Genomic DNA, 72089 nt, shown 5'->3' with positions numbered 1-72089 from the left:
TGTGTCACGTACCTGGAAAGAGACTGAATTCACGAGGTTGATCTCTCCGGTAGCTCCAGCCCGGGCCCCAGTGAAGGTGGAACAGATGGTGCCAAGGGACAGGAGGAACACAAATGATGGCAGGTGTTGATAGCAGAACTTGCAGGCTTGAGAAGTCAGGCAGGACATCAGGCCAGGAGCAGATGTGATGCATGCTGAACTAGCTGAGGTCCACTCCACATGTACTGCAGGTTCTGGAAGCACGGTTTGTCGAAGCTCTCAGCAGGCTTTAGGCAGGAACACACTGCGGTGACTGGAGCAGTTTTGAAGAACAGCAGAAGCAGGCACTTAGAAGTGGCATTAAGCCAAGCTGGAAGCAGGAGCAAAGTCACAGAGGTAGCCGAGGTCAGTAGCAGGTGGGCAATGAGGTACAGAAGCGTAGACGGAAGCGTGGTCAGGAGCGGAGCCAAAGTCAGGAAAAGATGAGCGGAGGTACAAGCAGAATCCAAGATCAGACCAGTAACAAGCCATCAAGGTCATCAGCAGAAGTCAGATACAGGATAGAACTCAGAACACAAGAAAAGCTGAAGGCCAGTATGCACTTAAGGAGTGAGCAAGATCACTCCTTAAATAGCCAGAAACTGTGGGCACACATGTGCGCGCATTTCTTTGAGCAATACGTCCACGCGCATTTCTAAGTTCATTTCTATTAGCGATACAGCATGACATTGGACATTATTGGCTGTGTGTTGAGTTATTTTGAGGGGACAGCAATGTACACTGTTATACAAGCTGTACACTCACTACTTTACATTGTAGCAAAGTGTAATTTCTTTAGTGTTGTCACATGAAAAGATATAATAAAATATTAACAAAAATGTAAGGGTGTACTCACTTTTGTGAGATACTGTATATACAGTGTATATATATATATATATATATATACAGTAATCCCCCGCTCCATCGCGGTTCAGTTTTTGCGGTCCCGGTAATTTGCGTTTTTTTTTGTAATGTTATTTTACTATATAAATCATTAAAAATGAAATATTTTTGTGTTTTTCATAGCTCTTGCTGTGTCTCTTAGTATCTTTTATGTGTTTAAATGAGTTTCTATTTTTTTAAAAGTGTGTTTAAACACCTTAAAATGCTTTTACACGTACAGTGACAGTAAAAAAATCATGCCTACAATGCATTTTAATAGGGTTTTTCTATTTCGCGGAATTTCACTTTTCGCGGCTGGGTCCAGAACGTAACCCCCGCGATGGAGGGGGGTTTACTGTATATATATTGTGGCAGAGCGTCCCAGAGAGAGACAGGAAAAGTCCTGTTCGGGGTTTATACATCACCCAGGCATCTCTCGTATACCTTTAGAGATCTCTGATCCATGATCCAGTTCGGATCTTGGTCCTCTTCACCAGGCTAATTTAAACTCACCTGAGACAAACAGCAGCTCTCTCTCAGCCTGGGAAATCTTTTGTTTTGCTATTATTTCTTCTGGTTGTTTTTCCTTAAAGCACTGTACAGCACCTGTATATAGACTTGTGTATAGCACCAATAAACATTGCACTGTTTGTCACTACCTAATTGGACTTGGTATCTGTGCCTGAAGGACTGCTTATCCCAAGGAGCTTTGCACCTGCTACCTGTTCCCCAGCTTACAATATATATATGCAATATATTACTTTTAGCCCAAACTTGTTTGGGGGAAAAAAAGTATGTTCACATAGCTATAATACATTTAATTACATATATAGTTACATAGTTAGTCAGGCTGAAAAAAGACACAAGTCCATCTGGTTCAACCAAAAATAAAAAGAGATAGCGTGCATGGAGAGTGGAGAGTGCAGGCGTGTAAGGAGAGCGGTGCGGAGCTTCTGATTGAAACAGACTGAAAACTGACTGGTCCCCCCCCCCCCCCCAGACTGTGAGGCAGCGGCAGCGGCGGAGGGTGAGCAGGGGACCAGGAAAGTCTACAGTGGCGGCGGGCGATCGGAGGAGCGGCGGCAGGAGACCCTGACCGAGAGACCAACAGGACAGGCTGACCAGAGGCGGCGGGTAAGTGGTAGTACTGTGTGGGGGAGTGAGATATTGTGACAGTAAAGCGGCGGGAGCAGAGTAGGTGACTAACTGACTGACCGACTGAGGGAGAAGGAGGAGGGAGAAGGATTCGCCGTCAAGCCCTGTAAGTGTCAGGTCAGGTTACAGGGGAGGCTGTGCAGGAGCACAGAGACACAGACTAGTTAAAACAAAAGACAGAGACTGTAAAGTATTGAAAGTACCCGAGTGTTACCTGAAAAGTACCCGAGTGTTAGCCGAGGAGTACCTGAATGTTACCCGAGGAGTACCTGAGTGTTACAGTGGAGTACCTGAGTGTTACTGTGGAGTATCTGAGTGTTACTAGGGAGTACCTGAGTGTTACTGAGTGTTACCTGAGAGTACCAGAGTGTTACTCAGGTGAGTGTTGCCTGAGTACATAAGGAGTACCTGAGAGTTCCTGAGTGTTACCTGAGAGTTCCTGAGTGTTACCTGAGAGTCTGTGAGTACCTGAGTGTCTGTGAGAGTGTCTGTGAGTATTTGAGCGTCTGCGAGTTTCTGTGAGTATCTGAGTGTCTGCTAGTTTCTGTGAGTACCTGAGTGTCTGGGAATACCTGAGTATCTGCGAGTGTCTGTGAGTGTCTGTAAATGTCCGTGAGTACCTGAGTGTCTGTGAGTGTCTGTGACTACCTGAGTGTCTGCCAGTACCTGAATTTTGGTGAGTGTCTGTGAGTACATGAGTGTCTGCGAGTACCTGAGTGTCTGTGAGTACTTGAGTACCGGAGTGTCTGGGTGTCAAGTGAGCGCCACTGAGTGTTGCGAAGTAACAGAGGGTAAGAAAATAGAGTTAGGAAGCTAGAAAACAGCCACACTGGACAGACTTAAATTACTGATTCCCCATCAGATTAGATTAGTGGGTACAATGCCTGGCAGGTGTGGAGAAGCGATTCGGTGTACATCTTGTGGTATGTATTCGTTCCTCGATCATGCGATCGAGGGCGAATACAGATGCACAAGATGTAAGCAAGTTGCTTTCCTGGAAGCTCAGGTCCTAAATCTAGGGAAGCAGCTGGCAACACAGAGAAGAATGTCCATACTGAAAGAGAGCTGGGATCGTACCCGACAGGTGCAGGCCGGGGCCTGCACAGAGGAGGGCCGAGAAACGGAGGTTCAGGCATCAGAGCAGAGTAGATGGGTGACAGTTAGGAGGGGTAGAAGGGAACAAGGCAAGGAGGCCGGTCCTGGGCAGGAGCACCCCAATAAATATGCCCCATTGCGCGATGTTGGGGAAACCAGTCAGGGACCAGCATTGCTGGAGCAGAGCGACGCCCCTAGCTGCCAGGGGAAGAACTCCTCCAGTGAGGGCGGGAGAAAGGGAAAAGAAAGACAGGTTCTGGTGGTAGGGGACTAATTTATTAGAAGGACAGACAGGGCAATCTGTCACAAAGACCGTGAGCGCCGAACTGTGTGTTGTTTACTAGGCGTTCGGGTTCAGCACATCGCAGATCGGGTGGACAGATTACTGGGTGGGGCTGGGGAAGACCCAGCTGTCATGGTACAGGTGGGTACCAATGACATAGGCAGAGGGAGATGGAGAGTCCTAAAAAACGATTTCAGGAAATTAGGAGCTAAGTTGAGGAGTAGGACCTCCAAGGTAGTATTTTCAGAAATACTACCTGTACCTCGAGCCACACCAGAGAGGCAGCGGGAGATTAGGGATATTAACAAGTGGCTGAGGAGCTGGTGTAGTAAGTAGGGATGGTCGAACGGTTCGGGTCGACCTTCGTTTCGACCCGAACATTGACTGTTCGAAATTCGGCCGAATTCCAAACTTTTTGCGGAAAAAGTTCGGAATTCGGCAACCAGAACCGACCAAAATGCAATGGGACAGGAACTGGGCTTTAAAAGCCCGTGATTGGACCAGAACCATCATTAAAAGCCAATTGAGGGGGCAGGAGGATGCTAGGAATGTGATTGGAGTGACTAGGGGGTCCAGAGGTCAATCAGTAGTGAATACGCACCCCAGTATATAACATAGGCCCGCCAAATCTCTAGCACTGTAATACAGGGGCTGTGGAAGAGAGTGGAAGCAGTTCTGTTACTCCTGCTTCAAAAGTGTCATTTAGCAATTATTAGTGTGAGGAAAGGGATATCTAGTGTAGTTAGGGTACTATTTTCCACTATAGTTAGATTCAATAATCTAGTTTCTGTAGGGAAAGTGTTAAGTCTCAGGGTGACCGTAATGTAATGTAGGGTGAACTGCTGTGGCAGGGTGACCAAACTCTTCCATGTCAGGGTGACCGCCATAGAAAAAAGATTGTTTGTCTTAGAATTGCAATAGAGCAGGCATAGGGCTCCGCTACTTTCACACCTGGCCGTTTTTGTTGCAGGCGTTTATTGGGCTTTTTTGTGGACGTCTTTGGAGGCAGGCATGATATCTGAACTTCTGTGTAGGGGTATATATACACACACACACACATATATGTATATATACACATACACACATATAGGTGTGAAAGTAGCGGAACCCTATGCCTGCGGTAATGAAATTATTTGCAGGCATAGGGCTCAGCTCCTATCACACCTATATGTGTGTATGTGTATATATACATATATGTGTGTGTGTATATATACCCCTATACAGAAGTTCAGATGTTATGCCTGCCTCCAAAGACGCCCAAAAAATGCCCAAAAAACGCCTGCAAAAAAACGCCCAGGTGTGTTGTTGCAGGCGTTTTTTTGGGCATTTTTTGGGCATCTTTGGAGACAGGCATAACATCTGAACTTCTGTATAGGGGTATATATACACACACATATATGTATATATACACATACATACATATAGGTGTGATAGGAGCGGAGCCCTATGCCTGCAAATAATTTCATTAGCGCAGGCATAGGGTTCTGCTACTTTCACACCTATATGTGTGTATGTGTATATATACATATATGTGTGTGTATATATACCCCTACACAGAAGTTCAGATGTCATGCCTGCCTCCAAAGACGTCCACAAAAAAGCCCAATAAACGCCTGCAACAAAAACGGCCAGGTGTGAAAATAGCGGAACCATATCCCTGCTCTACTGCAATTCTAAGACAAACAATCTTTTTTTTTTTCTGGTTCTGGACATGCTACAGAGATGAAACTTCACAGGTACACTTTTTAGACCCCCCCAGACACTAAATCTAAAGAAATCTCTTTTTTTTTTTCTCAATAATTTTTTCAATAATTGGCTCTCTATCAAAAACGACAATTTTTAAGAACTTTTTTTGTGTGATTAATAGTCCCTGGGGCATGACCCAGAACCCTAGGCACTTTTTAGGGGCATTTATTGGGTTTTAGGGCTTAAAAATTGTGTTTTTTGATTACGAAGTTCGGGTCCCATTAATTTCAATAGGGTTCTGGAATCTTTTGGGAAGTTTGGGTGTTCTGGTCGAACCAAACTTTTCAAAAGTTCGATCATCCCTAGTAGTAAGGAGGGTTTTGGGTTCCTGGAGAACTGGGCCGACTTCTTAGTCGGCTACCGGCTCTTTAGTAGTGATGGATTGCACCTAAATGGGGAGGGTGCAACCGTACTGGGTGTAAAGATGGCCAACAAGTTAGAGGGGCTTTTTAACTAGGTGATGGGGGGGAGGGTACAGATGTAGAATTAGCCAGCGGGGAGCAAGGTTCAGCGGGCACAAATGGGGACATTAGCGGTAGGGCGCTCAGAGTTCCTAAATCCAAGGTGGGTATGGGGGAAAGATCACAAGAGCAGACTAAAAACAACATCAAACGAGGATATAGTATGCATCCGGTCAAAATGACGAGGTTTATATAGCAATGCTAGAAGCCTGGCCAAAAAGATGGGAGAGCTGGAGCTGCTGATGTATGAGGAGGACAGATTTTGTTGGGATTACAGAGACTTGGTTTGACAGCTCTCATGATTAGTGATGGACGAACATCGGCCGGGGCGGTTCACGAACGTTATCCGCAAACGTTCTCAAATGTTCGCGAACCGCAAGTTCACAGTGGGCCCCATTGACTTTAATGGCAGGCTAACTTTAAAAACCTTCAGGTCATATTTGCAGCCACAAAATAATTACTAGCTTCTTAAGGCGGTCGTCCCTAGGTGAGTGTTGGGCTTACCGCGACTTATGCGTTGACTGCAAAGGCTGCAGATGGCAACACTGTTGTCAGCAACGGACACATTAAAAAAAGCCCACACTGCTGAGCCATGTGCCGGCGTCCTGGGAGCGCCAGATGTGACTGTACATGGTTGATGGCTCGCTCCTGATACATTTGCAGGCTGCTTTGTACCTGTTGTGCAATGCAAGTTCTGCCTGCCTCTCCTCCCTATCTGCCGGTCTGTCTCTCCCTCTGAACTCCCTTCCTATTCCTCTCTTGTGGACACCCACGTGACGTCCATAGACTCATCATCCACGTCACCTTACCCACCACTAACATTGGAGATCTCGGAGTAGGCAGCAACAGCTGGGACCAACCTCCTTTGGCTGATCTGGGTACTGTTGTCAGACTGCTGGGTGGCAGTGGTTGCTACCTCCTCTTCCTGATCCGATGCCAGGAATGGCTGCGCATCGCAAATGTCTTGTGAAAATATTTCCAGTGACTCAAGTGGAGGGTATATGGTGGTGGTGGTGTCTTTGGGGGTGCACACAGAAGAGAGTGAAGAGGGTGCAGATAGAGAGGATGAGGAGGGTGCAGAAGAGGAAGGCTGAGTGAGCCACTCAACCAAGTCTGGTGCGTCCTTTGACGTAATCGAACGCACCTTCTGAAACTTCACACTTTGGCTCCGGCCTACTGCTCCTGCCCTACCCCTACCACCCCTGCGTAAGGGCCTGCCTCTTCATCTGCCTGTCATTTTTTAAATTACCCTGTGACAAAAGTCTCTAGAGAAGCGCAGTATATGTGGAAGAAGGTACATTTGACGCTGAGAACATGCACTCAACTTCTTTGGTCAACAATGGAGAGGCCTGTTCTTAATGGAACCTATCCTGTTAAACCGCTGTATGGTCTTGGTCACCGTGTTGCAGCTCAGTTTCAGGGTCTTGGCAGTCTTCTTGTATCCTAGGCCATCTTTATGTAGAGCAACATCTCTTTTTTTCAGATCCTCAGAGAGTTCTTTGCCATGAGTAGCAATGTTGAACTTCCAGTGACCAGTATGCGAGAGTGAGAGTGATAACACCAAATTTAACACACCTGCTCCCCATTCACACCTGAGACCTTGTAACCCTAACGAGTCACATGACACCAGGGATGGAAAATGGCTAATTGGTCCCAATTTTGACATTTTCCCTTAGGGGTGAACTCACTTTTGTTGCCAGCGGTTTAGACATTATTGGCTGTGTGTTGAATTATTTTGAGGGGACAGCAAATTGACACTGTTATACAAGCTATACACTCACTTCTTTACATTGTAGCAAAGTGTAATTTCTTCAGTGTTGTCACATGAAAATATATAATAAAATATTTACAAAAATGCTGTAAAGTAAGAATGCTTTCAAAAATCTGTACTTTAATTGTTTATTGTTATCAATTTACAAAATGCAAAGTGAGCAAACAGAAGAAAAATCTAAAATCAATATTTGTTGTGTCTACCGTTCAGCTTCAAATCTGAATTAATTCTTACACTTGCACAAAGCCAGATCTATGGTGTACGATTAACCAATTATACAAAGTGGGTGCTAATGACCATCATTTTCAAATGTAAGTTGAAACATAGTCATTAGCTGAAACAGAAACAGCTGTGTAGGAGTCTTAAAGTGTTAATAAACACAGGACCCTGCATTCACTATATCTTGTTTCCCACAGTGCACAGAACATGAAAATGCAATTATTTTAGTAAATATAAACTGCTAAATACCTTTTCTTATCAACAGTGTATAGCAGCATTGTGACTTCTACCAGTGCCCGGTTAAAGCTTGTAAGAAGAGTTTTCATCCTGCATTGGCTGTCCCCTAACCCTCTGTCTAGAGAGTGCTGATTGGCCCTGTGCTGATCACATGTACTCTCTCAAGCAATAAACATCAAACTGAGAATGTGACGCCTTACTCCAGTAACTCTGTCTTATCCGAACATGTTATGGGGACAATGCAAGAAGAGCAGGATCTGTACATACAGGATCAAACTGCCTTTTTAAACAATGCAGAGAATTAACCCCTTAGGTTTCACAGTGAGTATAACAAGCATGCATATACAGAAGAATTTTACTGTTGTGTGTTTAGCAAAACTTTAAACCTGGTGAGAAACTGCCAAATTCTGCTACTAAGATGAGGTTGTGGACGACGGTTTCATGTCTCAGATCTTACACCATAGCAGGACTGAGCATAGCAACAATACACAAGTTAGCCAGGGCTCGAGTCCTGCAGGAACACATGTGAATGGCGTTCCTCTACTATTTCCACAGCAGGAACATCGTTCCCTTTAGCAGCTGCATCTTGCAGGACTGCCCTTTGAAAAAGGAAAAACTGTGGAGGGCTCTGTTTCCCGCCCATTCTCTCTCCTGTAAGCAGCGGGGAAGAGAATGCATGTGTCTTACACTGTTCTGGAAAGTGCCACTCCCGAGAACACAGCAGCACGAGGAGGAGGAGGAGAAGCTCTTCTCCCCTCCCCTCCCCTTCTCCTCCTCGTGCTGCTGTGTTCTTGGGAGGGGCGCTTGCCAGAACAGCCGCTCACTATATGTCTTTCCTCTCCTTCCTCTCCTATGGGCAAGAGGGAAAAAAAAGCAGAGAGGATTGTGGAACATGTAGTCCCAAAGACTGGAGGAAACTGCAGCCCCCAGCATGCCCTGCTGAAGAGAAGGGACAGAGGGTGGCAAGTAGCACACTGCAGGTGGCAAGTGACACGCTGCATCTGGTGGCAGGCTGAGGGTGAAAAGTGGCACACGGCATCTGGTGTCAGGCTGCAGGTGGCAAGTGACACGCGCTTCATCTGGTGGCAGGCTGCAGGTGGCAAGTGGCAACTGGCATCTGGTGGCAGGCTTCTTGTGGCAAGTGACACGCTGCATCTGGTGGCCAGCTGCGGGTGGCAAGTGACACGCTTCATCCGGCAGAAGGCGACAGTGGCAAGTGACATGCTGCATCTGACAGAAGGCGATGGTGGCAAATGACACTCTGCATCTGGGGACAGGCAATGGTGGCAAGTGACGCGCTGCATCTGGTGGCCAGCTGCGGGTGGCAAGTGACAAGCTGCATCTGGCAGAAGGCGACAGTGGCAAGTGACACGCTGCATCTGGCAGAAGGTGACAGTGGCAAGTGACACACTGCATCTGGCAGAAGGTGACAGTGGCAAGTGACACTCTGCATCTGGCAGCAGGTGACAGTGGCAAGTGACACGCTGCATTTGATGGCAGCCGATGGTGGCAAGTGACACACTGCATCTGGGAGGAGGTGACAGTGGCAAGTGACACACTGCATCTGATGGCAGGCGACGATGGCAAGTGACATGCTGCATCTGATGGCAGGCGACAGCGGTAAGTAACACGCTGTATCTGGTAGCAGGTAATGGTGGCACGCTGTATCTGGTGGCAAGTGACCAGCTGCATCTGGTGGCAGGCGACAGTGGCACACTGCATATGGTGGCAAGTGACAAGCTCAGGGCTCCCACTGATTCTGTATTATGGTGAGTTGAACTATTTTATTATATATTACAATGTAATAATAGACTTGTGCTTCAATCATTCTGACACCATATCAAGCATCGTGTCAGGATAATTTAGGTGATAACACCAGCCATTTGCCCGACAAATCACAGCCACCGAATTCCCCGTCAACCGAGAAACTATATTTCCCCCTCCAGTCCTTGGAAAATTTTTCTTCTACGAAATCAGTCCAACGTGTCAAAAAGGTTGAGGACCGCTGCTCTAAAGTGACATCACTTCCTCCTAGCACTCTATGATAGAGATAGCCACACAGAAGGAAAAGGGGTGATGGATTCCATCGTCGGCGAAGGTTTTGAAATCATCTTTTTTGGGAGGGGGTGTGTCCCTGATTGGCAGTGTGGAAATATGGTCACCTTAAGCTAATCGGCATGAGTGTCTCATGGGCATGACAGTGGCGTGGCATAGTGATATAGTCAGGGCTTTTTTTCTCAGAAAATAGGTGTAGGAACTCCCCATTTCTGAATCACCCCTTTTACCGCCCCCACCCTCCTCCGAGCACCATTCCTTGGTTCCACCCCCTACCCACCTCCCAGTGCTGCCCTTTTAGAGAATACAGAACCACATATTGGTATTGATAACAAAAAAAAAAGTAAAATAGTATCCCCAGTAGCCAGTAACAATAGGACCCCCCCCCCCCCCCGTTTGCAACAATAGATCCCACTAACAACAATGGACCACTCGCAACAAAATTTCTCCCCTAGCAACAATAGACTCCGGGCAGCAATAACAGACCCCCCCCCCCCCAACAGTAGAACTCTCCCAGCAACAATTGACCCCCGGCAACAGTAGGTCCCCCACCAGCAACAATAGACCCCCTAAGCAACAATGGCCCCCTGCAAAACTAGATCCCCTACAGCTAGAATAGATCCCTCAATCAATAGATACCCCGGCACCCCTTGCTATTACATAAATGCATTGCTGGATGTGCCGGAACTGCATTCCCCCACGTTCCCGCTGAAAAAAGCCCTGGATATAGTGATATAGTCCTGTGTCTCAGCTGTTCCTTCAAAAGTCTGCGGTTAGCCAGCTGATGTATGGGTGTAAACCGGAACCGGAATTCACCAGGCTTCCAACAGTGGAAGGCAAGTTGGAGTGCAGAGCCATCCAGACCAGATACAGGCCAATAGTTAAAGCTATCACGGTGGTATCTTCTTTCCTTTTTGTTTTTTGATTATGATATCTTTTGGAGACTTTTTCCTTGCTAGAGGAGGCCACTCCTGAATTGGAATGTATAAAACCTTCCCTTGTGAACCAGGAAAAACTGTGATTGTAAGGTGCACCAGTGGAATGCAAGAATAAATGGGGCCCCTTTTATGTGCTCACTTAGACAACGTTGTCTGTGTGGTTTACACTGGGTGTCTGGGTGGTATTTTTTACATGAATTTTGTAACTTATACTTTTTTGTTCCTTCAATAAAATGTACTGCATTTTATACTGTTGATGGTTCTCCTTTAACAACTTCTCCTCCTGAGTACCCCCTAGTGGGGGCTTCTCGGGTTATTTTTGTGTGGTTCACGCCTTTGAGCTCAGTTGTGGAGGTACCCAGTCCATTTGGACGAAGCGGTGAAATGCTACATAAGTACTGCCATTCCTCTTGACAATAAGACTATGACTGGGTAGAGGATTCCATATACTTTTACTATTTATTTTTACACCTATCTACTGTCTGGAGAAACATGGCCAAAGGTGATCTTACATATTCATAACATACTCCGAATAGCAAGGGCATATAGGGCATAGGGCATATAGGGGTTGATTTACTAAAACTGGAGAGTGTAAAATCTGGTTCAGCTGTGCATGGTATCTAATCATCTTCTAACTTCATATATTTCAATTAAGGTCTAACAAAATAACCTTGAAGGAAACAGGCACAGCTAGAGATGAAATGCAGACCAAAATTAAGGGATGTATCTCCATAATCGGAGAAAACACAAAAGTAAAGATAGTAATCTATGCACATAACCAAGTGTGTCCCCAAAAACACCAAATTTAACAAAATACAAAGTTAATTTACTTGCCGACCACCCGTCCGCAGTACTGGTGCGTCGCTCCGTTACCTGTTTCGAGGCCCCGCCCCCCCCCCCCCCGCGCGCTTACACCCACTGTTTTTTTAAACAGCAGGAGTTTGTTGATCGTCTGTGTCCAATCACAGCATAGAGCCCTCTGTTGCAGGGGGAAGGATTTCTCTGTTTCTTATACCTGAAAAGCCCTAGATGTTAACTCCTTTCCAGCCAGGATCATTAGTACAGTAACAGTGTAAAGCATTATCACTGATCACTGTATTCGTGTCACTGGTGATGTCAATGGCAGTTAGTCAGTTCCCGCCAAGTGTAAGTTAATCTGCACTATCACAATCCCACTATAAGTTGCTGATCATTGCTATTATTATAAAAAAATTATATATTTTTTTTTACCAGATACATGTAGCAGAATACATTTTGGCCTAAATGTATGGAAAAATTAGATTAAAAAATATATATATATATATATTAGATATGTTTTATAGCAGAAAGTAAAAAATGAAAAGCCCAGTGGTAATCAAATACCACCAAAAAAAAGGCTCTATTTATGTGAAAAAGTTATATAAATTTTATTTCCGTACAGCATTGCATGCCCACGCAATTACCAGTTAAACTAGCGCAGTGCTAAATAGCAAAAAATGGCCTGTTCATGAAGGGGGTAAAAGGTAAGGTGATTATCACACAGAGAACATGGCAATTAAACTTTGTGAACTGGTACACAGTCATGTTGGAACAGGATGGGCTAGCTCCAAACTGTTCCCACAAAGTTGGGAGGATGAAATTGTCCAAAATGTCTTGGTATGCTGACACCTTAAGAGTTCCCTTCCCTGATACTAAGGGGCCAAGCCCAACCCCTGAAAGAAAACCCACACCATAATTCCCCCCCCCCCCCCACCAAATGATTTGGACCAGTGCACAAAGCAAGGTCCATAAAGACATGGATGAGCGAATGTGGGGTGGAGGAACTTGACTGGCCTGCACAGAGTCCTGACCTCAACCCTGATAGAACACCTTTGGGATGAATTAGAGCGGAGACTGTGAGCCAGGCCTTCTCTCCAACATCCGTGCCTAACCTTACAAATGCGCTTCTGGAGGAATGATCAAAAATTCCCATAGACACCCTCCTAAACCTTGTAGACAGCCTTCTCAGAAGAGTTGAAGCTGTTATAGCTGCACGGGGTGGGCCAACTCCATATTTAACCCTATGGACTAAGACCGGGATGCCATTAAAGTTCATGTGGGTGTAAAGGCAGGTGTCCCAATACTTATGGTAATATAGTGTACATTTTACAATATTGAGGTCTGATAAATTGCAAAGTCGGGAATGGGAAATTGAAACTAAATACAGCGCCACCTCTAAAATTCACGCCAGCAACGAAAAGGTTAGATTTAAATATTGTAATAGAGCTATGATTATAAATGTGATTACAGTGATGTAGGATTTTATATATATATATATATATACAGTATATACCATATCTCAAAAAAGTGAGTACACCCCTCACATTTTTGTAAATATTTTATTATATCTTTTCACGTGACAACACTGAAGAAATGACACTTTGCTACAATGTAAAGTAGTGAGTGTGCAGCTTGTATAACTGTGAATTTGCTGTCCCCTCAAAATAACTCAACACACAGCCATTAATGTCTATCTAAACCACTGGCAACAAAAGTGAGTACACCCCTAAGTGAACATGTCCAAATTGGGCCCAAAATGTCAATATTTTGTGTGGCCACCATTATTTTACAGCACTGCCTTAACCCTCTTGGGCATGGAGTTCTCTTCCACCTTGCAATCCTCCACCTTCCATTTGACGATGCCCCACAGATGCTCAAAAGTGTTTAGGTCTAGAGACATGCTTGGCCAGTCCATCACCTTTACCCTCAGATTCTTTAGCAAGGCAGTGGTCATCTTGTAGGTGTTATTGGGGTCGTCTGCGGCCCAGTCTCCGAAGGGAGGGGATCATGCTCTGCTTCAGTATATCACAGTACATGTTGGCATTCATGGTTCCCTCAATGAACTGTAGCTCCCCGGTGCCTACAGCATTCATGCAGCCCCAGACCATGACACTCCCACCACCATGCTTGACTGTAGGCAAGACACACTTGTCTTTGTGCTGCTCATCTGGTTGCCGCCACACACGCTTGGCACCATCTGAACCCAAAGGTTTATCTTGGTCTCATAAGACCACAGAACATGGTCCCAGTAATCTGTGTTCTTAGTCCGCTTGTCTTCAGCAAACTGTTTGTGGGCTTTCTTGTGCATCATCCATAGAAAAGGCTTCCTTCTGTGAAGACAGCCATGCAGACCAATTTGATGCAGTTTGTGGCGTATGTTCTGAACACTGACAGGCTGACCCCCCCACCCCTTCAATGTCTGCAGCAATGCTGGCAGCACTCATACATCTATTTCCCAAAGACAACCTCTGGATATGACGCTGAGCCCATGCACTCAATTTCTTTGGTCGATCATGGCGAGGCCTGTTCAGAGTGGAACCTGTCCTGTTAAGCCATTGGATGGTCTGGTCCACCGTGCTGCAGCTCCGTTTCAGGGTCTTGGCAATCTTCTTATAGCCTAGACCATCTTTATGGCGAGCAACAATTTTGTTTTCAGAGGTGCCATGTTGAACTTCCAGTGACCAGTATGAGAGAGTGAGAGTGATAACACCAAATTTAACACACCTGCTCCCCATTCACACCTGAGACCTTGTAACACTAACAAAATTGCTAATTGGGCCCAATTTGGACATTTTCACACAGGGGTGTACTCACTTTTGTTGCCAGCGGTTTAGACATTAATGGCTGTGTGTTGAGTTATTTTGTGGGGACAGTAAATTAACAATGTTATACAAGCTGTACACTCACGACTTTACATTGTAGCAACGTGTCATTTCATCAGTGTTGTCACATGAAAAGGTATAATAAAATATTTACAAAAATGTGAGGGGTGTACTCACTTTTGTGAGATACTGTATGTATATATATATATTAGTGATCGACCGATATAGTTTTTTCGTTGCTGATACCGATATTTCGCCGATCGCATATCGGTATTGGCCAATATTGGCAGATATTTTCATACATGTAAGAATTACCGAAAAAAACACACAATTCGACACAAATCTCTTAATAAACTTGTTAATCTTTATTTATTAACATTTTTAACATTAAGTCCTCGTTCTTCACACCTTAACTGCATAAAAACGGATATGAAAACTTCAATTGCAGGGACATTTGCTTTGCATTTCACACAATCTAATGCATAATAAAGTGCTGCAGTAGTGGACTCAGACAATGCAATATGTTACTGCAGTGCAGTCAGTGCAAAATGCTAGGCAACAACAACAGCTACACAAAATACACAGTGGATTGGATGGACTGGAGTCAGTGAAAGAGGACTACCTCTGCAGTAAGGTACTGACTGTAACTAATGCAGTGCAGTCAGTGCAAAACTGCTAGAAAAAAAAGCTAGGCAACAACAACAGCTACACATTATACACCACATACACAGTGGATTGGATGGACTGGAGTCATTGGAGGAGGACTACGTCTGCAGTAAGGCACTGACTGCAACTAACGCAGTGCAGTCAGTGCAAAACTGCTAGAAAAAGAGCAAGGCAACAGTTACACATGTCACAGTGGATTGGACTGGAGTCAGTGGAGGACTACCTCTGTCTGCAGTATGGCACTCACTGCAACTACTGAAAAGGTATAATAAAATATTTACAAAAATGTGAGGGGTGTACTCACTTTTGTGAGATACTGTATGTATATATATATTAGTGATCGACCGATATAGTTTTTTCGTTGCTGATACCGATATTTCGCCGATCGCATATCGGTATTGGCCAATATTGGCAGATATTTTCATACATGTAAGAATTACCGAAAAAAACACACAATTCGACACAAATCTCTTAATAAACATGTTAATCTTTATTTATTAACATTTTTAACATTAAGTCCTCGTTCTTCACACCTTAACTGCATAAAAACGGATATGAAAACTTCAATTGCAGGGACATTTGCTTTGCATTTCACACAATCTAATGCATAATAAAGTGCTGCAGTAGTGGACTCAGACAATGCAATATGTTACTGCAGTGCAGTCAGTGCAAAATGCTAGGCAACAACAACAGCTACACAAAATACACAGTGGATTGGATGGACTGGAGTCAGTGAAAGAGGACTACCTCTGCAGTAAGGTACTGACTGTAACTAATGCAGTGCAGTCAGTGCAAAACTGCTAGAAAAAAAAGCTAGGCAACAACAACAGCTACACATTATACACCACATACACAGTGGATTGGATGGACTGGAGTCAGTGGAGGAGGACTACGTCTGCAGTAAGGCACTGACTGCAACTAACGCAGTGCAGTCAGTGCAAAACTGCTAGAAAAAGAGCAAGGCAACAGTTACACATGTCACAGTGGATTGGACTGGAGTCAGTGGAGGACTACCTCTGTCTGCAGTATGGCACTCACTGCAACTACTGCAGTCAGTGCAATACTGCTAGAAAAAACAAGTCAACAGCTAGACAGTGGATTGGAGTCATTGGACTACCTCTGCAGTAGGGCACTCACTGAAACTACAGCAGGCAGTGCAAAACTGCTAGAAAAAAAGCTAGACAACAGCTAGACATTGTATTAAACTCTTAGCAGTAGGGCACTCACTGCAACTACAGCAGTCAGTGCAAAACTTCTAGAAAAAAATCTAAGCAACAGCTAGAGGGTGGATTGGATTGGAGTCACTGAGTGGACTACCTCTGCAGTAGGGCACTCACTGCAACTACAGCAGTCAGTGCAAAACTTCTAGAAAAAAGCTAGGCAACAGCTAGACAGTGGATTGGAGTCACTCAGCCGACTACCTCTGCAGTAGGGCACTCACTGCAACTACAGCAGTCAGTGCAAAACTGCTAGAAAAAAACTAGGCAACAGCTAGACATTGTATTAGACTCTTAGAAGTAGGGCACTCGCTGCAACTACAGCAGTCAGTGCAAAACTGCTAGAAAAAAAGCTAGGCAACAGCTAGACAGTGGATTGGATTGGAGTCACTCAGCAGACTACATCTGCAGTAGGGCACTCACTGCAACTACAGCAGTCAGTGCAAAACTGCTAGAAAAAAGCTAGGCAACAGCTAGACAGTGGATTGGAGTCACTGAGTGGACTACCTCTGCAGTAGGGCACTCACTGCAACTACAGCAGTCAGTGCAAAACTGCTAGAAAAAACCTAGGCAACAGCTAGACAGTGGATTGGATTGGAGTCACTCAGCGGACTACCTCTGCAGTAGGGCACTCACTGCAACTACAGCAGTCAGTGCAAAACTGCTAAAAAAAAAAGCTAGGCAACAGCTAGATAGTGGATTGGACTCTTAGCAGTAGGGCACTCACTGCAACTACAGCAGTCAGTGCAAAACTACTAGAAAAAAAGGTAGGCAAAAGCTAGACAGTGGATTGGAGTGGAGTCACTGGAGTGGACACTACTCTTTTCAATACTCCCAGTTATTGTCATGGTCTTACCTTCTTGCTGTTCTCCTTCGTTTGACATGTGCTGGCGGCCATCTTGGTTTCTGGGTTTCTTGTAGCCTCCCACCCTGCGGCTCCTCCTTCCCACTGGGAGGAGCTGGATGCCTAGCTCATATATATAGGAGGTCTGTGGCTTCAGTTCCTTGCTTGGTCCTCCTGTGTTCACATGCTTCTAAGACTGCTGCTGCTTCTGGTTCCTGATCCTGGCTTCGTCTGACTACCCTGCTGGTTCCTGATCCTGGCTTCGTCTGACTACCCTGCTGGTTCCTGATCCTGGCTTCGTCTGACTACCCTGCTGGTTCCTGATCCTGGCTTCGTCTGACTACCCTGCTGGTTCCTGATCCCGGCTTCGTCTGACTACCCTCCTGGTTCCTGACCTCTGGCTTCGCAAGGACTCTGCTTCGGTTTCGCCATCTGTTTGGACTTTTGCTTTACAGCTTGATTTTCAATAAAGCCTTCTTATTTTCACTTATCTGTTGTTGTACGTCTGGTTCATGGTTCCGTGACATTAGGACCAAGCCATGAATTCTGACGGTACAGGGCCATCCTCGCTACTCACGCTGGTTGCCAGACTTGATCAGCAGGATTACCTGTTGGGTCAGTTCGCCGTGGCGTTGCAAACCCTGCTTGAACGCACGGCTCATTTCGCTCCCGTTGCCGATGGGTCGGTTGTCGCTCCTGGGCCCGCTCCTACTGCCGCTCCGGTTGTTGCGCCAGAGTCTACCCCGACACCTGTTGTTGCGCCTGTGGTGTTTCGGGGTATGACCGGTTCTGCCCCCCTTCCACAGCGCTTTGGGGGAGAGCCAACTCAGTGCCGAGGTTTCCTTAACCAGGTGGGCATTTATTTCGAGTTGCTGCCACATGCCTTTCCTACTGAGAGATCAAAGGTGGGCTTCTTAATTTCGCTGCTCTCGGACAAGGCCTTGGTCTGGGCCAGCCCTTTATGGGAGAACAACAATCCGGTGGTTGCCGAGTTTTCCAGTTTTGTTGCTTCTCTTCGGAGGGTATTCGATGTGCCAGCTCGTGCTGCCTCTGCTGCGAAGCTCCTTATGTCCATCAGGCAGGGTTCACGATCCGTAGCTGAATACGCCATTGAGTTTCGTACCCTGGCAGCAGAGGTGGCCTGGAATAATGAGGCTCTGGTCGCTGCTTTCTCTCATGGTCTCTCGGATGCCTTGAAGGATGAGGTTGCAGCTAAGGACCTACCAGTGGAGCTCGAGTCTCTTATTTCTTTCCTGATTTTGATTGACACCAGACTCAGGGAGAGACCTTCCTTTAAGGAGAGTCTGCGGAGGCCTCCTAACAGATTGGCGCCTACCTTTGCTGTCCCACCCGTGCCTCCCTCTCCTCCCACGCCTCCTGGGGATGACTTGGCTGGGGGTGAACCCATGCAGCTGGGGTTTGCTCGCCTGTCCGAGGGGGAGAGGGTACTCCGGAGACGCGAGGGCCGATGCATGTACTGTGGTCTCGGTGGGCATTTTCGGTTGGCATTTCCGAACCGTCCGGGAAACGCTCGCACCTGAGATCCTGTCGGGGGCAGATCTTGGGTGGAGTCTCCTCGTCCCCGGTTTCCCGTGTTGACAAACCACTGATCACTGTTGTCCTCTCCTGGGTCGGGGGCTCGATGACGACCCAGGCGTTGGTGGACTCTGGTGCTGGTGGTTTGTTCATTGATAGTGTGTTCGCTGCCGCCAATACCATTCCTCTGCAGGCTCAAGGTTCTCCACTGGCTCTTGAGGCGATAGACGGCAGACCCCTTCTGCCGCCACACGTGACTCATGAGACCCTTCCAGTGGGGATAGCCATTGGTGCCGTTCACAGAGAGTCGGTCTGCTTCCAGGTTATTTCGTCTCCACACTACTCGGTGGTCTTGGGGTACCCCTGGCTCCAGAAGCATAATCCGACTTTCGATTGGAGATCGGCCGAGATCCTCTCGTGGTCACCGCAGTGTGGGGCTAGTTGCATCCATGGGCCTGTCAAGTTGCTGTGTACTTCCTCGGACTCTCTGTTGCCTCCTGAATACGAGGAGTACCGGGATGTATTCGATAAGGTGCGCGCGGTTGCCCTACCTCCGCACCGCCCATACGATTGTGCCATCGAGTTACAACCTGGTGCCGTTCCTCCTCGTGGCAAAGTCTATCCACTGTCGGTAGCGGAGAATGAGGCCATGGAGGAGTACGTGAAGGAGGCGCTTTCACGCGGACACATTCGCAAATCCTCGTCCCCGGCAGGGGCTGGATTTTTCTTTGTGAAAAAGAAGGGCGGTGAGTTGAGGCCTTGCATCGATTACAGGGGTTTCAATCGCATCACGATCAAGAATGCTTACCCGATACCCTTGATTTCCGAGCTGTTCGATCGCCTTAAAGGGGCCACGGTCTTTACCAAACTCGACCTGAGGGCGGCATATAACCTCGTAAGGATCAAGGCGGGCGATGAGTGGAAGACCGCGTTTAACACCAGGACCGGTCATTATGAATCCTTGGTTATGCCCTTTGGGTTGTGCAATGCGCCCGCAGTCTTTCAGGAATTCATCAACAATGTTTTCCGCGACCTGTTGCAGCAGTGTGTGGTGGTCTATTTGGATGACATCTTGGTATATTCTGAATCCATGGAGACCCACATTCTGGATGTCAGACGAGTGTTGCAACGGTTACGAGAGAACAAGCTGTTCGGTAAGCTTGAGAAATGCGAATTTCACCGATCCCAGGTAACCTTCTTAGGTTACATCATTTCCGCTGAGGGGTTCTCCATGGATCCTGAGAAGGTTTCGGCTGTCTTACAGTGGCCCCAGCCCAGTGGTCTTCGCTCCCTGCAGCGCTTTTTGGGCTTCGCCAATTATTATCGGAAGTTCATCAGGGACTTTTCCATGCTAGCCAAGCCTCTCACGGATCTGACCAGGAAGGGCAGTAATTCCCAGGTCTGGCCGCTCGAGGCCATCCGAGCTTTTGAGGCTCTAAAGTCCGCCTTTGTGTCGGCTCCGATTCTGTCGCATCCCAACCCTGGGTTGCCCTTTGTCCTCGAGGTGGACGCGTCTGAGACGGGAGTAGGCGCCCTTCTGTCTCAGCGTAGAACACCAGAGGGTCCTCTGCTTCCTTGTGGGTTTTACTCCCGGAAACTGTCTTCCGCGGAATGCAACTATCAGATTGGTGACAGGGAGTTATTGGCCATCGTGCAGGCCCTTAAAGAATGGAGGCACTTGCTCGAGGGTTCGGTGGTTCCGGTCCTCATCCTGACGGACCACAAGAATCTGACCTACCTTTCTGAGGCCAAGAGATTGACACCACGTCAGGCCAGATGGGCTCTGTTCTTGTCACGTTTTAATTACGTGGTCTCCTACCTACCCGGTTCCAAGAACATCAGGGCGGATGCCTTATCACGGCAGTACTCCGACCTGTCCAGGGAGGAGTCAATTCCGACTTCGGTCATACCTCCGAATCAGATCCTGGCCGCCATTCGCACCAGCCTGACCTCTCCCCTGGGTGAGCAGATTTTGGCGGCTCAATCTGGTGCTCCCTCTGGGAGACCCAACGGCAGATGTTTTGTGCCTGAGGAGTTGCGCACTCGGTTGCTGCGAACCTACCATAACTCCAAGACCGCGGGGCATCCTGGAAAGAATCAGCTGTCCTGGGCTGTTTCACGTCTGTTCTGGTGGCCTTCCCTACGTTCCGACATCGCCGCATATGTAGCGGCATGCTCCGTTTGTGCCCAGAGTAAGTCCCCTCGGCACCTTCCGTTGGGCCTTCTGCAACCCATAGCCACCGGGGAGCGCCCATGGTCACACCTGGGGATGGATTTCATTGTGGACCTCCCTGCATCCCGAGGCCATACGGTCATTCTCATGATTGTGGATCGGTTTTCCAAAATGTGCCACTGTGTTCCTCTTAAGAAGTTACCCTCTGCACAGGAGTTGGCCACGATTTTTGCCAGGGAGGTCTTCCGGTTGCACGGTTTGCCCAAGGAGATTGTGTCGGATCGGGGGAGTCAGTTTGTGTCCAGGTTCTGGCGCGCCTTTTGCTCCCAGTTGGGGATTCATCTCTCCTTCTCCTCGGCCTACCACCCTCAGTCTAATGGGGCCGCAGAACGATCCAATCAGGCCTTGGAGCAATTCCTTCGTTGCTATGTCTCCGATCACCAAGACAATTGGGTTGACCTCCTGCCTTGGGCTGAGTTTGCCAGGAACACGGCGGTGAACTCTTCCTCTGGGACGTCTCCCTTCATGGCCAATTATGGGTTCCAACCTGCCGTGTTACCGGAGGTATTCTCTCCCCAGGATATTCCGGCTGTGGAGGATCACCTTTCCGTCCTACGTGCTTCTTGGGTTCAGATCCAGAAGTCCCTTGAGGTCTCTGCGCAGCGCCAGAGACTCCAGGCTGATCGCAGACGAGCGCCTGCTCCTTCCTACCAGGCCGGAGACCGTGTATGGTTGTCCACCCGCAACCTCAACCTTCGAGTGCCCACTCCCAAGCTGGCGCCTCGCTTTGTTGGTCCCTTCCGAGTGCTTCGCAGGGTAAACCCAGTAGCCTATGCCCTTGCGCTTCCTCCTGGCATGCGGATCTCCAACGTGTTTCATGTCTCCCTGTTGAAGCCACTGGTGTGTAATCGTTTCACTTCCTCGGTTCCTCGGCCTCGTCCGGTCCAAGTGGGCAATCGTGAGGAGTATGAGGTGAGCAATATCCTGGACTCACGCCTGGTCCGCGGTCGGGTGCAGTTTTTGGTTCATTGGCGTGGTTATGGTCCAGAGGAGCGTTCCTGGGTTCCCTCCGCAGATGTCCATGCTCCTGCCTTGCTCCGAGCCTTCCACGCACGCTTCCCTCAGAAACCGTTCTTTACTCCGCGGAGGATGGGCCCTTGAGGGGGAGGTACTGTCATGGTCTTACCTTCTTGCTGTTCTCCTTCGTTTGACATGTGCTGGCGGCCATCTTGGTTTCTGGGTTTCTTGTTGCCTCCCACCCTGCGGCTCCTCCTTCCCACTGGGAGGAGCTGGATGCCTAGCTCATATATATAGGAGGTCTGTGGCTTCAGTTCCTTGCTTGGTCCTCCTGTGTTCACATGCTTCTAAGACTGCTGCTGCTTCTGGTTCCTGATCCTGGCTTCGTCTGACTACCCTGCTGGTTCCTGATCCTGGCTTCGTCTGACTACCCTGCTGGTTCCTGATCCTGGCTTCGTCTGACTACCCTGCTGGTTCCTGATCCTGGCTTCGTCTGACTACCCTGCTGGTTCCTGATCCCGGCTTCGTCTGACTACCCTCCTGGTTCCTGACCTCTGGCTTCGCAAGGACTCTGCTTCGGTTTCGCCATCTGTTTGGACTTTTGCTTTACAGCTTGATTTTCAATAAAGCCTTCTTATTTTCACTTATCTGTTGTTGTACGTCTGGTTCATGGTTCCGTGACAGTTATGTAGAACAATATCATACTGCAGAAAGCAGAACATTTCAGCAGGTCCATGGTCACCTGTTAAAGGTCTTCTGTTTTGTTCATACAATGCTGCCACTTCATAAACATGCTCAGGAGGAGTGGAGGACAGAGAAGCAGAGAGAGAGAGGTATCTTCTAGCATGGGAAGCAAGTCTTTGTAGCGTGCCTCATTTTCACTCCACCACTGAAGAGGATGACTTCTTCTGTCAATTACGGCTTCTTTCAAATAGTGATGAAGATCATCATCCAGGCTCATCGTTGCAGATTCAGAAGAAATTGAATCCTCTGCATGAGGCCCCAATAAAACACTGAAAATGTCCTGATCAATTTGACGACGATGAAGAAGATTCTCTTCTGTTCGTTTATGTATTTTTGGACATTTGTCTGTTTTTTCAGCATGTTGCTCTTCATAAAAATAGTGTTCTGGATTTGTCTTTTTGGCAGGAACCTCTTGCACCTCCTGTTGAATATCTTCTGTCAGCCATTGTTTCGCCTTAGCCAATACATCATCAGAAGAGAAAGCGTGGTTCTTGTATCGAGGATTCAAAAGACTTGCAAGCACAACATTTTTAATCTCTTCATGATTCTCAAAACATATATCAATCAAAGCTCTTTGATTTGACAGACCATCATTTGAAAGTTGGAGGGCGTTGTGTGCCATGATGACACAGAGATCTGACGTATAAGCAAGCTTCATTCCTTTAGGCATGTTTGCTCCACTGTCTCAAAGTCGCGCAAACATCACTCGGTCTTTGTTGATTCCCCATTCTTCAAGCATGCCTAGAAACATTTCTCTACTGTACTCAGCTGTGTGGGATCCTTGCATCACTTTTGTATTCAACGCCAATTGCCTTTTTGTCCATCCGCTGTCAATGAAGTGGCATGTAAGAATCAGTAGTGACTCTGACTCTGTTTGTGACCAACAGTCTGTTGTGAATGAGAGTGAGTTGCCAGCATTCTCTGGTTTCAGCATAGCCTTTACTTTGTCAACTACCTTTTGGTGTAGCTTTGCCAGCATTTCGGTTCGATAATACTTCTCTCTCTTCAGTGTATAGCTTGGCTCAAGCATGGACATCAACCGCTTAAATCCTGAGTCAAACACCATTGTAAATGGCTGGTTATCAGTGACAATCATCTCTGTGATTACTCTGTCCAGCAGTTGGGATCTTCCATCTGAATCTAGACGGTAACATCTGTTTTTTTCACAATCATATCTGTTATTGTTGCCTGGGATAGTGGAGAAGGAATTGAATCAAAATCACATTGATATTCATTTTGTTTTTTCTGTGCTGCGTGATACAATTCAATATGATCAACTCTTAGATGGGCCCAAAGATTTGACATATTTTTGTTTTTTGCAGTTACTGATCCCATGCTTATGTTGTTTGTTCATATGTTGCACACTGCTGCTTTTTCTGGAGATGTTTTTGGCGAGAAATAGTCCCAGACCACACTTTTACTCTCTCTCTTCATCCATCTCCATTTAAACTTGAAAGACACAAAAAAAAGATGAAAGAAATGGCTTGCTGAAGTTGCTGCTGTTGCTGGCACAGGCACCCTGTTGTGGGTTGGTGGCTGACGCCTGGCAGTGTGGCTGGCTTGGTGTCACCCTGTTGTGGATGGCTTGCTTGCCAAAACACTGTGGTGGCACTGGCTGGCTGGCTTGGTGTCACCCTGTTATGGGTGCCTGGCTTGCGGGAACACTGTGGTGGCTGGCTTGATGTCACCCTGGTATGGGTGGCTGGTTTGCAGGAACACTGTGGTGGCTGGCTTGGTGTCATCCTGTTATAGGTGGCTGGCTTGTGGGAACACTGTGGTGGTTGGCTTGGTGTCACCCTGTTATGGATGGCTGGCTCTCAGGAACACTTTGTTGGCTGGCTTGGTGTCACCCTGTTATGGGTGGCTGGCTTACAGGAACACTGTGGTGGCTGGCTTGGTGTCACCCTGTTATGGGTGGCTAGCTTGCAGGAACACTGTGGTGGCTGGCTTGGTGTCACCCTGTTATGGGTGACTGGCTTGCAGGAATACTGTGGTGGCTGGCTTGGTGTCTCCCTGTTATGGGTGGCTGGCTTGCAGGAACACTGTAGTGCCTGGTTTGGTGTCACCACGTTATGAGTGGCTGGCTTGCAGGAACAGTCTGTGGTGGCTGGCTGACTGGCTTGGTGTCACCCTGTTATGGGTGGTTGGCTTGCAGGAACACTGTGGTGGCTGGCTGGCTAGGTGTCACCCTGTTATGGGTGGCTGGCTTGCAGGAACACTGTGGTGGCTGGCTGGCTAGGTGTCACCCTGTTATGGGTGGCTGGCTTGCAGGAACACTGTGGTGGCTGGCTGGCTGGCTTTCAGGAACAGTCTGTGGTGGCTGGCTGACTTGGTGTCACCCTGTTATGGGTGGCTGGCTTGCAGGAACACTGTGGTTGCTGGCTGGCTTGGTGTCACCCTGTTATGGGTGGCTGGCTTGCAGGAACACTGTGGTGGCTGTCTGGCTTGGTGTCATCCTGTTATGGGTGTCTGGCTTGCAGGAACAGTGTGTGGTGCCTGGTTGGCTTGCTTGGTGTCACCCTGTTATGGGTGGCTGGCTTGCAGGAACACTGTGGTGGCTGGCTGGATTGGTGCCACCCTGTTATGGGTGGCTGGCTTGCAGGAACACTGTGCTGGCTGGCTGGCTTGGTGTCACCCCGTTATGGGTGGCTGGCTTGCAGGAACACTGTGGTGGGTGGCTGGCTTTGTGTCACCCTGTTATGGGTGGCTGGCTTTGCAAGAACACTGTGGTGGCTGGTTGGGTTGGTGTCACCCTGTTATGGGTGGCTGTTTTGCAGGAACACTGTGGTGGCTGGCTGGCTGGCTTGGTGTCACCATTTTATGGGTGGCTGGCTTGCAGGAACACTGTGGTGGGTGGGTGGCTGGCTTGGTGTCACCCTGTTATGGGTGACTGGCTTGCAGGAACAGTCTGTGTGGTGCCTGGTTGGCTTGTTTGGTGTCACCTGGCTATGGGTGGCTGACTTGCAGGAACACTGTGTTGGCTGGCTGGCTTGCAGGAACACTGTGGTGGCTGGCTGGCTTGCAGGAACACTGTGTGGTGGCTGCCTGGCTTGCTGGAACACTGTGGTGGGGGGCTGGCTTGGGGTCACCCTGTTGTGTCGGTGGCTGGCTTGGTGTCACTCATTCACCCTGGCCTGTTGTGGCGGGTAGCTGGCTTGCTGGAACACTGGTCACGGTGGCGGGTGGCTGGCTTGGTGTCATCTGGGTGGCTGGTTGCTTGCTCGCTGGGCTGGCACCCTGTTGTGGTGGGTGGCTGAGGCCAGGGCCTGTGGATGGATGGCTGGCAGCGTGACCGGACCAAACTGCAGCTGGCTGTAACACGAGGCTGTGTAAGGCATGGGAGGCAGTCTTAAGTGCAGCGCGCGTGGTGAAATGGCGTCATGTACGGGCCGTGCAGGCGTGGAAGGCGGTGTTAGAAGGCATAACGTGTGCGCGCAACATACGGAATTACATCACGGAAATATCGGCAATATCGGTAAATCCAAAATACGGGGCAACTTAGGAAACAGTGACCATAGGTCAATTAGTTTCAGTATTAATCATAGTAATAGGAAACACAAGGGTAATATAAGGACACTGAATTTCAAAAGAGCCAATTTCCCAAAACTGCGCTCTCTTCTAGAAAATATCAAATGGGATAGAACCCTGGGAACAAAGAACACGGAGGAGAAATTGGAGTGCTTCAAGAGCATACTTAACAAAGGGATTGGCAAGTGCATTCCAAATGGAAATACATTTAAAAGAGCAAAACTAAACCCTGGGTGGCTAAACTCCAACATAAAAACACAAGGGTAATATAAGGACACTGAATTTCAAAAGAGCCAATTTCCCAAAACTGCGCTCTCTTCTAGAAAATATCAAATGGGATAGAACCCTGGGAACAAAGAACACGGAGGAGAAATGGGAGTGCTTCAAGAGCATACTTAACAAAGGGATTGGCCAGTGCATTCCAAATGGAAATACATTTAAAAGAGCAAAACTAAACCCTGGGTGGCTAAACTCCAACATAAAAATGCATATTAATACTAAAGAAAAGGCCTTCAAAAAATACAAGGCTGAGGGGTCATTGGCAGCATTCAAGCATTACAAAGAGTGTAATAAGAAATGTAAAGACGAAATCAAGGTGGCTAAAATAGAACACGAGAGAAATATAGCTGAAGAGAGTAAAAAAAACCCCAAGAAATTCTTTAAGTATATAAACAGTAAGAAAGCGAGGCCAGAACACATTGGCCCCATAAAAGACGATGAAGGAAATTTGGCCACAGAGGACAGAGAAAACGCGAAAGTGTTAAATAATTTCTTCTCTTCAGTCTTCACAAAAGAATCGGGGGGGGGGGGGCTACACTAACCCAGCTTGTAATGCTAAACTAAATAATACAACTCAGGAATACCCCCATGGCTAATAGAGAAACTTAACATAAATAAATCACCGGGACCGGATGGCTTGCACCCAAGGGTTCTTAAAGAGCTCAGCCAGGTGATTGCCAGACCATTATTCTTGATCTTTAAGGATAGTCTACAGATGGGTATGGTGCCAGCTGATTGGAAAAAAGCCAACGTGGTATCAATATTTAAAAATGGGCTGAGATATATCCCGGGTAACTATAGGCTGGTCAGCCTAACATCAGTAGTATGCAAGATTTTGGAGGGGATTTTAAGGGACCACATACAAGACTTTAGTAATGAAAACGGTATTATTAGTAGTAATCAGCATGGATTCATGAAAAATCGTTCTTGCCAAACCAATCTATTAACCTTCTACGATGAAGTGAGCTGCCACCTAGATAAGGGTAAGCCAGTGGATGTGGTGTATCTGGACTTTGCAAAGGCCTTTGACACCGTTCCCCACAAACGCTTACTGTACAAACTAAGGAATGTAGGTATGGACCATAGGGGAAGTACCTGGATAGAGAACTGGCTCCAGGGGAGAGTCCAGAGGGTGGTGATAAATGGGGAGTACTCGGATTGGGCGGGTGTGGAAATTGGGGTCCCCCAAGGTTCTGTCCTGGGACCAATCCTGTTTAATTTATTCATAAATGATCTAAACTTAGTTTAGTATCATCCACAAATACTCAGATTGTACTAGATATAGTACAATCTGAGTATTTGTGGATGATACTAAACTAAGCATGCCAATATCTTCTATGCAGGATATGGAAACCTTACAAGTGGACCTGAACAAGATAATGGGGTGGGCAACTATATGGCAGATGAGGTTTAATGTTGAAAAATATAAAGTAATGCACTTGGGTGTCAAAAACACGAAAGCAAGCTACTCACTGGGGGGGAACCTCTGAGTGAGTCTAGGATGGAAAAGGACCTAGGGGTACTGGTGGACAACAGGCTTGGCAGTGGCATGCAATGCCAAGCCACTGCAAGCAAAGCCGACAGAATACTGGGATGCATAAAAAAAGGGGATTCACTCCAGAAATAAAGAGATTATTCTACCACTCTACAAGACTCTGGTCCGGCCACATCTGGAGTATGCTGTCCAGTTCTGGGCACCGGTCCTCAGGAAGGATGTGCTGGAACTGGAGAGAGTCCAGAGAAGGGCAACAAAAATAATTAGGGGAATGGAGGGAATCCGCTTTGAGGAAAGACTACAAGCACTGAACTTATTCTCTCTGGAGAAGAGACAATTGAGGGGGGATTTGATATCAATGTACAAATACTGTACTTGCGACCCTAGCATAAGGAACAAACCTTTTAGAGAAAGGGAATACAATAAGACACGTGGCCACTCACTAAAACTAGAGGAAAAATGGTTTAACCTTAAAATACGTAAGGGGTTCTTCACTGTCAGAGCAGTAAGGATGCAGAATTCTCTTCCACAAGCAGTTGTATCAGCAGGGAGCATCGATAGTTTCAAAAAACTATTAGATGGGCACCTTAAAGACCTCAACATAAAGGGGTATTCAATGTACGGTTAACAGTAAACACACACACACATCATAGGTTGAACTGGATGGACTGGTGTCTTTTTTCAACCTCACAAACTATGATACAGATATATTGGGGAAAGTGCATATCAGCCCCCGAGGTCAGTAATGTATCCTCATAAATCAACTCCAGTGGCAAGCTACATGAGTAGTAAGGCTGACAATATATATAAGCCTAGCATACGTGAAATAACCTTTACTCCCTTAGCCTTACTATTATAGGTGTATCAGTATCTAATCCACTGCTAGGCTTATATATATTGACAGCCTTACTACTCATGTAGCTATGGAACCTATACTCATTTTTATGTTTCCAATCTGTCTTTGTCCTGGATATATATATATATATATATATATATATATATATGTATATGTAGCACCCTAAAAGGTAGGTGCTAGGTAACTTATAAGGGAGGCCTTGTCTGCTTAACAGCAGGGCCAGATTGTTCAGTGAGGTTGTCATGGTTCCCAGGTGTGGCTGTTGAGTTTGGGGAGTCTCCCCACTGTAACCCAATGAGGGCTCTCTTTGGGCAGTGGAGGAAACCAATAGCGCACCCAGGCTTGTATCTATCCCAGGAGGGCAGATTATGCCACACAGCATTCTGGGAGAGGGTATAAGTCTGAGGGGAGCACATGATGCAGCGTCTTTGGCGGGAAGCAAAGTCCCAGGAGGGAGGTGACGGCTGTCTCTCCTCCTGTCAGGAAGAATTGGGTGTCCCAGGCGGCTGGCCTGAGTGGACACAGGGCTGAGCTGAGCTGCAGTGAGGATCCAGGTGTGCTGAGGACCAGCGGAGAGTTGGGGTAGAGTTTCAGGAAAGAATTCTGAGTCCTGAGTACTGCAAACTGCCCCTGAGGGGCCAAGACAGCGCTAGGCGGCAATTTTCTCAAGTGTCCCATATTTGTACCTAGTTGAGCCAGAGGAGTATCCCACTCATTCCCTTCTCCCATCCAAGTTCCTACAATAAAACTAAAAACCAAAGATGCCGGACTATTCATTGTTTCAGATCTCACACTTGGGCAACAAGCCTAAATGCGCTGTTGGCGTTAACGGTGACCATGGCAGACCCACATCAGGCCCAATGCCTGGAAATACTGCTATATATATATATATATATATATATATATTTATATACATATACCTATATCCTTAGTTCAACAAGGACCACTTTTTTGAAAGCTATTTTCATTGTCATCATCAATAATGATAATTATTGTATTTGAAATGACACAACCAGAATAGTCTGGTATTTTATTATTGTTATTTTTTGAATATCTCTTCTTAGAGTACTAGTGTCCATGGATGCGTCCCCACCTTCAAATTTCTGGGATTGTTCTATAGGTTGGCCTTTCTTCTGGTGAATATAGCCGCACTTCTATTATACTGTACATTACGGCGATATACTTGGATATGTAAAATCATAATTGATCAACAATGATTGAATTGTTTGTTGTTTGCACTTTAAATAGGATGTCAACTATTGTCTTACTTACCAGATGTTATTGTTTGGTGCTCATTGACAGGCCTCCAAGGAAGTTTGAAAGCGCAAAACATGTTGAGCCTGAGCCTTAAACAGATGCCAAGCATTGGAGCTGCTTTACCACCATCTTCTACCATTTTTGAATTTGTCTTCCTGAATAATCACTAATATCTGCAAGTGGAAATTGTGAAGGAAAGTTACAGATTTATTCGTTTGGAATATTGAGTGGTATTAGGCACCCAAATGCTTAGTGATGTATATGTATTCAATGCGGGTACACATGTGTGTCCACACCTTGTATAAATTTTTTTCTTGTGTTTTATGGGTATGAATTATACATACCTTTTTAAAACCAATACTTTAAATAAATATTTGGTTTTATCCTAATGGGTTACCTGTGACTATGTGTCAGTAAAGTCCATGTTGTTTAGTTCTTTCCTTGTCTACATTAATTAGGACGTGGCACCGTTATACCTGAAAAACGTATAGGCAGCGCTAGCAGGTAGAATATATAAATAAGTGCTATATAATTAAAGATTGGTATACTGTGATAAAATGTTTAAGATTCTTCTAAAAATTAGGTGTATACAAATTCAGTAAATATAAATTCATAAATTCATAATTGCGACAATAAATATGATTAGGTGTATACAAAATCAGTGAATATAAATTCATAAAGTGCGACAATAAATATGATCCAGTGTCCAAAATGTAATCATGAATAAAATGCAAGATGTATTTAAGGTGCAGTCCAAACAAATATTCTTCCAAAGAAGTTATGGTGCCAAAAAGGTGCTCAAAATCCAAATAAAGTGCCCAAGTGCTCTTCAAGGAAAATCCCCCTATGGGGATGCACTCACCAAATTTAGGATGTGAATGAGCCTTAAACGAATGTGATATTCCGGTTGAAAAGGGTAAATGCAGCCTCCCTGATACCTAAGATCTCCCTTGCCTGGATGGATGGATGGCTGCAATCTTTTACTTTTGGCTCCTTATTAGCTCCTCTCCACTCTCTCCCCAATGGTGTGTTCAGAAGAAAGGAAAGAAGCCAGACATCGTGAAGCCCGTAATGTATTTATTAATATAATCAAAAAAATGGTACTCACAAAGGTAATATATTGTTAGGCGTTAGTCAGCATAAACAGCAGAGTCCTTCACTTCCGTGTCCGCTGCCGGCGTGCGGTTCACGGTGGTTCTCAGGAAATGACGCTGTAGCGTACCGCTGCCCGGAAGTGCGTTGTTTTAACCTATATACCTACTTATGTCCATGGTGACATTTTTCTTAACACTCCACAACTCAATCTGGAAAGGAAAGAGATAACCAGAGCCTCACCCACCTGCTTATAGACTTATAAATTAAAGGGACACTGAAGCAAGAAATGGTCCATCGTCTCCTCCGCCCCACCACACTCCACTATTGAACAACCACAGTTCTCTGCAGAGCGATGCTTCAGGTTGCCCTTCACATAGAATCTGCCATGGAACGAGCTCCAGGCCAAATACCAAAACCTTAAAGGGATTCTCTCCAGATTAATCAAACACAGACCCTCCCTCATAACAGGGCCTGGGCAATTCCTCAAGGCTAGTGGCTCACTAAAGGCAGATTCAACAACCCTCCTTTCCAGGGCCTTCCTAGGAAGAGACTTACCTCCACCATCACTCGCCACTGCCAAAGCATTTTCAGGCACTGGGCAACATAAGCCATGTCAAACCCTCAGGCTTTTCACTGGCCCACCATTCTCCCAGCTCTGCTAAAAAGACCTAAACCAGGACTGAAAAATTCCAACCCACCCAGGCAGTTCCTCTGTCAGCATATTACCAAAATGATGTTCCTTCCTGTTGTCTCCCTCCATTTGTAAGTATCAGACATATGTAAGTTGGATGTTTGTAACTCGGGGTCTGCCTGTATGTGTAGAGATTGATTTTATTTTGGTTAATATGACTCTGCTGATGCACTTATGCTATATGTCATATGATTTTCACATCTGTCTAGATTTTTTTTTCGTGTTTTTAGCAAGCCACACATGAAATTTTCCATACCTGTAAAGATTTTCTGCTTTAACTCTATTGTATTCATGTTACATTTAGGGAAACTTGTAAAAACTTGTAAGACTATTTGGTTGTTACACAGATTACATTCTAGCATGTGTTCAGCTTTGTTGGCATGCTGTTAGTATGTGATCATCAGCTCCGTAATTTCCAGCAACTCATACTTTCACTTTCCAGTCTGGCAAAATCCTGTTCATAAAAAATAGAGCAAACACTCTGAGTTATCATGACAGGCCTCTCAGCTCTACTGTAAGTTAGAAATGTTACCAATGTATTGCCTAAAATGTAAACTGAAAATGAATTAATATTAAAATGTTTATGACGTGTGCTTAAAGTACACTTAAATTGCTTCCCCTGTCTTCTGCCTTGATCCGGCAAAATATTTCCCATAAGCCACACAGTGGCTTGTCATAATCCTCTCTGATGCCCTGCGCTTGGCCTGGAGCTCAGAGAACAAACTCTCTGTAGGAATGAACGAAGAGTGTATAACGCAAGCCAGGGCTTGGCACAAAGGGTTTTGAGAAGCAGCTGTACAATCTAACTGGTAATACAGATAAGTATAGGATTGACAAGTAGGGCTGGGGGCACGAAAATGTACAATATACATGTAGTTACATTTTAAAATAGAACTGATGGCCAGCCCTATTTTTTATTTTAAAAAGAATAAGGATGTAAAAACCCATCAGTTTTTATGCCATCTATATGCCATTGGGAAGATTGACCTTCACTTACTGTTCCTTAGCCAAAACAAGAAGTGAGAAAAAATCCCTATATATTAAGGGAATTTATCCCCCCCCCCCCTCAAATTACCAAAACTATTGTGTCCCTTTTGAAAAATGTTGTACTCCTCGCCTCCGACTGTCTCTAATGCCGTCTCCAGGGCAACAACAACTACATCACAATACATGCGTTTGAACCCTTACAGTCGGAAGGACACTTGCAAAATGTGTGTTTTATTGGTTTTCTTTTAATAATTGAAACCGTTTTTTTATGGAATTACGCTATGTGCTCTTTTCCTTTCCTCCTTAAAATGGTAATTCCCTATATACTCCCATGAGAGTGACTGTATGACAGGGACAGCAGATAACAGATTGTGAACTGGCTTGCTGGATATATTATATACAAAAGGCGCTATAGCTGGTTTATAACCTTACCAGCTACTCAGTGGTGGGATTCAAAAATTTTAGTAACCAGTTCCGACTTCCAAGCATGGTGTAATATTTTTTTCTCTAATGTCAAACAAAATAAAATAAACTCTACTTGCTTTTGGAGAGTCTTTGAAGTTATTGAATAGTATGCAGGAGGTTATCCCTTCATCCTTTAAGAATTCCTCCAGCAAGGAACACTCATCCAAAACAGAGACCAGCCAGATCCTTTTCTCCTTCAACTTATTTATGCTGGTCTCTGTTTTGGATGAGCGTTCTTTGCTGGTTTCTAATTTTACCAGCACCCCTTCTGGTGAGTTCTACCTAGGAGAATCAGTGGAGCACCGTGGGTGGAAGTATTTCACGTGTGAACACTGTGAACACCTTGTTTTGGATGTCAGCACCATTTTCACTTTGTCACTGGATACAAACTTTTTTATGATGAACTTTGAATTATAATTCACATTTTTTATTTTTCACTTATTTATGGATTTTGGATATATTTATACTTTGCAATAATCAGTGTATTTATTACACTTGTGATCACAGCACAATTAATTTTCATTGCACTAGCACTTTTTTCTTTTTAGACTATTTGAGAACTTTTCTATGATTATTAATTTTTGGGTCATTGCACTATATATGACACAGTAACAGTGTTATTTTTACATATTGGTATTTACGCACTTGCACTTTTTTGGTATTATTGTCAAGATACCAGGTGATTGATTCCCACAATTAGGAGTGGTGTATGGCATTTGCACTTTTTCATGTTGCACTTTGTTTTTTTTGTTTTTTTTAATATAATTTTTTTACTTTATTAGTTTTATACCTCACACCCAGATAGAGCCCCATGGTTTACACTACAATAATTTACCTTAGTACTGATGAACTAACAGATATAGCGCTGATTTTTTAAATTCCTTCATCTTTATATAGTTTATCTATAGCTGATCAGCAGCACTTCTGACAGTTTTCATCAAAATATTTTGAAGGGAGATCTGGTATAAGGGGAATATATGAGAAAACCTGAAATACATACCAATAGGATTTCAACACTCAGAAGCCAATAGTGTGCAATGAAGAGGGGAAGGAGGAGAAGCAAGCATAAAAAGAATGCTACTTAGTACAGGTAGTGTGTGGTGTGGGCAAAGCTGCATAAATAAAGCACATTGATCATTTATTGCAGCAACTACAGGCCTCAGTCCCATTAAAATGAGCAGTCTATGTACACTTAAAACATACCTTCAATAAAGAACAGAACACACACACTCAAAGATATTAAGTGTGTATCAAAATGCTACCTGAACTGGGAGGTTGTGGTCAGTGAGATAATTTGTACCTACTGCAATTCACAGTGCTGACAGTATCTTGCTTTCAGTCACTAGCAGTAAAGTGAGACGTATTAGGGCACTTTAACCAGTTACCAGCTAGGGCAATTTTGACATTTCTCCACTACATAAAAAACAAAAATAGATTTTTACCATAAATCTCCTAAGGCGCCTGATCCTTTCAATACTGTATACTCCTCACATGCTGCACGCACCTGCAGGCAGCCTGCAGTGCTACCCGCGCTGAAAGAAGTGGGTGGAGTGGAGGCTGAGCCAAATTGGAGTAGGCGGGGAGGCGGCGGCGTGGAGGAGGAAGGAAGGACATCACTGGTTGCTATACGCCAAGCGGCTCTAGCAACCAGTGCTGTGTGTGTGGGGTCCCGTCCCCCTCCCGCAGCACAGAGAGAAAGCAGCCACAGGCAGAGCCAGCGGAGTTGGATCAGATGTGGATGCAATAACGGGTCACTGAACAGTAAGTCTGACTACACAGACTGACAGTGGCACAATCTGAGTCAGCGGTTCGGCGAACTTGTAAATTTTTTGTAACAGGTTCTCTGGAACCAGTGCGAACCGGCTGAATCCCACCACTGCAGCTACTCCATCTGGTGAGTTTGTTTGGGGTGATTGGTGGAAGGAGCACAGAGGGTGTTTGCCACATATTAATTCACAGTAAATTTCTGCACAGAATTTATGCACTTTTCTGCACATGTTGGATTTTTTTGGGACTTTTAATATAAGGACATTGTTTTTGAATTTTACAAAATAATTTTGTGTTAATTTGATTATTGAATTTTCAGCACCAATTCACTTTATATACATTTTTTCACTATTATGAATTGCTTGCTTTTTATATGTACAGTATCCCACAAAAGTGAGTACACCCCTCACATTTTTGTAAACATGTGTGTATAAATTGTATAACAGTGTAAATTTGCTGTCCTCTCAAAAGAACTCAACACACAGCCATAAATGTCTAAACCGCTGGCAACAAAAGTGAGTACATCCCTAAGTGAAAATGTCCAAAGTGGGCCCAATTCGCCATTTTCCCTCCCCGGTGTCATGTGACTCGTTGGTGTTACAAGGTCTCAGGTGTGAATGGGGAGCAGGTGTGTTAAATTTGGTGTTATTGCTCTCACTCTCTCATACTGGTTACTGGAAGTTCAACATGACACCTCATGGCAAAGAACTTTCTAAGAATCTGAAAAAAGAATTGTTCCTCTACATAAAGATGGCCTAGGCTATAAGAAGATTGCCAGGACCCTAAAAAAAACTGACCTGCAGCATGGTTGCCAAGACCATACAGCGGTTTAACAGGACAAGTTCCACTCAGAACAGGCCTCGCTATGGTCAACCAAAGATGTTGAGTGCACATGCTCAGCATCAAATCCAGAGGTTGTCTTTGGGAAAAAAGATATATGAGTGCTGCCAGTATTGCTGCAGAGGTTAAAAGGGTGGGGGGGTCAGCCTGCCAGTGCTCAGAACATACGCCGCCCACTGCATCAAATTGGTCTGCATGAAGGAAGCCTCTTCTAAAGATGACGCACAAGAAAGCCCACAAACATTTGCTGAAGACAAGCAGACTAAGGACATGGACTACTGGAACCATGTCCTGTGGTCTGATGAGACCAAGATAAACAAATTTGATTCAGATGTGTCAAGCGTATGTGGTGGCAACCAGGTCAGGAGTACAAAGACCAGTGTGTCTTGCCTACAGTCAAGCATAGTGGTGGGAGTGTCATGGTCTGGGGCTGAATGAGTGCTGCCGACACTAGGGAGCTACAGTTCATTGAGGGAATCATGAATGTCAACATGTACTGTAACATACTGAAGCAAAGCATGATCCCCTCCCTTCAGGGCAGTATTCCAACATGATAACGACCCCAAACACACCTCCAAGATGACCACTGCCTTGCTAAAGAAACTGAGATTAAAGGTGACGGACTGGACAAGCATGTCTCCTGACTTAAACCCTATTGAGCATCTGTGGGGCATGCTCGAACGGAAGGTGAAGGAGCGCAAGGTCTCTAACATCCACCAGCTCTGTGATGTCATCATGGAGGAGTGGAAGAGGACTCCAGTGGCAACCTGTGAAGCTCTGGTGAACTCAATGCCCAAGCTCTGGTAAACTCCATGCCCAAGGCAGTGCTGAAAAATAATGGTGGCCACACAAAATATTGACACTTTGGGTCCAATTTGGACATTTTCACTTAGGGGTGTACTCACTTTTGTTGCCAGCGGTTTAGACATTAATGGCTGTGTTGAGTTATTTTGAGGGTACAGCAAATTTACACTGTTATACAAGCTGCACACTCACTACTTTACATTGTAGCAAAGTCTAATTTCTTCAGTGTTGTCACATGAAAAGATATAATAAAATATTTTTAAAATGTGAGGGGTGTACTCACTTTTGTGAGATACTGTATATGGTAATACATTTTCTTATATTTGACACATTTGGTTATCATTGATCAGATTTTTTAAATTATGAACATTTTATTACCTATAGGTACAATGAATATCTCCTAAATTTACACTGTTTAGGACAGGCATGTCCAACCTGCGGCCCAGACCCACAGGCAATGTGGCCCACTGCCCCCTGACAATCTTTTTTTGCTGGGGAGGAAGGAAGTCGGGTTGGGGGCATGGCCACAGCAGCTTCCAACTAACGGTAGGCAGAGGCTGAGCGGAGGGGGGGGAGAGGCGAGCATGTGCAGTGTTTCTGACTCCTACCACCATGACCACTTCAAATCACTGAATCTAACTGGTGGTTAGAGTGTTCCTTTATTGTCTCTCCGAAGAAGTAAACCTCTGTATACCGATTCCATTTAATTTTTTCATCCTCTAGTTATGTTAAATTAGTGCGGGGTGCGCGGCGGCATTTTATTACATGCTTTAACTATAGTATATATTTTATATGTGGCCCGAGAAAATTTCTCTACACTCAATGTGGCCCAGAGAGGCCAAAAGTTTGGACACCCATGGTTTAGGAGATATTCACTCTGCATACAGCTAGAGACATCACCGGCACATGTGCTCTAAAGGAACGGCATACCCGTGCTGTCCCTTCAGAGCTCTGTGCCATGGCCATGACTCCTGCATGCATGCGCAGGAATGCTGTCATCGCAGCTCGACCAGTCAAATGGCCGGAGCACACCAACCAGAAGGAAGACCGGGTGATGATGGAAGCCCTGCTGAAGGCCTTCGTTCTGAGGTAACCACTTCATAATATGCTAGTATGTGATGCATACTAGCACATTATGCCATTGTCTTGTATGTTTTTGTTTTTTTGTTTTTTTGTTAAAAGGCTGCGGTTCACGACCGCTTTAGCATTTTATGAGAATTTTGCAGTTTATCAGTTACTGTATGTGTACCAAAAAAAAGAGCCCACCACCTAAATTGGAAATAAAGTCAGCAAATTAAAAAATGCTAGTAGTTTGAGTTTTTTATTTTTTTATTTTTTTTTGGCAACTCCTTGCATTTCCCACTTTTTAATGTACATTGCTTGCAGAGCATATATAAAGTAGTTAAAAAGCAATAAAGGGTAAATAATAGGGCTTTTAAGATGCAAAAAACACAAAATAATGTTTAAAAAAGTATCCAGTTTATTAAATATTTTATTTTAAAAACATACATAACCATGTATACTTAATCTCTGTATATGCATCAATCAAATAATCCAGATTTTTTCTCAATGGGCTGGGTAAATTCCTTTCTTGTAAAGATGATTAATATCTGGATCAGGTTGTCCCTTGTGGTACACTAATATTCACCTGGAAGCATTTACATAAATATAACTTGAAGGAGTGTCTCCAATGTGATTCTATGTGTGTGGATCTCTTCAATGCGATTCTCAATATGTAGATTTTTTACAAGTTGTTTGCAAGCTTTTTGCTGAGACAATGCACCCCTGCTTGTGACCTGATGCATTATAGGGAAGCAATATCCATAAACTCCTGAAGAAGCAGTTTTTTTTTTACACAGTGAAACATGTTGAGAAAACATCTGGATTAATTACTTGATGCATATACAGAGATTAAGTATACATGGTTATGTATGTTTTTAATATAAAATATCACATAGAATATGTAGAATTCATATTCATATAGAATCACATTGGAGACACTCCTTCAAGTTGTAATTATGTAAATGCTTCCAGGTGAATATTAGTGTACCACAAAGGACAACATGATCTCTACAAGAAAGGGATTTATCCAGCCCATTATGAAAAAATCTGGATTAATTGCTTGTTGCATATATAGAGATTAAGTATACATGGTTATGTATGTTTTTAATATAAAATATTTAATAAACTGGATACTTTTTAAAAAATATTTTGCATTTTTTGCACCTATAAAGACCTTTTATTTACCCTTTATTGCTTTTTAACCAAGTTATCTATTCTAGGGTGTGGTGCAATATTTTGATATTGGCACATCCATCCACAGCTATTTTTCAATATATAAAGCAGTATACACTGCCATCTCATTTCCAGCTTCTCCCAGCTCATTCCTGGTATTATCTGTGCTAGGAATATGTAACTTTGGTGTGTATGCACAGGGGTTACATGATCAGTTGCCACCCAATGGGCAAAGAGAAAAGTGCCAGAAAAATTACAATAAAAGTGGAATTTGGCAATACTGGAGGAGTTCAGACTAATAGGTGAGTCTGCCATAATGTGTAATTATCCTGTGCCCGCAAGAGTCTGTACTCAGAGGGGAGTTGCCAGTGGCCTCTCTTCAATGTACAGAGAACAATGATCACTGCGTTCACATATTCAGACTTTTTCATGAAGTCCGGGGATAACTCAAATGTTTTAATTATCTGTCTAATTATTTACATTTCCAACAGACATGGTTACTAGCTTCACATCCACTTCAACTGTCTATATGCAGTTTAAATGTTCTACTCAACTGCAAGATCTGCCCTCCAAACGGTTTCGTTCATCATTACTTGCTTTGACAATTTCTCCTGGCTCGACGTCTGCTCACAGTGAAAAGACTCAAAAAGAAAGGTTGAAGTGTGGTTATTACCAATTGTCTAGCATGCTGAAACATTTAGAAATGCTACTGGGGACGGGGTAACCTACCGTATATCCCACTGACAGTAGGATTATGCTTAGTGGTCAGTCTTAGAGAAGGAAGCTAGAGTTTCCAGATATTTCTACTTACCCATAAATACCCCCTAACTGTAACAATTTTATACAACACATATGTTAAAAGCTTTGTATATTGCTCACTTTAGGGATGATCGAACTTTTCAAAAGTTCGGTTCGACCAGAACACCCGAACTTCCCGAAAGTTCGGCCCAGGTTTCAGAACCCCATTGAAATCAATGGGACCCAAACTTCGGTAATCAAAAAACACCATTTTGAAGCCCTAAAACCCAATAAATGCCCCTAAAAAGTGCCTAGGGTTCTGGGTCATGCCCCAGGGACTATTAATCACACAAAAAAAAAGTTCTTAAAAATTGTCATTTTTGATAGAGAGCCAATTATTGAAAAAATTCTTGAAAAAAAAAAGAGATTTCTTTGGATTTAGTGTCTGGGGGGTCGAAAAAGTGTACCTGTGAAGTTTCAGCTCTGTAGCATGTCCAGAACCAGAAAAAAAAGTTAGTTTGTATTAGAATTAATATAGAACAGGTTAGTAGTTTCGCTACTTTTACACCCGGCTTTTTGTTGCAGGCGTTTTTTTGGGCTTTTTTGAGGACATGTTTGGAGTCAGGCATGACATCAGAACTTCTGTGTAGGGGTATATATATACACACACACACACACACACACATGTATGTATATATACACATATATAGGTGTGAAAGTAGCAGAAACCTATGCTTGCCCTAATGAAATAATTAACACCCATATGGCTTCTCTGCTATATATATGTGTATAAATACATATAAGTGTGTGTGTATATATACCCCTATACAGAATTTCAGATGTTTTGCCTGCCTCCAAAGACCCCCAAAAAATGCCCAAAAAAAACGCCTGCGCCAAAAAAAAAAAACGCCCAGGTGTGTTGTTGCAGGCGGTTTTTTTGGGGTATTTTTTGGGGGTCTTTGGAAGCAGGCATAACATCTGAACTTCTGTATAGGGGTATATATACACACACACACACACACACGTATGTAAATATATACACATACACATATATAGGTGTGAAAGTAGCAGAAACCTATGCTTCCACTAACGAAATAATTAACACCCATATGGCTTCTCTGCTATATATATGTGTATGTGTATAAATACATATAAGTGTGTGTGTATATATACCCCTATACAGAATTTCAGATGTTTTGCCTGCCTCCAAAGACCCCCAAAAAATGCCCAAAAAAACACGCCTGCGCCAAAAAAAACGCCCAGGTGTGTTGTTTCAGGCGTTTTTTTTGGGCATTTTTTGGGGGTCTTTGGAGGCAGGCATAACATCTGAACTTCTGTATAGGGGTATATATACACACACACTTATATGTATTTATACACATACACATATATAAGTGTTATAGCAGAGAAGCCATATGGGTGTTAATTATTTAATTAGTGCAAGCATAGGTTTCTGCTACTTTCACACCTATATATGTGTATGTGTATATATACATACATGTGTGTGTGTATATATACCCCTACACAGAAGTGCAGATGTTATGCCTGCCTCCAAAGACGCCCAAAAAATGCCCAAAAAAACGCCAGCTACAAAAACGCCCAGGTGTGTTTTTGCAGCAGGCGTTTTTTTTGGGTATTTTTTGGGGGTCTTTTGAGGCAGGCAAAACATCTGAAATTCTGTATAGGGGTATATATACACACACACTTATATGTATTTATACACATGCACACATATAGGTGTTATAGCAGAGAAGCCATATGGGTGTTAATTATTTCATTAGCGCAAGCATAGGTTTCTGCTACTTTCACACCTATATATGTGTATGTGTATATATACATACATGTGTGTGTGTATATATACCCCTACACAGAAGTTCAGATGTCATGCCTGACTCCAAACATGTCCTCAAAAAAGCCCTATAAACGCCTGCAACAAAAAGCCGGGTGACAGGGGCGAAGCCACTATCTGGTTCTATAAGTGTTCTAAGAGAATCAATATTTTCTCTATAGCGGTCACCCTGACATGGAAGGGTTTTGTCACCCTGCCATAGCAGTCAGAGTCAGTTAACCCTACACTACACTACGGTCCCCTTACACTTAACACTTTCCCTACAGAAACTAGATTATTAAATCTAACTATAGTGGAAAATAGTACCCTAACTACACTAGATATCCCTTTCCTCACATTAATAATTGCTAAATGACACTTTGAAGCAGAAGTAACAGAACTGCTTCCACTCTCTTCCACAGCCCTGTATTAAAATGGTAGAGATTTGGCATGGCTATCTTATATACTGGGGGGGCGTATTCACTAATGGTTGGCCTCTGGACCCCCTAGTCACTCCAATCACATTCCTAGCATTCTCCTGCCCCCTCAATTGGCTTTTACTGATGGTTCTGGTCCAATCACGGGCTTTTAAAGCCCAGTTCCTGTCCCATTGCATTTTGGTCGGTTCTGGTTGCCGAATTCCGAACTTTTTCAGCAAAAAGTTCGGAATTCGGCCGAACCTCGAACAGTCAATGTTCGGGTCGAACCGATGGTCGACCCAAACTGTTCGATCATCCCTAGCTCACTTGTAACACATGTGGGAACAACAACATTTTTAATGAAGGTATACTGGACAGCCACTGAAATATCCAGTGAATGTTTAAAATGAACAGACACCTCAAGAGCAGTTTTGATAAAAAGCATAAAACAAAACTTTACTGGACATCAAAATACATAAAGCTTCTGACACATAAAGGCTACCATAAACATTACACAAAATACCATGACTTAAGCATACACTCCTATTCATGGTCATCCGCAGAACTTTTTTCGGGGGAGGGGGGCATCATTTTAAGGTCACCTGTGCCCTGCCCCTTTTTGACAATGTCATGGAGGGGAGGGGCTTAGTCATTATCAGATTATAATCATCCAATTTTCAGGAAAAAGGGAATGGGGATCATTAAATACTCTGCTCATCACCAGGCTACATCACCATATTGTACCCACAGCAGTTGCCACAGCACTAGATTGCACCCAAAAGACTTGCCACAGCACCAGATCTATAAATCAACCCCCTGGCACAAGATATAAACCCACTAAAGATCCACTGCACCAGATAATAACCCATGGCACCGCCACATCAGCAATAAAACCACAGCACAAAATATACACCCACAGCACAAGATAAAGATTAGGAGCACTGGATAAAACTCCACAGCACCAGATACAACACCATAGTAAATATAAACCCACGGCAACAGATTGCTCTAACAGAGGCCCTCTCTGTGTCCTTTAGAGAGTCTCCATTGGATAGAGCCCCCTCCAGGTCCCATTAGAGACTACAAAGGAGTCTAATGGGACCTGGAGGGAGGTCTCATTAACATGCCATGACTCTCCGGACAACCCCTGCCCAACTTCTCACTATATAGTAATAAAAGTAGCACTTTGATGCCCAACCCAAGGCTTCACTTACCTTAATTAACTAAATGCTTATTTAAAAAAATGCACTACAGTTAATTTTAGAGAACATAAACGCAATATATTATCCAAATTTTGGTAAAATAAAAAAGATGAGGTTGCGCCAAGTGAATAGATACCCAACATGTCAAGTGTTAAAATTGTGTGCACCTGTAAAACGGCAACAAACTGCAGTACCTTATACTTTCCATAGCCACTGTTCTAAAAACTCCTTCAGGTCAACAGTGTAGAGTTAACTGTGAACAATGAACCTATAATTATTGCTCTCACTCCTGCATGCACAGAGATATTAAACCACATCTGGACTGAAAGGATTTGCCCCCCTTAATGACCAGGCCATTTTTTGCGATTCGGCACTGTGTTACTTTAATTGACAATTGCACGGTCGTGTGACACTGTACCCAAATAAAATTGATGTCCTTTTTTTCCCACAAATAGAGCTTTATTTTGGTGGTATTTGATCACCTGTGCAATTTTTTTTTTTTTTGCGCTATAAACCAAAAAAGAGCGACAATTCTGGGGAGTTTTTTTTTTCACATTCTGCTATATATATTTCCCCCCAAAAAAATGTAAAAATCACATTTTTGCATCCTCTTAGGCCAATTTGTATTCTGCTACATGTTTTTGGTAAAAACAAATTGCAATAAGTGAATATTGATTGGTTTGCACAAAAGTTATCGCGTCTACAAACTAGGGGAAAGATTTATGTCATTTTTTTTTTTTACTACGGTAGTAATGGCGGCGATCTGCGATTTTTAGCAGGACTTCGACATTGCGATGGACAGATTGGACCCCTAACTGACCTTTTTGACACTTTTGGAGGGACCAGTGACATTACTACTGTAGCAATATTTCCAGGCATTTAGCCTAATGTAGGTCTGCCATGGTTACCGTTGACACCAACAGCACATTTAAGCTTGTTGCCCAATTGTGAGAACTGAGACAATGAACAGTCCGGCATCTTTCGTTTTTTTGTTTATTTTATGTGGGGATGGGAGAAGGGAATGAGTGGGATACTCCTCTGGCTCAACTAGGTACAAAATAGGACACTTGAAAAAAAAGCCGCCTAGCGTTGTCTTGGCGCCGGCTGAATGCCGACCAACGCTTACTGGCGCTCGTAAACCTGACTTGCTGCCTGTGAACTGAAACTTGACTTCTGATGCTTCCTTACAGCTCAAAAGTCCTGCGCACTGCTCCCTGTAGTCTTCTCTGACTGAGGTAGCCACTAGCAACGATGCTGCAACACTTAACACTTTACACTTCAGGGCCCAACCGCTGGCACCCCCTTTACTCTTCAGGGTAATCTCTGGCACCCCCTTTACTATATTTCTGTACTGGCTAGCTAGCTCCTGGATCCCTCTGACTTTCTCCGGATTGGTCCCCTCTGCTAGGCAGACCCCCAGGGGCAGTTTGCAGTACTCACGGCTCAGAATGCTTTCCTGAAACTCAACCCCAATGCTCCGCTGGTCCTCAACACACCTGGATCCTCACTGCAGCTCAGCTTAGCCCTGTGTCCACTCAGGCCAGCCACCCAGGACACCCGATTCTTCCTGACAGGAGGAGAGACAGCCATCACCTCCCTCCTGGGACTCTGCTTCCCGCCAAAGACAATCTGACATGCGTACCCCACTGACTTATACCCCCTCCCAGAATGATGTGGTGCAGAATCTGCCCTTCTAGGATGGATACAAGCCCTGGTGTGTTATTGGCCAGGTTTCCTCCACTGCCCAATGAGAGCCCTCATTGGGATACAGTGGGGAGACTCCCCAGCACAACAGACACACCTGGGAGCACATGCCAGCCTAGCTGAACAATATGGCCCTGCTGTTAAGCAGGCAAGGCCCCACTATAATTTACCTAGCACCTACTTTGGAGGGTGCTACATCACAGTAATCAGTGCAAAAAATATGCACTGTTACTGTAATAATGACACTGGCAGGGAAGGGGTTAACAGTATAGGTGATCAAGGGGTTGAATGTGACCCTAAGGGAGTGATTCTAACTGTGTGGGAGCGTGGCTTCTGAGATGACCACAGAGACCAAAGAGTTAAGTGTGAGCCTAGGGGAGTGATTTCTAACTATATGGGGGATGGGCTTGTGAAATGAACACAGAGACCTGTGTTAATTTCAGAGAGAACAATGGTCTGCTGTGTTTACAATAGATTAACGTTGTTCTCTCTCAGCGGGGAGCAATGACATGTGGCCGGCAGCAATTAGTGGCGCCGGTCCCATGGATCAGCATCCCTGTTGCCTAGTGGGGGGCGGGCACATGTCCCTGGTGCACAAGGGTCCTTTCACATGAGTGGTGCACCCGGGGGATTCCGTTTTGCTCAGCGGGGGATGGATCCGCTAATCCCCGCTAACCAGGCAGATGACAGGTCCATCTCCGCTTACTTTGCAGAGACGGAGCTATCAGATCCCCCGCTGTCCTCTATGGGAGATTGGATAAAAACGGACCAGAAGGGATATGGGGGTCTGTGAGGAGGGACATGTCAGATTCTGGAAGCCCCTTAACAACAAAGGAACACCCAGACCCCAGGTGTGTTAAATTTGGTGTTATAGCTCTCACTCTCTCATATTGGTCAATGGTCAATGGAAGTTCAACATGACACCTTATGGCAAAGAACCCTCTGGGGATCTGAAAAAAAGAATTGTTGCTCTACATAAAGATGGCCTAGGCCAGTGATGGCGAACCTTGGCACCCCAGATGTTTTGGAACTACATTTTCCATAAAGCTCAACTACACTGCAGCGTGCATGAGCCTCATGGAAAATGTAGCTCCAAAATATCTGGGTGCCAAGGTTTGCCAACACTGGCCTAGGCTATAAGAAGATTGCCAAGACCCTGAAACTGAACTGCAGCACGGTGGCAAAGTCCATACAGCAGTTTAACAGGACAAGTTCCACTCAGAACAGGCTTCGCCACGGTCGACCAAAGAAGTTGAGTGCACATGCTCAGCATCATATTCAGAGGTAATCTTTGGGAAATAGACGTATAAGTGCTGCAAGCATTGCTGCAGAGGTTGAAGTGGTGGGGGGTCAGCTTGTCAGTGCTCAGACCATAAGCCCCACACTGCAACAAATTGGTCTGCATGGCTGTCGTCCCAGAAGGAAGCCTCTTCTAAAGATGATGAACAAGAAAGCCCGCAGTTTGCTGAAGAAAAGGACATGGATTACTGGAACTATATCCTGTGGTCTGATAAAACCAAGATAAACTTATTTGGTTCAGATGGTGTCAAGCATGTGTGGTAGGACGTTAGGAACCAGGTGAGGAGTACAAAGACAAGTGTCTCTTGCCTACAGTCAAGCATGGTGGTGTGAGTGTCATAGTCTGGGGCTGTATGAGTGCTGCCAGAACTGGGGAGCTACAGTTCATTGAGGGAACCATGAATGCCAACATGTACTGTGACATATTGAAGAAGTGCATGATCCACTCCCTTCGAAGACTGGGCCACAGGGCAGTATTCCAACATGATTACGACCCCCAAACACACCTCCAAGACAACCACTGCCTTGCTAAAGAAGCTGAGGGTAAAGGTGATGGACTGGCCAAGCATGTCTCCAGACCTAAACCCTATTGAGCATCTGTGGGCCATCTTCAAATGGAAGGTGGAAGAGCTCAAGGTCTCTGACATCCACCAGCTCCATGATGTCGTCATGGAGGAGTGGAAGAGGACTCCAGTGGCAACCTGTGAAGCTCTGGTGAACTCCATGTCCAAGAGGGTTAAGGCAGTGCTGGAAAATAATGGTGGCCACACAAAATATTGACACTTTGGGCCCAATTGGCACATTTTACTGTGTGTTGAGTTATTTTGAGGGGAGAGCAAATATACATTGTTATACAAGCTATACACTTACTACTTTACATTGTAGCAAAGTGTAATTTCTTCAGTGTTGTCACATGAAAAGATGTAATAAATGACTTAACCACCTAAGCCCCGGAAGATTGTACCCCCTTCCTGACTAGTTTGCGATTCGGCACTGCGTGACTTTGACGGACAATTGCGCAGTTATGCGACGCTGTACCTAAACAAATTTTACGACCTTTTTTTTCCCACAAACAGAGCTTTCTTTTGGTGGTATTTGATCACCTGTGCAATTTTTTGATCATGCGCTATAAACAAAAAAAGAGCGTAAATTTTGCAAAAATAACAAAATTTTTCACATTTTTTTATATGAAATTCCCCCAAAAAAATGTAAAAATCAAAATTATTTAACATTTTAGGCCAATTTGTTTTATGCTACCTATGTTTGGTAAAAAAAAAAACGCAAAAAGCGTATTTTGATTGGTTTGCGCAAAAATTATTGTGTTTACTAACTAAGGGAAAGATTTTTGTAATTTTTGTTGTTTTTTTTTTTTTTTTTTTACAAGTAATGGCGGCGATCTGCAATTTTCTTCTGTGGGACTGACAGATTGGACCCTTTACTGACATTTTTGACACTTTTGGGGTTACCAGTGACATTACTGCAGTAATCAGTGCTATACATATGCACTGTTACTGTAAAAATGACACTGGAGGTGAAGGAGTTAACTTTATTGGAGAGAGAGGGGTTAAGTGTGTCCCTAGGGGCGTGTTTCTAACTGTGATTGGCTGTGGCTACTAGTGTAAGAACAGAGATCAATGGTCCTACATAGTAGAACCGTGTGATCTCCATTCTTACACAGGGAAGAATGACAGGCGGCTTTGTTTACATTAGCCGCCTGGTGTAACGGACGATCGTGAGTGCCCGGCGGACATTGGGTCGGGGGGTCCATGACCGTGCGCCTCCAGCGGTGCGCGCTCGCTCCCTAGAGCCTCACAGGCTAGCGACGTAGCCCTACGTCGCTTTGCCTGTGAGGGGCTGACCGCCGCGGTAAATAGTCGTGCGGCGGTCGGCAAGCGGTTAAGAAAGTCCACCCTGCGCATAGGCAAAAACCAAATAAAGATCTAAAAAATACTGCCGCTGCTGCTCATCACCAAGTGAAAAACATAAATAAACCAATAATACAACGCTGAAACAGTTAAATCAAAATATAGTGACAACCAATATTTGAAGAAATCAGATGAGCTAGTGTGATAACCAATCCCAGTGGTATATAAAACCAAGTACAATTAATTCAAAGTGCCAAGTGACAAATTATAAAAAATTTGTCCAGTGAAAAATATTAAGCAAGTGTCCATATATATATATATTCACTGGACACTTCCAAAATGGATAGTTAGGATTTTTTTTTTTTTTTTACTTACCTTGTTATTGTAGAAAGAAAAACTCACCTTTCTCCCATTTCCTCCCTCGGCAGCCGCGGCCCGCGCCGTCACTTCCGGTTTGCAATGATTTCTGGGAGCTGAACGTCATCGATCCCAGGAATCAATGCAACGGCACCGGCCCCGCTCGTCACTTCCGATGCGACGCCGCATTCCCTGCTAAATGAAACAATACAAAAAAGGTTGGGACTTTGAGTGAGAGACATGACAGAGTAAAATTATATCATATTTATTGATGCATAAAAGGAGGTAATGGTGTGATGCACATATAGGCTGAGATGATGTGGTGACAATAAAGTAATAAAGTACATGGTTTACACCCCAACAGTTGCAATCTCAAAAGAACCAACATGACAATGAAACAGTAATACAGAGTAATATGACATCATAACATCCATTGACTGACGCGTTTCGTGGACTAACGCCACTTCTTCAGAGTCGGTGTATGATCATATCTATAAGTAAATAAGTATATGTGTATAAGTACATTGCATTGGATGGTAATTAGGAAATTGGGGGAGAAGGGGAAAGAGAGGGGATAGGGAACAAAGTCCCCATGGTCCCAACACTTACCCAGTCACTCCAACAGTGATGGGTCCTGGAGGTGGGGGCATCACCCCAATTGTCTCCCACGGGAGCTGAGGGCATGTGAGGCCCGCGGGCCAGGCGAAAGCGTCACATGCAGAGTAAATTTGTGAAGATATAATAGAGTAGGCAGAGTATATCTAAATAGAGTAAATGATAATAATAATTGGTGAGTAGTTGTGTCTGATACACACAATTACCTGCTAAACAGCTTCTGGGCATGCCCAGAAGCTGTGGAGGAATGCGGCGCCGCACCGGATTTGACAAGAGGGGCCGGTGCAGGCGCATTCTGGGAGAAGAAGACACGGAAGAGGACGCAGAAGAGGATCGCGCTGGCTTCAGCTGCCCCCAACAGAGATGGCAACGCTGGAGAAGAGATTTTAAAAGTGAGTATTTCTTCTTGCAGGTAAGTGCGAACCGGGACAGATCAGAGGCTAGGCATTGTGGAATGTACTAGCCCTGACTGGCCCGGGGGTATGTTCATTGAAATTTTGTTTTTGTGGCCGGAACTCCGCTTTAACAACTTAAGCCCCGGATGATTTTCCTGCTCAAAGACCAGGGCCTATTTTGCGATTCGGCACTGCGTGACCTTAACGGACAATTGCGCGGTCGTGCGATGCTGTACCCAAATGAAATTGACGTCCTTTTTTCCCCACAAACAGAGCTTTCTTTTGGTGGTATTTGATCACCTGTGCGATTTTTATTTTTTGCCCTATAAACAAAAAAAGAGTATAAATTTTGAAAAAATAACAATATTTTTCACATTTTTTTATATGAAATTCCCCCCCAAAGAATGTAAAAATCAAAATGTTTTAACATTTTAGGCCAATTTGTTTTCTGCTACATATTTTTGGTAAAAAAATCACAATAAGCATATTTTGATTAGTTTGCGCAAAAGTTATTGCGTTTACTAGCTAAGGGAAAGATTTATGTCATTTTTATTGTTTTTTTTTAACTAGTAATGGCGGCGATCTGCGATTTTTTTGCGACATTGCGGTGGACAGATCGGACCCCTGACTAACATTTTTGACACTTTTGGGGGTACCAGTGACATTACTGTAAAAATGACACTGGCAGGGAAGGGATTAATTTTATTAGTGATCAAGGGGTTAAGTGTGTCCCTAGGGGCGTGGTTCTAACTGTCAAGGGGCGTGGATTGTGATGTAACAACAGAGATATACGATCCTACATAGCAGAATCGTGTAGTCTCTGAAGTTACATCAGGGAGAATGACAGGCGGCTTTGTTTACATTAGCCGTCTGCCTTTCTCCCTCTCCAGCGGGAGATCGCGAGTGACCGGCGGACTTTGGAGCCCCCGGTCACTCGCGTGGGGATGTGCGGGAACGAGCGGGGGCGGGAGCGCGCCTGCGGCCGCGCGCGCCACCTAGAGGCTCCGGGGCGAGCGACATAGCCCTACGTCGGTTTGCCCAGGAGAGCCAGATTGCCGCAGTAAATAGTCGTGCAGCAGTCGGCAAGTGGTTAATATTTTTCACTGGACACATTTTTTATAATTTGTCACTTGGCACTTTGAATTAATTGTTACTGTAAAATGACACTGGTAGTGAAGGGGTTAACTTTTTTTGAGAGGGAGGGGCTGTGTGTGTCCCTAGGGGCGTGATTCTAACTGTGATTGGCTGTGGCTTGAGGTGTAGGAACAATGATCAACGGTCCTACATAGTAGAACCGTATGATCACTGTTTCTACACAGGGGAGAATGACAGGCGGCTTGTTTACATTAGCCATCTGCCTTTCTCCCGCTGTCACGGACGATCGTGAGTGAGCGGCGGACATCGGGTCCGCCGCTCACACGCGCGGGGGTCCGTGACCACGCAGGAGCGGGAGTGCGCCTCCGGCGGCGCGCGCTCGCTCCCCAGAGCCTCACAGGCTAGTGACGTACCGGTACGTCACTTTGCCTGTGAGGGGCTGACCGCCGCAGTATATGTACTTGCGGCGGTCGGCAAGTGGTTAAAGCATGTTACTGTATTTGTGCAAATTAATGTTTCCTTTTAAGCCACGTTAAAAGACCCTTTCTCTGCTGAACACTTATTTTTTTCTCAGTTGCACGTGTTCCAAATGGCATTTCCAGCTACTGTATCTATGCCCTTTTTAACCAAAGTTTGTGAATTGGCCTTCAAAAAGGCCAGAAAAAAAAGTGTGGATATAGCAGACTAATGCTGGGTTTGCCAAATTTTGTCCTGTACACTTATCTCTTAATTACATATTTACATAGTTAATCTGGTTTAAAAAAGACACAAGTACATCCAGTTCAACCAATAAAGAAAAAAACAGCATGATGATGGCCAAAAAGCAGTAACAACATTAGACTAGAAAATGTATTTGCAATCTTGCACGCTGCTATGTGCATGAAATCTAAAATCCTATTTGTAAATCGCTCCTCCCTTCCACACTCTCATAAACATGTGAATAAATCATATACTGTAAAGTCTGTTTAGTGCCCTGCTCTACAGTATGCTATGTAATTAAGGCCTCATGTACACTGCAACTTGTAAACTGACGTTTTTGAGCAGTTGGGTGTTTTTTTCAGAAGCCCCTGAACCCACCTCAATGTTATCTTATCTGTCCATGTACACAGGGTCATTTACAGTCATTTAGAGTTCAGTGTCGTGTGTTTACTGGTGTTTCAAACGCAAAAACGCGACAAAACGCGATCACCCGCGTTTAGCGCTCGCGTTTTTCCATTTTAAAGGGGAATGATTTTTTGACCTCTAGAAACGGTTCTGAGCGCAAACGCCCGCTAAACATGGCTGCAAACGCGACACAACGGATGTTTTAAACGTCCTTTAAATTCCAGCGTTCAAGGGACTTTTTAAAACGTCCCGTGTACATGTAGCCTAACAGTGTACCTCTGTGATGTTTAACCACTTTACCACTAGAGCATTTTGCTGTCTTACGTCTGGGCCACTTTTTGCGATTCGGCGATGTGCGACTTTAACTGACAATTGCGCGGTCAGGCAACGCCGTACCCAAACAAAATTTACGTCCTTTTTTTCCCACAAACAGAGCTTTCTTTTGGTGGTATTTGATCACCTGTGCGATTTTTACTTTTTGCGCTATAAACAAAAAAATAGAGTTTACTTTGAAAAAATAACAATATTTTTCACATTTTTTTATATGAAATTCCCCCCCAAAAAAGATGTAAAAACCAATTTGTTTTTAAACTTTTGGCCAATTTGTTTTCTGCTACCCATGTTTGGTAAAAAAAATCGCAATAAGCGTATTTTGATTGGTTTGCGCAAAAGTTATTGCATTTACTAACTATGGGAAAGATTTCTGTCATTTTTGGTGGGGTTTTTTTTAACGCGTAATGGCGGCGATCTGCGATTTTTTTTGCGGGACTGCGACATTGCGGCGGACAGATCGGACCCTTGACTGACATTTTTGACACTTTTGGGGGTACCAGTGACATTACTGCAGCAATCAGTGCTATAAATATGCACTGTTACTGTAAAAATGACACTGGCAGGGAAGGGGTTAATTTTATTGGAGAGGGAGGGGTTAATGTATGCCTGGTGCTTACTAACGTGTGGGGGGGGAGGTGACTGAGTGAGCCAGGGACAGATCGGATGTTCAGGTATGCTGAACACTCCGATCTGTCACTCCCTGTCACTTAGGAGATCCGCCCGCTCTGTTTACACAGACGGGCGGATCTCCAAACTGGGTTCCCCGACGATCGGGGCAGAGCAGCGGCGATCGCCACTGCTCCTCCCCTGGCCCGACTCCCGCTGTGAATGAAAACAGCGGGAGCGCGCCTCCGGCGGTGCCTGAGCGCCGCCTACAGGGGGAGGAGTCTGGCGACGTAGGTCTACGTCATCAGACGATAACGAGCCACTTTGCCGCACTACTCAGCGGTAAAATGGTTAAACTGCGATATTAACAAATAAAAAAGTATATAAATACAAACTACACTACTTAAAAAAATTAAAGGAACACTTTATAATCAGAGTATAGCATCAAGTCAATTAACCGGTTGCATATGTACTGCGGCAGTACTGCGGCAGGCTGGCTCATACAGGCAAAGTCCCGTACATGTACTGCGCTCACTCCCGGGGCTCTTGGGCATGCCCCCGTGTGCCCCCAGCCCCCTGCTGATGGTCTGATTTGGTTCAGAACCGATCAGTCATCAGGTCCAGGCCAAAGATTTTTGGCCTGGACCTGCTGATCGGTCCTGACCAATCACAGACCCAAGCTGTGCCTGTGTAATGTAAACACAGGCACAGAAATGACCCTCTCTCCCCTCCCTAAATCCTTTTTGGATTTCAGCGTGAGAGGATAGAGGATCAAACAGAGTACTGCACAGAGCACACTTCCACACACCTAGATAGGCACATTTAACCCCTGATCACCCAGCCCCCAGTTAACCCCTACACCCCCTGTCACATTGCACATTATAGACAGTATATAGCAGTTTTCTATATCAATCAATCCAAATTCGCCCCTTGCCAGACCATTCGGCTGGAAACCTATAACGGTTTCCGAGTATAAAACTTTTCTGGGCCTATCCCTTAACATGGGTATTACTAAAAAGAGTGAATTGTGGGTATATTGGTCCACTAACCCAATTCACCATATGCACGTGTTCTCTGCTTGCATGGCCAGGGCGAGATACGAGCAAATTCTGTGGTTCATGCACTTCAGTGACAATGAACTCTGTCGTCCTCGGGGAGAACCTGAATATGACTGGCTCCACAAAATTTGGCCCCTCGTAAACCACTTCACTTCGGCAGTTTGCAGCCTTGTTTACCCCCCAACAAGTTGTCTGCATTGATGAGCCCTTGATTAAGTTTCCTGGCCGCCTTGCTATCAATCTCCCCAGCAGGCATGCCAGATACAAGGTCAAGCTGTATAAGCTGTGTTACAGGGCCACAGGCTATAAAGTTTGTTTCCGGGTCTACGAGGGAAAAGATAGCACTGTGGAGCCCCCCAACTGCCCAGACTACTAAGGTAGTTAGGGACTTGGTGTCACCCTTATTTGGAAAGGGGTACCATTTGCACGTGGACAATTTTTATTCAAGCGTGCCACTTTTTAGTCACCTGCTCGAATTTCAAATTGGCGCTTGTGGCACTGTGCGACCTAATCGTCGGGGCTTCCCCCAACAGCTTGTAGATTTCCAACTTAGTCGGGGGGCGAGAGCCTGCTTGAAAACTGACAAATTGCTTGCAGTGAAGTGGAGGGATACACGGAATGTTTTCGTTCTGTCCTCCATTCACGCAGACACGACGGTCCAAATTCATATGGCAACTGGTGTTTTGGAGAAGCCCCTCTGTGTCCATGAATATAACCTTAATATGGGAGGGGTGGACCTCAATGACCAGCTTTTGTCGCTGTACTTAATTGCCTGTAAAGCCAGATGCTGGTACAAAAAAGTGTCTATTTATTCCAATTTGGCTTTGCTGAACGCTTTTGTGCTATACAAAGCGTCAGGACGAACTGGATCATTCCTAGAATTCCAGGAAGAGATCATCAGTGCTTACCTGTATCCAGCAGGTGCTCCTGCCCAACTTCCCCTACCAGATGCAGTGAGCTGGCTGCATGAGAGGCATTTTCCACGTCTCCTGCCGAGTACCCCTGCCAAAAGAAAAAAATAAAAATATGTTGTGTCTGTAGTAAGCGCGGATTTAGGCATGACACCTGCACTTATTGTCCCTTCTGTCCTGACCAACCTGGTCTCTGCATCGGGGAATGTTTCCAACACTACCACACACTAGGGGATTATTAGGGTTGGGTACAGCACAGTCTAGGGCACACTTACACAGGGTCTCGAAAGATGTTCGATGGCTATCATCATTTTGAGAGACCCTAAGCTGGAACGTTGCAGTTAAAGAAAAAAAAAGTGTAAAAAAAAAAAGTTACAAAAAAAATGAAAAAAAAAAGTTTAAAAAAAAATTACAAAAAAATCATAAAATAAAAAAGCCAAAAATAGTTGTCAGTTGAGATATTTTTCTGTTCTTACTCTGCTCTTCTACTTCTACTTTTACTGTTTTTCATTGGTAACCATTTTTTACTTTTCAGATACCAATGTAATGTTTTATGTTTACTGTTCAGTTTGCCTTGCAGGTACACTCATCAGCTGCCACACTGATTTATATATATTCTGACACTAACAGTGTTTGCGCTCAGCATATATGGAAATCTCTGATGGCAGCGCTGTAGGAGGTGATTTCACCACCACAGTTAAATAAAAAAATTGGTATACATGGCGTTGGTCACGTATACCCATCATTAAAAGTGGGTTGGATGTTTTGGGCGGCTAATGATGGGTATACTACACATTTTCTGGCAGAGATTTCTTCATCCACATCAATTGATGTGGATGAAGGAATCTGTAAGGTTCTCTTTTTTTTGTTCAGCCCACAGGCTGCATGAAGAAAAAAAAAACCTACAATATATGCCAAACAAGGACCAGCAATGTACTGGTACATTGCTGGACTTAGAGTGGGTATACCAGGATGATGCCTGCAGATTTAGGCATCATTATGGTATCATTTTTTACAGCCAACGGTCGGCTTACATGTAAAAGTGATGCTAGCAGACCATTAGCCGCTAGACTGCTTTTACAAGCAGTGGGAGGGGACCCCCCGCCCCCTCCTGCCGCCTTCCGCAGTTTTTCTTGGGCTCTCCTGTCCCATCGGTTAACCTGAGAGTGCAGCCGGTGGTTCCATTATCTGACCATAGAGCTGATTGGAGATGAGAATGGCTCCAATCATCTTTATGGCCTAAGATACCGGAAGCTACGAACATTTCATGACTTCTGAAGTAGGTAATTATTGCTAAATAAAGGTTGCGCTCAACCGAATTACACTTAGGTGAACCACAAAATTTGTGATAAAGCGCATATGGGAATGAATAAAGTTTGAAGTGCAAATATCAAAAGTGCAAATGCAAACAATTATATGTGACTGTGCAATCACCTGACAATACACGTGAAAAATTGCAAGTGCAAATATAGTGATTAATTAATAAATAAATGAATAATTTTATATTGGTGCAACCAATTAACAGTCCACAATGGATCTCAGTGAATAAAAAATCCAATATAATATCCAATATGAATAATTATTATTTTTTTAAACAATACATTTTTATTTGGTTTTGCATAAACAAACAACAAAAAAACATGACAATTTCAATATTGTGCAACATGCACAAATAAAACAAAAATACACAGGATATGGTTATCAAATGTAATACAGTAACTCCAGACAGTCAGAAAACATATCAAAATCTATTGTTAATATGAGGAACATGGTAGAAGAGCCTCTTAGACACAAAAGAAGATAATATCTCGTTGAAGCGGGAGACAGTGCACCGGTCGTTTCCCCATCATCCCCTCCCCTCCTGCACCCCCAACGGGTACTAACTGTACAAGAGGGGAGGGAAAAGCGGCTTCCCGACCAGGCCCCATCTTAACAAAGTGCCAACGTCTAGTAGAAAGTGAAGATATCAGTCAGTTTTGTTACCCTCTAAAGTCAGTCCACATCTTCCATCTGTTATTGAAGGCTACGCATGAGCCCTGATTAATTGCTAGTAGGCGTTCAAACCGGTGGTTGCGATTAACCGCTAATCTAACGTCTGATATCTTAAGTGAAGTTTGAGTGACCCAATTGACTAGTATGTTGTGCCGTGCTGCTAATAATACATGACCTACAACTTGTCTCATAGATAATGGAAACTTATCGATCCCAAGATTGAGTAGGGCCAGACCCATGGAGGGTTTTTGTATAATCCCTGTTAAGGAGGAAATCATTTGAAAGATAAGCTTCCAGTATCCCGTTAGACATGGACATTCCCACATAATATGGGTTAAATTTCCCACCTGTTCACATTGTCTCCAACATTGGTCAGAATGATGGGGTGAGAATTTGGAGAGTTTGTACAACGTGTAATGCCATCTGTGAAGCAATTTAAGCATTGTTTCCCAATGTCCCACACATTTGGAAAAGTGATAGTTAGATTGAATCGCCCTCTGCCAGTCTGACAATGAATATCCAGATTCATTGTCCAGATCTTTATTCTATTTCTGAATAGCCACTGAAAGTTGGAATTCTGATTTGTATTGGAGAGTATTATAAATAAGAGAGATTCCACCTTTCCTGTGTGTTGGAGCCATGAGGAAAGCCCAAACAGAAGGAAAGACATATAAAACAGGTAAGGGGTATTTTGACAAATATTGTGAAATGCGAAAGCAAACAAAATATAGCCTAGAAGGGAGGGAAAAAACGACCCTGCATATCTGACCACTTACGTGGATGGCCATCTGTGTAAAAATCTTGAACATATTTGATCCCATGGCTGAATTGAGGTTTGGTATATTGAAAGGGTATTCTGGATTCCAAATTTTGTATTGGTATAGGTGGAATATCGATAGGGGATTCTCTATTGGCGCTGGTCATAACATGGTGCCATGCCATTACAGAAGCTTCCATGGGTGGAGAAAGGGAGGAAGTATTTCCAGGGACTAAATGATCCATATATAGAACTGATGCCAGATCCGGAGCGTTGCAGAATGACGTCTCCATGTCTACCCATTGGGGTCTATCGGATAACTTGAACCAGTAGCCCAATTGTTCTAAGATGGCCGCTAACCTGTAGTCATGTAGATCCGGGAGCCCCATACCTCCTGTTTTCTTATGAGCAATAAGATGTTTCCTTGTGCACCTTGGTTTTTTGTGTAGCCTAATGAACTGGGTTAACAATTTTGTGAGGGTCGTTATGTACTTTTTCGGAATGGGGATGGGAAGGACTCTAAAGAAGTACAGGATCTGTGGGAGGATAGACATTTTATGTGACGCTATTCTACCTACCCATGATATAATAGAGCATGTCATGTTATTCATTTGCGAGTGAATACTAGTGATCCAGGGTTCGTAGTTCGCACGGGCCATTAGGTGTATTTTGGGAGTTAATGTGATCCCCAAATAGGGGATCCCGTCCTGTGCCCAAGTGAATGAGTAGGAAGACTGTAGCTTGAGTTTCACTTTGGGGGCCATTCTCAAGTCAAGAATAAGAGATTTAGAATAATTAATTTTATAATAGGATATAGAACTGAAAACATTGAGTAAATTGGTCACTGCTGATAGGGACTTTTCTGGTTCGGTCAAAAGATGGATCACGTCGTCAGCAAAAAGGCTGACCACATGATTCTCCTCTCCAATCTGGAAACCAGATATTGAGGGGTGCTGACGAATGGACTCAGCCAGTGGCTCAATCATGACATCGAAAATAATGGGCGAGAGCGGACACCCTTGGCGAGTACCATTAGAAATTAGGAAGGATTTAGATAGGAGACCAGATGTGTATACTCTGGCTGACGGGCAAGAATACAGGGCCATTATAACAGACTTAATTTCCCCACCAAACCCGAATCGGGATAACACCATGTCCATGTAATGCCATTCCACCCTATTGAACGCCTTCTCTGTGTCAAGGGATAACAACAGAGAAGGCGTTCGGGAGGTCTCTGCATAATGTATCACATTCAAAATTCTTCGGGTTGCGTCCGAGGGCTGCCTCCCCTTTACAAACCCTTGTTGGTCATTCTTGATCAAAAGTGGAATAATTTCTGATAGTGTAAGGGCAAGAATTTTTGCATAGACTTTAACGTCTGAATTTAAGAGTGATATGGGTCTAAAATTAGCCGGCGTAGTTGGCTCTTTCCCTGGTTTCGGAATAATTACTACGTAGGCTTGCAGCATTTCCTTGGGAAAGGCGGAAGAGGCAGCCGCTCGGGCGAACACCGATGACATATGAGGAGCAAGGATCGTAGAAAAAGATTTATAGTACTCGTTGGGTAGTCCATCAGGACCAGGGGATTTACCCTGTGGGAGGGATGCTATAACTCTCCAAATTTCTTGCTCTGAAATGGGGTCACTCAGTAGTTGCACTTGATGCGGGGTCAAAGAAGGAAGATTAAGAGTATTCAAAAAATCAGAAATTTGGGATTCAGTAGGGTGAGACATAGTATTATCGTCTCTTAAGTTGTAAAGGGCACCGTAATATTCGGCAAAGTGGACTGCTATATCTTGCGGATTATGAATTTTTTGTTTAGATAAAGGATGTATAACATAGAAACATAGAATGTGTCGGCAGATAAGAACCATTTGGCCCATCTACTCTGCCCAATATATCTGAATCCTATGAATAGTCCCTGGCCCTATCTTATATGAAGGATAGCCTTATGCCTATCCCATGCATGCTTAAACTCCTTCACTGTATTTGCAGCTACCACTTCTGCAGGAAGGTTATTCCATGCATCCACTACTCTCTCAGTAAAGTAATACTTCCTCATATTACTTTTAAACCTTTGCCCCTCTAATTTAAAACTGTGTCCTCTTGTGGTAGTTTTTCTTCTTTTAAATATGCTCTCCTCCTTTACCGAATTGATTTTATGTATTTAAAAGTTTCTATCATATCCCCTCTGTCTCTTCTTTCTTCCAAGCTATACATGTTAAGGTCCTTTAACCTTTCCTGGTAAGTTTTTTCCTGCAATCCATGTACTAGTTTAGTAGCTCTTCTCTGAACTCTCTCTAGAGTAGCTATATCCTTCTGGAGATATGGCCTCCAGTACTGCGCACAATACTCCAAGTGAGGTCTCACCAGTGTTCTGTACAGCAGCATAAGCACTACTCTCTTTCTACTGCTTATACCTCTCCCTATACATCCAAGCATTCTGCTGGCATTTCGTGCTGCTCTATTACATTGACTTCCCACCTTTAAGTCTTCTGAAATAATTACTCCTAAATCCCTTTCCTCAGATACTGAGGTCAGGACTGTGTCAAATATTCTATATTCTGCCCTTGGGTTTTTACACCCCAGGTGCATTATCTTGCACTTATCCACATTAAATTTCAGTTGCCAGAGTTCTGACCATTCTTCTAGTTTTCCTAAATCCTTTTCCATTTGGCGTTTCCCTCCAGGAACATCAACCCTGTTACATATCTTTGTGTCATCAGCAAAAAGACAAACCTTACCATCGAGGCCTTTTGCAATATCACTTATGAAGATATTAAACAAAATTGGTCCCAGTACAGATCCCTGAGGTACCCCACTGGTAACATGACCTTGTTCTGAATGTTCTCCATTGACTACAACCCTCTGTTGTCTGTCACTGCCTAATCCACTCAACAATATGGGAGTCCACGCAATCCTGTTTTTAGTTCTAGCGGCTTTCAAGCGATTAGCCAGGTATTTACCAGCTCTATTAGCATTAGCATATGTTGTGAGTTTCAATTGTCCAAGGTGCGTGTCATACTTCTGCGCAAGATGAAGTACCTATTAATACCTGAGTGTCTGGGAGTACCTATTACTACCTTAGTGTCTGTGAGTACCTATTACTGTGTCCTGTGACTGACCGTGTCCTGTGACTGACAGTGCCCTGCGACTGACAGCGCCCTGCAACTGACGGTGCCCTGCGACTGACGGTGCCTGCGACTGACCATGCTCTGCGACTGACCGGGTCCTGCAACTGACTGTGTCCTGCGACTGACCGTGCCCTGCGACTGACCGTGTACATCTTGTGATATGTATGCGTTCCTCGATCATGCGATCAAGGGCGAATACAAATGCGCGAAATGTAAGCACGTTGCTTCCCTGGAAGCTCGTACCCGTCAGGTGCAGGCAGGGACCTGCACAGAGGTGGGCAGAGAAATGGAGGAGAGTAGATGGGTGACAGTTAGGAGGGGTAGAAGGGAAAAAGGAAAGGAGGCCGATCCTGGGCTGGAGCATCCCAATAAATACGCCCCGTTGTGTGATGTTGGGGAAACCAGTCAGGGACCAGCATTGCTGGAGCAGAGCGACGCCCCTAGCTGCCAGGGGAAGAACTCCTCCAGTGAGGGTGGGAGAAAGGGAAAGGAAAGATAGGTGCTGGTGGTAGGGGACTCAATCATTAGAAGGACAGACAGTGCAATCTGTCACAAAGACCGTGAGCGCCGAACAGTTTGTTGTTTACCGGGCGCTCGGGTTTGGCACATCATGGATCAGGTGGACAGATTTTTGGGTGGGGCTGGGGAAGACCCAGCTGTCATGTGGGTACCAATGACATAGGCAGAGGAAGATGGAGAGTCCTAAACGATTTCAGGGACTTTGGCGCTAAGTTGAGGAATAGGACCTCCAAGGTAGTATTTTCAGAAATACTACCTGTACCTCGAGCCACACCAGAGAGGCAGCGGGAGATTAGGGAAGTTAACAAGTGGCTGAGGAGCTGGTGTATTAAGGAGGGTTTCGGTTTCTGGAGAACTGGGCCGACTTCTCAGTCGGCCACCGGCTCTTTGGTAGGGAAGGATTGCACCTAAATGGGGAGGGTGCAGACGTAATGGGTGGGAGGATGGCCATAAAGTTAGAAGGGCTTTTAAAATAGGTGATGGGGGGGAGGGTACAGATGTAGAATTAGCCAGTGGGGAGCAAGATTCAGAGGGCACAAATGGGGACATTAGCGGTAGGGTGTTCAGAGCTCCTAAACCCAAGGTGGGTATGGGGAAAAATCACAAGAGCAGTCTAAAAACAACATCAAACGAGGATATATGCAACCGGTCAGAATTACGAGGTTTGTATACCAATGCCAGAAGCCTGGCCAACAAGATGGGAGAGCTGGAGCTGCTGATGTTTGAGGAAGATTGTGGGGATAACAGAGACTTGGTTCAACATCTCTCATGATTGGATGGTGACCATTCAGTGGTATTCCCTTTATCGCAGGGATAGAGAAGGTAAAAAAGGGAGAGGGGTATGTCTGTATATTAAGAACAGTGTACAGGTAAATATGAGGGATGGTATTATTATGGAGCTATGGACGAGGCGGAATTCCTATGGGTAGAACTTAAAAGGGAAGGTACTATAGGGAAAGTAATATTGGGCGTATGCTATAGACCCCCCAACCAGAGGGAGGAGGGGGAGGCGGACCTCCTTTTACAGATAGGATTGGCAGCAAGGATGGGAAATGTCATTATAATGGGGGACTTTAATTATCCAGATATAGACTGGGCAGAAGGAACCGCGCATTCAGCCAAGGCTCGGCAGTTCCTAAATGTTTTGCAGGACAATTTCATGAGTCAGATGGTGAATGCACCGACAAGAAATAATGCGGTACTTGACCTACTGATTACCAACAATACAGACCTGCTTACAGATATAGAGATACGAGACAACTTAGGAAACAGTGACCATAGGTCAATTAGTTTCAGTATTAATCATAGTAATAGGAAACACAAGGGTAATATAAAGTAGGGCTGGGGAATATAATCGAAAGATCGATGCATCGCGATTTGACCCTTCGCGATTCTGCATCGATGCGGGCTGCCGGCATAATCGATTATACGAAATGACGTCATCAGCCGCGGCCACGCCCTATCGCGCAAGGGGAAAAAAAAAATCACAAGATCGCAGGATCGGCAGCTGATTGGTGGGTTAGTGGCGGGAGCTTAATAAAAAGGCTCCGCCCCTCCCCTTCCGCCTCTTTGACCCGGGCCGAGGCGCAGCAAGACATCCCCCGCGTGTATCGGCGTCCCACCTGCGGCCTAGAAGCCAGCCAGCCATCCAAGCCAGGAGCTGCCAGTCCAGTGAGTCCACACACAGGAGTGAGGAGCCCCAAGTGCGTCCCCATCGCAGCCAGCCAGCGCCGCCAGCCTCACCTCACCGTAGCCGACAGGCCCTGGAGGCCCAGCCACCACTGCCAGTGACGCCAGCCGCCCGCCACAGAGCCCAGAGAGCAGCACAGCACCTGTCCTCCTCTGCAATGCAGTGCACAACAACCCACACAGTCACACAGCAGGTATGTCCGAACAAATAATTGTGTAATCATTCATGGGGGTCTCTCGTCTGTATCTCTGGGGGATGTCTGTGATGGGGGGGGGGCTGGGACAGGGGATGGTCGGTCGGGGCCCGGGGGTACTGTTCTGCTGTGGCAGTCTGGCAGCCAGGGGGGTCAGTCAGTGTCAGTGGGGGCCTAGGGGTCTCTGTCAGTGTCAGTCAGCTATGGGGGTCTGGGCAAGGGGGGGACTCACTCATTGTTTGTCAGGGCTGTGGGAGATTGGGGAAGGTGTGGGGGACATCCAGGTCTCTGTCAGTGTGGGGGTCTGGGCAAGGGGGGGGACTCACTCTCACTCAAGTGTTTGTCAGTGCTGTGGGGGATTGGTGAAGGTGTGGGACTTCCAGGTCTCTGTCAGTGTGGGGCTCCTCGCTCCTGTGTGTGATCCCATGAAGATTTACTCAAGGTTTAAGCTTTAGTTGATGATTTACTCTGTCAAGGGTTTTCCTTCCTCTAATGGTGGCTTTGGCTTGGCTTCAGTTGGGTTTAATCGTGGTAGAGACAGAGACTGTCTGCAGGACAGGTAACGTTTTCTGTAAAGTACGTGACATAAAAGTGACATAAGTGAATTGATAAGCTTAAAGCTTATATTTGTAACTCCCCTCTAGCAGCCAATCCATCAACTCACTTGAGTTGACTGGCAGTTGCAGAGGGAAACAAACATCACGGTGAACATGGAAGTTATGCAGCAGTGCACTATTGCCAGGTTCACCCTTGATGTTTGCTACTATTCAGGAAGTGCTCTGTTTTGTAGAGGACAGGTTATGGCACACCTGGAATTTATTGCAATGCATATTCACATAAAAGGATTTATATATAATGTTTTGTGGGAATTTATGATGACCATTTTCACAAGAATATTAGCTTGGCTGGCTGGCTGGCTGGCTTCTTCTATCTTGGCTTGCCTTAAAGTACAACTATAGGCCAAACTTTATCCAAAATCCAAAAGGTTTGGCCTTTAGTTGTACTTTAAATGGTGGTAGGCCTGGCTTATATTAATATTTTCTTTTATGAAGCAGTAAACTGCACTACTACAGTTTTTTACTAATTTTACTGTTACTTCTAGTAAAATACTAGTGTTGTTGTCTGTCTCTGCTATGCTGTTTGCATTTTCAGACCTTCCTATATGTTTGCAGTGCAAGTGCACTAAAGTATGCAGGGCTTGCAGGCCATGACAGGGTCCAGGAAAGTGTCCTTTGAAGCAAATGAAAATAAAAAGGATTCTTTTATTTGTGACTGCTTGATTGTTTGTTTTTTTTGATAAATTTTTGAAAACCATTGGGCAGTGGGCTGGGCATGGGCATTGGGCAGTAATCGTGATGCATCTTGATGCATCGCGGAATCGAATCGTAACGAATCGCGTCCCTAATAATCGTAATCGCATCGAATCGTGAGGTAAGTGAAGATGCACAGCCCTAATATAAAGACACTGGATTTCAAAAGAGCCAATTTCCCAAAACTGCACTCTCTGCTAGAAAATATCAAATGGGATAGAACCCTGGGAACAAAGAACACTGAGGAAAAATGGGATTGCTTCAAGAGCATACTAAACAAAGGGATTGGTCAGTGCATTCCAAAGGGAAATAAATTTAAAAGAGCAAAACTGAACCCTGGGTGGCTAAACTCCTCCATAAAAATGCATATTAAAACTAAAGAAAAGGCCTTCAAAAAATACAAGACTGAGGGGTCATTGGCAGCATTCAAGCATTACAAAGAGTGTAATAAGAAATGCAAAGACGAAATCAAGGCGGCTAAAATAGAACACGAGAGACTTATAGCGGAAGAGAGTAAAATGAACCCCAAGAAATTCTTTAAGTATATAAACAGTAAGAAAGCGAGGCCAGAACACATTGGCCCCATAAAAGGCGACAAAGGAAATATGGCCACAGAGGACAGAGAAAAGGCAGAAGTGTTAAATAATTTCTTCTCTTCATCATAGGTTGAACTGGATGGACTGATGTATTTTTTCAACCTCACAAACTATGTAACTATGTAACTATGATGTTACACATAAGCACTTTATAAGATGGAGACGGAGTTCCTCCCTCAGTCGCAGAAGAGTTTGTGAACGCGCCTCTGACAATTTCCATTTGTTCTGTTGTTCTAGGGTATGAATATCATCAAAAATCGAGTCAAGGCGAGAGTTATAGCATCTCCGTAATCTGGCCCCCTGTTGCAGCAACATGCCCCTAATATACGCCTTATGGGCGTTCCATAAGGTAAAAGCATCAGAGGTGGAGGGGGCATTAAAACGGAAGTACTCAGTGAGGTTAGCAGATAATTTCTTAATACATTTAGGGCTTTGCAATAGTTTAGTATTACATCGCCAAACTAGATTGGGATTACCGCCCTCCGGACCATCAGAAATGGAGATCAAACATGGGGTGCTTGGAATATGTTTATAGTATCGAACCACGGGATAGATAGGCTGGAAGAAGACACGATAGACTCTTGAGTAATAAAAAGATAACCCGGAAAGAAGGGGAGGAGATACTCCTTCCCTACCTTTCCTCCCCCCCCCCTCTTCACCCTTTTCCTCCCCCCTTTTTTTTTTTTGTGTTGTTGTTGTTGTTGATGTTTGTTGTTTTTGGGGTTGATTTGAGTTATAGAAATAAAGAAGAGAGGGTGGGAGGAGTATAGTCAGAAATTAGCTGTGTAACGAAGACATGAAGTAGGAATTTACTTGAATAAGATATGTTTTGTTTATTGTTTTTTTTGGATTATACTGTCTCACCCGAAAACTTTAATAAAAATTATATTTGAAAAAAACAAAAAAAAAATGGTTGCATGGTCAGAACAGGTAATATCAAAAATATGTGATCTTGAAATCTTTTAGAGCAGCCATTAGTCCGTTAGGAACAGGTCTATTCAGGAATACGAGCTGTGTATGGGAGAAAAGAAGGTGTAGTCTCTCTCATTGGAATGGTTGCATCTCCAGACGTCAAATAGGTCCTCTCTTTGGAGCAGACTACCAAGTTCCTGGCGGCCTTTAGAGGGGCCTTTGGAAGCATCCAGAACTGAATCAGGTACAGCACTGAAATCTCCGCAAACAATAATTCCACCGTATTTAAGACGTTGTATTTTTTTGAAAAGCTTATTGAGGATATGGTGGACATTAGGAGCATAGAAGGATACAATCGTGTAAAGTTTGGAGTTGATATCACATGTCAGTATGATGAATCTTCCATTTTCGTCAATGGTGGAGCTATGAAGGTGGAAACTGACTGTATCTCGCACTGCAATTAAGACTCCTTTTGTTTTATTGCTCACACAAGAGAGGAAGACATGGGGTAAGTTGTGATTAGAGCACATAGGACTTTTAGAGGCTTCAAAATGTGTTTCTTGAACACATAAAATGTCCACTTTATGTGTGAGGGCTTCTTGCCACATGGAGCGGCGTTTGGCGGGATGGTTTAATCCCTTAGCATTAAGTGATAGGCATGTAATCATCACAGAAAAGATGGATTAAAAGTTTGTGCAGAAGAAAACATGGTCCTACTTGGATCCAAGGAATGCAGTGGGAGATTTCTAATCACTGTTGTCCGGTAGATGTGCAGTTGAGTGTCAGGGCCTGGGTCACTTGGGATAGATGTTGACTGTAAGGAATCCCATGTAGACTGGGTAAGGTATCCTGTGTTAAGACAATGAACAAAAACAAAAAGAGCAAAGAAAAAATCAAAAATAGGAACCAGGAACAGAACCGGGGATATATTGACTGATATCCTTAGGAACATGGGGTATGGTGGAAGAACCACTAAGAGCCGCTGAGATTAGGTGGAACGTTGAGGAGTGGAAGAGGGCCCCGCTTCATGTCTCATCCTGTGTGGAGGGCGTCTTCAGGTTACAACTTGCCAATCATATTGAGATGTACTTCTAGGTTGGATGGGAATGAAGTTTGAAGAGGGAGACATTTCAGTTATTATGTCCCATTGCCGTAGGAAGGCGAGACCTTTATCCAATGTAGAAATGGGGACAGTAGTACCATTATGTGATATAAGCAGTGTTGCAGGGTATTTCCACTTGTGAGAAATTTGGTGATTTCTCAATGCCTTGGTTATACTATCCAATTGTCTCCTACGTTGAAGAGTGTTGCGGGATAAGTCTGGCAAAATCTGGACAGACATGTAGGCTGGGGGTCTCTGATCTATTTTACGAAATTGCTCCATAATGGCTTCTTTTGTTTTATAATAGTGTACCCGCTAGAGGATGTCTCTAGGGATGTCATCAAGAAAGAAGGTTTGGGGATTCTATGCACTCTGTCCACAATAAGATCTTGTTCAGAAAGTGAAGGGACAATCTCATGGAACATTTTCTGGACATACTGAGGAAGTTGGCACTGTAGAACTTTTTTCTGGTACTCCTCTGAGTTTTAAGTTGTTCCTACGGAGACAGTCCTGCAATTCCGCCAATTTATCTTTAATCCATAGTATGTCTTCTGTTTGGGCACTATGGGCATCAACCATTGTATTGTATGAAGTGGAATATTCACCCATGGCCTGTTCCATTTGGTCAACTCTGTCACCTAATTCATATACCTCCTTGCGACATCTTGTGATTGAAGCTGTAAGGTCATTATGAATTGAGTCCCTAAGGGACATTTACATGTCTTTCAGTACTATGTCTGAGACTGGCTGGCCCGTTGTAGGGAATCCAGCAATAGGGTCAGTGATGGCGTTTGCTTGTTGTTGCTGAGGTAAAACACTGCTAACTTCCATGTTAGGGTCCCAAGTGTCACCTGCTGTGGGGTCTATTCTCTGGCGGGACCTTGCAGGGCTCCTAGTAGATGGAGTATTGGTCCCTGAATGAAAACTCCCCTCACTGTGTGGGGTGGGAGGTATGTGAGCCCCTAAATTAGCAATAGAAATTTGAGTTACCTCAGGACCCTGTCTGTGCGGGCAGCTGCCATTTTGAAGCCTGTGGAGCAGTCCTAAGCCCGAGAATGGGGGCAGTTTGTGAGGCTGAGTTTGCCCTCCTTTCCTTCTCTGCTGCATTCCTGGGGTATGAGGGAGGCTCACTGACCGTTTTTTGCCGGCTCGTAGATAGGTGGGAGCCCTCCATGCGGCGGATATCCCAGCGGTCCGGTGGAGCTCTGTGAATAAGTAGCCATCAAAGAGCTCGGAGCCACGCCCCCCCCCCCCCCGATATGAATAATTGATGATGATAACAAATTCAGTACTTAGTAGACTTCAACACCTCCATAGCAGGATCATCCGGTGTGCACTAAAGGCTTACCAGATGGAGTGGACCCCTTAAATTACAGGGGGTCAATTCGAGCAGGGACAGGATAAATTGCCAGTATCAACCGATAATCAGGATTCAAAGGCACCTCCAATACACCTCCAGATATCCACCTGTATATCTCCTTATCGCTGGGGATGGATTTCTCATATTCTGTACCCAGAAAAAACAAGGGGGACTCTCATGGTGAAGTACATATTGAAATTATATTTATTAAAACAATCAGGTGCACTTACACGATTAAAGGCTTGCATACAGCATGAGCATAAACACAGCCTGCGTTCCCCCGGGAGCCGGAAGTGACGAGGTAGCGTGATTACGATCCTACGTCCTGACACGTTTCGTCAGCGCGTAACTGCCGTCAACGGGTGGATATCTGGAGGTGTATTGGAGGTGCCTTTGAATCCTGATTATCGGTTGATACTGGCAATTTATCCTGTCCCTGCTCGAATTGACCCCCTGTAATTTAAGGGGTCCACTCCACCTGGTAAGCCTTTTTGTGCACACCGGGTGAGCCTGCTATTTTGGTGGAGGTGTTGAAGTCTACTACGTAAGTGCTGAATTTGTGATCATCATCAATTATTCATATTGGATATTATATTGGATTTTTTATTCACTGAGATCCATTGTGGACTGTTAATTGGTTGCACCAATATCCAATTATTCATTTATTTATTAATTATTCACTATATTTGCACATGCAATTTTTCATGTGTATTGTCAGGTGATTGCACAGTCACATATAATTGTTTGCATTTGCACTTTTGATATTTGCACTTCAAACTTTATTCATTCACATATGCACTTTATTACAAATTTTGTGGTTCACCTAAGTGTAATTCGGTTGAGCGCAACCTTTATTTAGCAATAATTACCTACTTCATTATATGTTTTTTTTACGTTTTTGTTGCGGCTCCTAATAAGGAATTTTTCTCCTACACTTTATGAATCTTTATGAATTTTTCTCACACTTTATTAATTTATATGAATTTTTATCTTATTTATTATTAATTTAAACCTCCCATTGCACTGGTTCCTGTTGGTGATTAGCACCATCATTTCTTCTCATTTCATGACTTCTGTTTTGCCAAAAATAAACAGCGCCATTGGGAAATTGGGAAAGCATCTGATCACACCAATCTTGGTGTGATCAGATGCTTTAAGGTCAGAGGAGAGATCTAGAGTCCAAAAGACCCCAATTTTAAAAAAAAGAGTACCTATCACTACAGATTGCTATCATAGGGGATATTTAAATTCACTGTGATAACAATAAAAATGATAAAAAAAAATGAAAGGAAAGGTGTCAACATAACATAAAAATGCAAAATAAAAAAAAATTTGAAAAAAGTCATGTTGCGTATCTATGTATTCAGCATAAGATCATCTTTTAAATTTTACCAAACAATTAGGAAATATATAGTGTATTTGTGCATTAAATTTTAAAAAAAATTATTTTTTCCGCATAAATTGCGTTTGGAAAATCTGTGCGCAAATACCGTGTGACAAAAAAAAAAGTTGCAACATCCACCATTTTGTTCTGTAGGGCCTCTGCTTTAAAAAAACATATAAAGTTTGGGGGTTCAAAGTAATTTGCTAGTAAAAAAAAAATATTTTTTCATGTAAATAAAATTCAAAGAAAAGGCTTGGTTTTCAAGTGGTTAGAAGAGTGGGTGATGTGTGGCTAAGATTGAGCATAAAATGCCAAGACAGTACAAGCACCCCCCAAATGACATCCAAAGCTATTTGCTGAGAGGCATGTTGAGTCTATGGAGTATTTTATATTTTGCCCTAAGTTTCGGGAAGGTGACAATTTGTTTTTTTTTTTTACACAGGGTTGTCACTAAATGATATATTGCTCATGCAGGCCATGGGTATATGTGAAATGACACACCAAAATACATTCTGCTGCTTCTCCTGAGTACAGGGATACCACATGTGTGAGACTTTTTGTGAGCCTAGCTGTGTACGGAACCCTGAAAACCAATCACCACCTTCATGTTTTCTAATGGTGTAAATTGCTTATTTTACTTCCTCACTACCTGTCACAGTTTCGGAGGCTCTGAAATTTCAAGCTAGCACAAACCCCCCCCCCCCCCCAAATGACCCCATTTTGTAAAGTAGACACTCCAAGCTATTTGCTGAGAGGCGTGGTGAGTCCATGGAATATTTTAAATTTTGCCACAAGTTTCGGAAAAATTATTATTATTTTTTTTCTTTACACAAAGTTGTCACCAAGTGATATATTGCTCATACATGCCATGAATATATTTGAAATGACACCCCAAAATACATTCTGCTGCTTCTCCTGAACATGGGGATACCCCATGTGTGAAACTTTTTGGCAGTCTAGCCGCGTACAGGACCCCCGAAAACCAATCCCCACCTTCAGGCTTTCTAAGGGCGTAAATTGTTGATTTCAGTCCTTACTACCTATCACAGTTTTGAAGGCCATGAAATGCCAAGATAGCACAACCCCCCCCCAAATGACCCCTTTTTTGAAAAGTAGACACCCCAGGGTATTTGCTAAGATGCATGGTGAGTATTTAGAAGCTCTCATTTATTTTTGAAAATAAAGAAAAGAAAGGAAAATGCATTTTTTTTCCTCTTTTTTCAAATTTCAAAACATTGTGACAAAAAGTGTGATCTGCAAAACACTCAACATGCCTCTCAGCAAATAGCCTAGGGTGTCTACTTTCCGAAAAGGGGCATTTGGGGGTGGGTTTGTGCTGTCTTGGCATTTCATGGCTTCCAAACCTGTGATAGGTAGTGAGGACTGAGGAGTGAAATCAACAATTTACGCCCATGGAATGCCTGAAGTCGGTGATTGGATTTCGGGGTCCTGTACGCAGCTAGACTTCCAAAAAGTCTCATACCTGGGGTATCCGCATATTCAGGAGAATCAGCAGAATGTATTTTGGGATGTTATTCCACATATACCCATGGCATGTGTGAGCAATTTATATTTTAGTGACAACTTTGTGTTTAAAAAAAAAAACTGTAATTTTCCCAAAACATGTGGCAAAATATAAAATATTCCATGGACTCACCATGCCTCTCAGCAAATAGCTTGGGATGTCTACTTTGAAAAATGGGGTCATTTGGAGGGGGGGGGGGTTGTGCTATCTTGACATTTCAGGGTCTCCGAAACCATGATAGGTAGTGAGAAAGTACAATGAGAAATTTACGCCCTTTGAAATTCTGGAGGTGGTGATTGGTTTTCGGGGTCCCGTACACAGATAGGCTCCCAAAAAGTCTCAAACATGTGGAGAAGCAGCAGAATATATTTTGGGGTGTAATTACACATATACCCATGGCATGCGTTAGCAATATATCATTTCAATGACAACTTTGTAAAAAAATTATTTTTTTGTCATTTTTCAAACACTTGTGACAAAAAAATGAAATAATCAATGAGCTCAACATGCCTCTCAGGACATTCCTTAGGATGTCTACTTTCCAAAAAGTGGTAATTGGGGGGATTGTACTGCCCTGCCATCTGACCACTTAAAGAATTGAGATAAGCAGCCAGAAAGTAAAAGCTGCGTAAATTCCAGTATTTACACCATAGTTTGTAGACGCTATAACTTTTGCGCAAACCAATAAAAATATGCTTATTGAGATTTTTTTTGTCAAAGACATGTAGCTAAATACATTTTGGCCTAAATATACGACAAAACTGTAATATATTATTATGAATAATATTTTTTAAAAGACAAAGTAGAAAATGTCAATTTTTTGCAAAATTTTCTATCTTTTTTCATTAATATCACAAAAAATAAAAAGCGCAGAGGTGATAAAATACCACCAAAAAAAAAGCTCTGTTTGTGGGGAAAAAAAGGACATACATTTCCTTTGGGTACAGCATTGCATGACTGCACAATTGTCAGTTAAAATCACGCAGTGCCAAGTTGAAAAAAGTGCTCTGGTCATTAAGGGGGTAAAACCTTCCGGGGCTGAAGTGGTTAAACTCTTGGGATATTTATCCTGTCAGTTAAGTAGCAGAGGGGGTTTTTAATCAGTTTCAG

The sequence above is a fragment of the Pelophylax lessonae genome (assembly GCF_965119305.1).
Source record: "Pelophylax lessonae genome assembly, chromosome: 2".
NCBI classification, from domain to species: Eukaryota; Metazoa; Chordata; class Amphibia; order Anura; family Ranidae; genus Pelophylax; species Pelophylax lessonae.
Note: the sequence above shows the minus strand (reverse complement) of the source record.